Source organism: Ursus americanus, chromosome 15 (assembly GCF_024610735.1).
Source record: "Ursus americanus isolate L20-20 chromosome 15, mUrsAme1.1.p, whole genome shotgun sequence".
Taxonomy (NCBI): domain Eukaryota; kingdom Metazoa; phylum Chordata; class Mammalia; order Carnivora; family Ursidae; genus Ursus; species Ursus americanus.
This window is the reverse complement of record NC_142141.1, coordinates 18,821,623-18,893,711: the sequence shown is the minus strand read 5'-3', so window position 1 is coordinate 18,893,711 and position 72,089 is coordinate 18,821,623. Positions and strand designations below refer to the sequence as shown.

Below are 72,089 nucleotides of genomic sequence, written 5' to 3'. Positions count from 1 at the left end.
CCAGTACACGTAACTTTCAAATGCGGCTTTTGCAGAAAAAGAAAGTCCAAGGTACACCAACCCCCTCTCCCTCCTCCCATACACAAAGAATTTCTTACAAGCTAAAACGTAGCATTTCTAAGCAATGGGACAATGTGGATTGTTCAATTCATGGTGATGGGACAAGTGACCAAACAATGGCGGGGAGGGAGGAGGGGTGGGAGAATACAGGTTTATCATCACTATTTACACCACAATAAATTTCAGTGTATCAAGAGGTAAAAAAATAAAGTAAAATTGTAAAAGTCAAAGAAAATACTGAAATTTTAAAAAATAATATTGGAGTGGAGAAAGCTAAAGCAAGATACATAACCCCAAAACCTCAGAAATGATTCATAACTCTTACTACATTAAAATTTCAAAATCATAAAACAGCAAAAAGATACATGCTAGGAAAATGCAACATGATGCAGCAGGTAAATTCCTCCATCCATAAAAAGTTCTGACAAATCAATATTAAAAACTCTCTCTTACTCCCCCAAAAGTACAATAATGTGGATAGACGCTTGGCAAGAAGAAAAATGCAAATGGCTTTTAACCATGTGTGCAAATGCACATTCAAAATTAAACTTACATCCATTAAATAACGCTTTATCATATTAAATACTAAAATGTTTGAAAGCAGAAGCGTAGGTGAGGCTGTAAGAAATAGCCTTTCCTATGCGATCTGGTAGGAGTGGAAACTGGTACAAACTTTTTGGAGGACGATTTGCCTACGTCCACAACGATTTAAAACACAAATGCCCTTTGACTTAGCAATTACACTTCAAGAAAATTATCCTAATGAATATGTTCTCATATATGTGTAAAAAGGAGTACCTAAGGCTGCAGTACAATTTCTAACAGTAAGAATTTGGAAATGTAAACATTCACTGATGAGAAATGAACGAAATGAAGGACAGCACAATCATATATTGTAATACTATGTCACCATTAAAGAGATTGAAGCCAACTTACTTGGGCTGATAAGGACTTTCAAGATATAATAGTAAGTAATAAAAGCAGGAAAAAGCTACTACAGATATTATATGTACATACCTGCACACATAAGAAAAATGTACTATTAGGACTTACCCTGGAAAATATCTATCATACCCACTGTGGCCAAAGTTCATTGGCTTTATTAGCCCACAGTCATACTGCCAGTGAATACCAAAGCAAGAACTCAAACCCAAATCTGTCAGACTTCAAAGCTCGTGCCATCCATCATGATGCTATATACCATTTGATGATGCTTAGAGGAGGAAAGTAGCAAGAAAACAAATGGCAAGGTATTTCCTACTTTCCATTTCCCAAACAACCAGTATAAAAATACACAGACTCATAATAGAGGAAATAATGGAATTTTACAAAAGAAAGTCATATTCATCTTTAAGTCCTTGAAGGGAAGAGGCTTATATGGTAAAAGAGTATTTAGTTCTGTCTCCCCTTCCCAGGATAATCCGAAAAGACACCAGAATTCAACGACATTATAAGAACTTGCAGGAGTTTTAGGTACAAAACCCATTAGGCTGGAAGTCTTACCTTCTGGCCATCCATGAGACCTGGTGTTTTCTTTACTGACCTCAACTAAATTCCACCCCGTTTAAAAAGTAAATAAATCTCCAGTTTGTTTGACAGCACTGAGTGTCAAATAAACCTACGTATCTACAGCCAAGTATATATAAACATCCTTCCAACATGCTGCTTGCTCATTGGAACGAGTGAAAAGTCCCAGATGAGTTCTGAAATCTGCAGTGCTATCATCTGGCAAAACTTCATTCAAGCCCCTGTGTTAATTTTTTCTTTGCCAAGACCAGTCATAATAGCCATCTAGCCCCCAAGAATTGCCTTTTCTTTGGGAACAAATCCTAATACCCAGGGGTAGGTCAGAGCCCAAAGACTATCTCCATGTCCCGTGGTCCCGTCACCTAGATGAAGCCCAGGGAGCCAGGGAGACCAGAAGTCTCAGCTGGCCAATCAAATTCTCTATCCCAAGTATCTGAAGTTTAGAACCAAGTGACTGGGAGCCTGTTTTATTATTGAGTCAGATAAATGGCAGTGCCCTGGAGAGAAAGTTCTTGATTCCTGTTGCTGAGGTTCCCAGAGCTCCCCTGGCATCTACCTCCTTCAGCCTTCAACCATGTTTCTTCCATTCTTTGAGCCGGGTCAGTGTCCTTTCCTTCAGGCTGCCCAGAGTCAACCTCTGGGAGTTTTTTTGTTTTGCTTTATTATTATTATGTTTAGTTAGCCACTGTATAGGACATTATTAGTTTTTGACGTAGTGTTCAGTGATTCATTAGTTACATATAACACCCACTGCACATCACAACACTTGCCCTCCTTAACACCCAACACCCTGTTACCCCCCACACCCCCTTCCTTCTGAGAGAGCAGAACAATGCTCCTCTAACTGCTGCCCGCCCAACATCAATTTCCCACTTCCTTTGCGGACATGATCCTGACTTCATTGGGCAGAACAGTATATCCTGTTAGATCCTCTATCCTTCATCCTTCCTTGCAGCTCCAGGCAGTCCTGTGACCCAGTGTTTGTCAGTGAAGCAAGTGGAAGTCCCTGGTGGAACTCCTGAGAACCTCCTCAAAAGTGATGGGATGCTGGGGACTTCCATCTTTTGTCCTTTGTGCTCACTCTTTCTTGGCTAGAAAGCAGGTGTGATGCTCAGAGATGGACCCGACATCTTGTAACCCTGAGGGTGGGAGCCACAGACTGAAGATGGCGGGACAGGAATAGAGAAGGAGCCTGTGTTCCTAAAGACATCCTCAAACAGCGGTACCAGCCGCACCTCATGACTTATGTGAGAAAAACAAACCCTCATTCAGTTAAGTAGTTTGGGCAGGTTTCTGAAACAGATAGTCAAATACAATCCCAAGGGACACAACATCTGTCCTTTAGTGAAGTCGTCTCCTGTAGGAGTTCAAGCCAATGCAAGTATTAGGAGGGGAACTACTACTACAAATTGAGGCAGGAAAAACAATAATGACAAATAAGGACAGGTTAGTCCTCTCATGGGTAAAACACATGGTCATGTGACCCACCCTAATAGAAAACCTAAGTTAAATAAGTGATGAATGGAAGTCTGAGCAATTGCTGTGGAAACAGGTGAAAATGAACAGCAGACTGAGAGAAGAGGGAAAGTTTAATAATAGACGTGATAACTCATCTGAGCCTTGAAAAATAGAATCGTGATAGGCAAGGGCTACAGGGGACACAGCAAGAACAAGAGCTCGTAGGTGTGTTTAAAGAATTAAAGAACTCATCCAGTACAATCATCAAAATGCTTACTAACAATGGTGGCTGTCAATTACTGAGTGTTTACCCCACACTAGTTGTTTTATGTCCATTTTCTCACTAAATCCTCACTACAACTGGTTGTTTTATGTCCATTTTCTCACTAAATCCTCACTACAAGCCACAACACATAAGTTATTATTATCCCCATTTTACAGAGGAAGAAATTGAAGCAACAAAAAGTTAAATAATGTCCTCAGGATGACAGAGCTAGTAAGTGTCAGGGAAGAGATGTTGGCCTGAATCAGTCTGGCTCTAGGGCCCAGCCTCGAAAGTCTCTTTACCCAACTGCTAGATAATAATGTTCTTATGAAGGGCATTGAAAAAGCCAAGAGTGTCTACTGGCACATGGAACTGAATGGAATCCAGTAGTTAAGACAACCAAGTTTTTAAGAACACTGTATTGTCAAGATCCTGGACAAAAAGTAACGGACTATTTAAGACTTAAAACCACACTCAGGCCCCCAAACATCACTTGTCAAGAAAGCTGAGCCAGCTCCCTTGTAAGGTATATACCACGTATGTCCACAATACTGCTGGCCAAGGAGAATAAGGAAAACAGATTATCCCAAAAAGCAGAGCCAGAAACCAGGAAAGATAATTTATAATAGAAATACTCCCAGGGAGCAGGACGGAAGCCAATGAAGGAACATCTAGCAATGAGCCAATGTGAAGCCAGGGGGCTTTGGAATTGCTCCAAACCAGTGACTGCTGTGTAACTCCCATTCTTTTCCAGTCTAAATGGGAATAATTATTAAAATTATCCCGATACTGCCTCTTTCATCACTGTGTTGTTGCAGCCTCAGATGAAGAGGAATTTTTTTTAAAGTCAGCAACACAGAATCAAGAAGAATTACGCTCTTCAGTTTCCAGCAATCTAATGGATAGATTCTGAAAGGCCCATCCCCTCAAAACAACGAGATTCTGCATATAGCATACTTTTAATTTCATTGCTGGACTCATGGAGGAAAGACTAATTCACAAAGAGAAGGCAACACACGTGTTCCCCTCCTCAAAAAACTGAGCTGGAATTAGAGCGATGAACAGGAAGCACGTAGGCCAGTACGGTTACACAAAGGGTGAAGTGTTTTGCAGGGTTTCATTTGTAAGACTACACCTTAAGTTAATAGCAATTTGGGGTGGAGTCTAAATCTGACGTTCGTAAGATAAGCTAAGGAGACCGAAATGAACGAAAGTGGTCCCCATACCGGTAGTGCTCCGTGTCCTCGCGTAAGCAAAGCAATTGCAAGTCATCTCTGGATGAAATTATCTTCAAATGAAAATCAGCCTCAGATGCTCTTTTAATCAAAGATTACCAGGCATGCAAGGAAATGAACCACCGTGAGGGAGAGTCAGCAGAAAAAGAACCAACAGATTTAGACTCTTCTTTCCCCAAGGACTTGAGACATTACAATCAGATTGAGAATTTAAAATGCCAGTTTACAAAATAATTTTAAAAATAAGAAATGGAATGAGAAGACTACCAAAAATGAACTGGTTGTTTTCAAAATGAACCAAATAACTCTTAGAAATAAAAATATATATTATAATACATATTATATAATTAGTATATATTACATATTATTATTAGTGGAAATAATATCAAATAGAGAATAAAAATCCTTAATGAGGGGCACCTGGGTGGCACAGTCATTTTAAGCATCTGCCTTCGGCTCAGGGCGTGATCCTGGCATTCTGGGATCGAGCCCCACATCAGGCTCCTCCACTGGGAGCCTGCTTCTCCCTCTCCCACTCCCCCTGCTTGTGTTCCCTCTTTCGCGGCTGTCTCTATCTCTGTCAAATAAATAAATCTTTAAAAAAAAAATCCTTAATGAGAACATTTGTTGGTTGTAAGATAGATCTAGAGAAATTACTCAGAATGCAGCATAGAAAGAAATGAAATCCCCAAAATAGAGGCTCACAGAATTAAATGGAAAAAAATGCAAAAATACTAAAGTATTAGCAAGTTGATGTTATCAACTAATCAACAATGTCTACATGAATGCAAGAGCTAATAGAATACAGAAGGGAAAATATGATCTCAGCATATACAGAAAAAAATTGATACATATCAATGTTCATTTATAAAACCAATCAGCAAAGTAAGAATAGAAATTCCTTCATCTGGTAAAAGACATACATCAAAAACTTCTAACAAATATACTTCATAGTGAAAGGATGGGACACTTGCTTTAAAGTCAAGTGTAAAATTCATCATTGTTTCTATTTTTTTATTAAACTGGAAATTCTAGCTGGGAGAGCAAGACAAAAAAATAAAATCAAAGGTCTACTCTGTCTGTTGAAAGGATCAGGAAGCAAAGACCTCTCACTAGCAACAGGCATGCCTAACAGTCAGACGTTGGTCTCTACTACTGTTCTCCACTGAAAGAAACCCAGGTTTCTAAGAACAGTGACTGATTTCAAGAATCCAAGGTTTAGGCCAGTGTGTGACAAGATGAGCTTGGGATATCCCGGAATATTCCAGAAAGTTAGGAGGCACTCAAAAAGTGATGAAGGGGCACCTGAGCCCACCTGGGTGGCTCAGTCAGTTAAGTGTCTGCCTTCGGCTCAGGTCATGATCGCGGGGTCCTGGGATCCAGCCCCACATCTGTCTGGCTCCCTGCTCAGTGGGGAGTCTGCTTTTCCCCTCTCCCGCTGCCCCTCCCCCCTCCTGCTCATGCTCTCCCAAATAAATAAAATCTTTAAAAAAAAAAAAAAAAGTGATGAGGGCATGTTACAAGGACACAGGAGCCAGCTTTGAACACCAAAATAATTTAGGTAGTAATGAATTATAAACCACGGAGAGAAAATATAAAGATTCATGAGTTCATTCCTATAAAAAGTAGATAGGTAAATAAAGTAGAATTATTACAGTAAAATGCTAAGGGCTGACTGGTGAATATGGAAGGCATGCTTGAGTTAGAAAATTAGCATTTGCAACTATCTTAATGATCAGATCAGGCAAGAAGGATCAATAAATGTTAAATCCATAGGGGATCTCTGATGAGGAACAAAATAGTTACATGGTCTTTATTATTAGTTGTAAGAGAAAACATAACATGGAGAAATTAGACAGCACTTCAATCAGGTGATCAAAATTATCACCAAGGCGGGGCAGAGAAGTATCAGGTGCCACCAGATCTCATACCCTCAGAAAGATGTATCATTTATGCAGTGTTCTGGCCAAGAATGTGTAACCCAAATGCAATCACAGGGAACCATCAGGCAAATCCAAACTGAGAAACATTCTCTTAAAAATGTGAGGGGGGAAGAGGGAGGGCAGCACAGAGAAGACCTTAAGTACAATGTACTATCCTGGATTGGATCTTGAAACAGAAAAAGAAAAAAAAAAAAAAAAAAAACCATCAGTATAAAACTGGTGAATCTGAATAAAGTCTATAGGTAATAGTATCATACCAATGTTAATTTTTCAGTTTTAATAAATGTACCACAGTTATGGGAGACATTAACATTACATCCTTTTGTAAAGGATATATGGGAACTCGCTGTACTATCTTCACAGTTACTCTGTAAATTATTTCAAAACAAAAGCTTTTAAGAAACAACAAAAAAAAGACTTTTTTAAAAAAATGCCTGTTTTTTAAGACAAAAAATAAAATCTGAAACCTTTCCATAGCCTTTAAGATTTTCTTTATTTGAGAGAGAGAGAGAATGAAAGGGAGAAGTAGACTCCCCACTGACCAGAGAGCCCCATGTAGGGCTCCGTCACAGGACCCTGAGATCATGACCTGTGCCAAAGGCAGATGCTTAACCAACTGAGCCACCCAGGCGTCTCTCAGATTTTTTTTTTTTAAAGCTAAGGAAAGAAAACAACTAAATGTAATACTGACTCTATAGCATATCCTATATTGGGAAGATAAAATTGCTATAAAAGATATTGGGTCAACTGGCAAAATTAGGATATGAGTTTTAAAGTATGGTATCAATGTTAAATTCACTGATGTTGATGATTATATTGTGGTCAAGAAAACATATGTATTCTTCAGAAATATCACTGAAATATTGAGGGAGAATGAGGAGAAGCACACAAATGATAAAGCAATCAGGGTAAGATGTTAACAATAGAGGAATTTGGGTAATGAGTATTGAAATGTAATTCTGATACTGTCTACCCAGAATTAACAGTACAGTCCTCCACAAGACTGGCCTCAGTTCAGACACCATCTGTAAGCCATCAGGTCCCAGGACACCTGCACTTCTGCACACCTGCCTATAAATTCAGAAATTCTCACTATCCCTTCAGGTTTGATAATTTACCAAAACAACTCACACAACTCCGGAAAACTCTATACTTAAAATTGCAATTGTATCATAAAGGATACAAATTAGGAGCAGCCCAATGAAGAAATGCACAGGGAGATGTTTGGGAGGGCACCATATGTGAAGTTCCATGTCCTTAGGACATATCACCTTGCCAGTATTGATTTATAAATACAACCAAGGAGGCTCTCCTGAGACAGTTTTTATTGGGGCCTCATTACATAGACATGAATGACCTCAATCTCCAGCCTTCCTCCCATCCCCAGAAGTCAGGCTGATGTTCCCTGACTCAGAATCCCCATCTAATCACATGGTTGGCATTTGCAGCCTGGCCAGCCCCCATCCTGACTCATTATCTTTAAGTTAAACTCAGGAATGGTCCAATGAAGAATGAAGACCCTCTTATGGCTCAGAAAATGACATGAATTTAAAGGTCACTTCCTAGGAACCAGGGACAAAAGTGAAATTTTTTTCTTATCCCAAATTTATTGAGATATAATTGATATAACATTGTGTAAGGTTTTTTTTTTTTTCTAACATAACGTATTATTTGTTTCAGGGGTACAGGTCTGTGATTCACCAGCCTTAAATAATACCCAGCGCTCATTACAACACACGTCCTCCCCAATGTCCATCACTCAGCTGTCCCTTCCCTCCCCTTCGCTCCAGCAACGCTGTTTCCTATGATTAAAAGTTTTAAATGTACAATATGATTTGATGCATTTATATATTGTAAAATGTTCAGCCTAATAAGGTTAACACATTCCTCACCTCATGCTGTTTACCATTTTTTAATTAACTAATTTTATTTAAATTCGATTAGTTAACATATAGTATATCCTTAGTTTCAGAGGTAGAGTTCACTAATTCATCAGTTGCATTTAACACCCAGTGCTCATGACATCACATGCCCTCTGTAACGCCCGTCACCCTATTACCCCATTCCCCCACCATCCCTCCAGCAACCTTGTTTCCTAGAGTTTAGAGTTTCTTATGGTTTGTCTCCCTCTCTGATTTCATCTTATTTTTCCCTCTTTCCCCCTATGATCCTGTTTTGTTTTTTAAATTCCACATATGAGTGAAACTATATAATTGTCTTTCTCTGACTTATTTCCGCTCAGCACAATACCTTCCATTTCCACCCATGTCAATGTAAATGGCAAGATTTCATCCTTTTGGATGGCTGAGTAATATTCCATTATGTATATATACCACATCTCTTTTATCCATTTATCTGTTGATGGACATCTGGGCTCTTTCCATAGTTTGGCTATCGTGGACATTGCTACTATGAACTTTGGGGTGCAGGTGCCCCTTCAGATCACAACATTTGTATCCTTTGGGTAAATCCCTAGTATTGCAATTGCTGGGTCATAGAGTAGTTCTATTTTAACTTTTTGAGGACCCTCCATACTGTTTTCCAGAGTGACTGCACCAGCTTGCAGGAGGCCAATAGTGCAGGAGGCCTCCTCGTTCACATCCTTGCCAACCTCAGTTGCTTCTTATGTTGTTGGTTTTAGTCATTCTGGCAGATGTGAGGTGATAGCTCATTAGAGTTTTGCAGACAGCTCTTTTAGATAACAATTTCGTTCACTTCACTTACATACCCAGAAGTGGGATTTCTGGGTCACATGGTAGTTCTATTTTAATTTTTTGAGGAACCAGTTTACATTCCCACCGACAGTGCAAAGGGTTCCTTTTTCTCCACATCCTCACCAGCATTTATCTCAACTTTTTGTTGATAGTCATTCTAACAGTGTGGAAGGACAGTCTATTATAGTCTTGATTTGCAGTTTCTCGCAAATGATGACTACTGATGTGGAGCAACTTTCCATGTGCTTGGTCATTTGCAGGTTTTCTTTGGAAAAATGTCTATTCAAGTCCTTTGCCCATTTTCAAATTAGATTATTCATTTTTTGCTATTTATATGAATTCCTTATATATTTTGAATATTAACTCTATCAGATATGTGGTTTGCAAATATTTTCTCCCATTTCCTAGGTTGCCTTTTTACTTTGTTCATCCTTCCTTCCTCCCTTCCTTTTGTTTCTTTTGCTATGTAAAAGTTTTTAGGTTGATACAGTCCTACTTGTTCATTTTTGCCTTTGTCAGTTATGCTTTTGGTATCATATCCAAGAAAATGTTGCCAAGATGAGGTCAAGGAGCCTTTCCCTATTTCCTTCCAGGAGTCTTATGGTTTCAGGTCTTTAATCTGTTTGAAGTCTTTAGTCTGTTTTAAGTTAATTTTTGTTAGTGGTGTAACATAGGGGTTCAATTTTATTCTCTTTCGTGTGAATGTCGTTTCCCCAACACTGTTTATTGAAGAGACTATCCTTTCCCCATTGTAAATTCTTGCCTCTTTTGTGGGAAATTAGTTGACTGCATATGTGTGGGTTTCTTTTTGGGCTCTCAATTTTGTCCCATTGGTCTATTTTTATGCCAACACCGTATCATTTGATCACTACAGCGTTGTAGTAAGATTTGAAATCAGGAAGCCCTGGGGCGCCTGGGTGGCACAGCGGTTAAGCGTCTGCCTTCGGCTCAGGGCGTGATCCCGGCCCCACATCAGGCTCCTCCGCTATGAGCCTGCTTCTTCCTCTCCCACTCCCCCTGCTTCTGTTCCCTCTCTCGCTGTCTCTATCTCTGTCGAATAAATAAAATCTTAAAAAAAAAAAAAAACTTTGAAATCAGGAAGCCCGATGCCTCCAGTTTTGTTCTTTCTCATGAGGTTTCTTTATTCTTTCACAAGGCTGCTTTGGCTTTTGGGGGTCTTTGTTGTTTCCTAAGAATTTTAATTTTTTTTTCTAATTCTGTAAAAACGCCACTGTAATTTTGACAGGAACGACATTGACTCTATAGCTCATAGATAGTATGAACATTTTAACAGTATTAACTCTTACGATCCATGAACATGGGGTATCTTTCCATTTAACTGTGTCATCCATTTCTTTCACTGATATCTTAGTCTGTAGACCTTTCACTTCCTTGGTTAAATTTATTTCTAAGTGTTTTATTGTTTTTGATAGTATTGTAAACAGGGTTTAAGTTTTTCAGAGAGTCCATTGTTAGCATATAAAAGTGCACCTGATTTTTTTATTTTGATTTTGTATCCTAGAAATTTACTGAATTCATTTATTAGTTCTAACACGTTTTTGGTGGAGTCTTTAGGATTTTTCTATATATAAGATCATGTCTTCAGCAAACAGAGGTAACGTTGTATCTTCCTTTCTGATTTGGATGCCATTTGAATTTTTTTCTTGCCAACGTGCTCTGGCTAGGACTTCCAGTATCATGTTGAATAGAAGTGGTGAGGGGCATCCTTGCCTTGTTTCTGATCTTAGATGAAAGGCTTTCAAGCTTCCACCATTGAGTATGATCTAGCTATGGATTTTTCGTATGTGGCCTTTATTAGGTTGAGGTATGTTCCTTCTCAACCCAATTTGTTAAGAGTTTTTATCATGAAAGATGTTGAGTTTAGTCAAATGCTTTTTCTTCACCTATTGAGACCATCATAGAATTTTTATCCTTCATTCTATCAATATAGTATATCACATTTATTTGCATGTTGAACCATCCTTGCATCCCAGAGTAAATCCCATTTGATCACCGTGTATAATCCTTTTAATGGGCTGTTGAATTTGGCTTGCTAGTATTTTAAGAATTTTTGTGTCTATATTCATCCGGGATATTGGACTGTATATATTTTTTTTGTAATGCTCTTATTTGGCCTTGGTATCAGGATAATGCTGGCTGGCCTCCTAAAATGAATTTGGGATCTCTCCACTTTTTTGGAAGAGTTTGGGAAGAATTGGTTTAATTGTTTAAACATTTGGTAGAATTCACCCATGAAGCCATGTGGCCCTGGGCTTTTTTTTTTTTTTTTTTTGGAGAGTAGTTTTTAATTTCTCATTCAATCTCACTAGTCTATTGGTCTATTAAGATTTTCTATTTCCTCATGCTTCAGTCTTGGTAGGTTATATGTTTATAGGAATGTATCCTCTATAAGCTGTTTACTCTATATAGTAAAAAGACTGCCTAGTAAGAACTAAAAACATTCACAGGAGAGGTATTATTTATACATGCATTTTTTTAAAAACTTAAGCTATAAAATACCAAAGACCTACATTTATAATATATATTAATATATAACAATATATATTAATGTTACATAAAACATATCTATTAATATATATACACATGCATACATTTATACAAATACTATAAACATGATATATTATAAAGAGATCCGTTCTCTTCCAAATTGTCCAGACAGGACTGTTAATATTCTAGTTGTTAATGTTACTTTTTAAAAAGGTATGTGGGTGTGCATGTATAAATGGACAAGCTGAATCTTAAATTTATGTGAAGGAGCAATGAACCAAATATAACCAAAAAGAGTAAAAGGATTGCCCTACCAGGTATTGGAGTTTACAATTAAGCCATATTAATTAACACAACATATAATTTGGTGCAGGGATATACAGAGCAAATGTCAGTAATCACCGTAACAAATAGATGTTTTGGGCTGCAAATGATGGGAAAACAGTGACTCAAATGGCTTAAGTGACTTAACAGGAAATCCAAAAGCAGAGTTACTTTTAGGGTTGGTTAACTTTGTGGTTTGACAGCATCATCGAAAAACCAGGTTTGCTGTATCTTTCTGCTTGCCATCCTTGGTGTGGTGGCTTTGCCCCTTGGGCTAGTACCCCATATAGCCACAAGATGACTGCCACAGCTCTGGGCATCATGGCAAGAATCAATAATGACAGAAGCAGAAAGGGTAAATATCATCCTATGCTTTTTTTTTTCCCCCTTTCTAAAAATCTCCAGAAAACTTTACCCTCATGTCTTCATGGCCCCTGTTGCATCACTCACTCAATTCCCAAACCAAATACACTCATTCCTAAATCAAATACTGGCAAGGGAATTGAGGTCAGCATGATTGTGTTAGACATGTAATTTTAGGTAGAACAGATGTTGAGATCTCAACTAGCAAGACAATAATGTTCATTTGGGTTGATGAGAAAAATTATTCTTTAAAAAGTTTTCCCCAAAAAACAAAAAAGCTAAATTAATCCACCACTAAATGCAACTCAGATGTCCCACCTAAAAACCATTATATTCCATCCTCTTTTTAGATGCAGACAGTTGAAAAACATTTATTGAGTTTCTACGAAACATCAGACACTGTGCTGAGTACACCATCATATTCAATCCTCACAACCCTTTTTTAATTTCAATAATTCTCATTCTATGAATGATGAAATGAAGCCTGAGGAAGGAAAGACTTGCATGGAGTAACCTGTTGAGTAAGTGGTAGATCTAAAATTATACACTGACCTTTGAAAGAGGGCCCTATTCTTCAACCTGGCCCCTATTCTCTACCCTTATTATACTAGGGAGAAATTATGATTTGAGATATTGACTCATATACCAAGAAGAGTTGTCAAATATCTCCCAAGAGTAAGGTTTTCTTCTCCATGAACTATAAGGGATGATAAATTTCAGAATTTTTAGAACCTACTCTCAACCAACAATGTGTTGGATTCATAGGAAATAATCTGTCAAACCAGCCTGAAAGAATTTAAGAAACACAAAGTCTGTGTAAGGCAAACACTCCTGTGTGTCTCCCTTACTCTCCCACTACCACCCCACTCACAATACTTCTAACAGCAGATGGGTGGGCATTCCACACATCAAGGAGCTCTCTGTGACACCAGCTGGGTGTCCTATAATTCAATTCAATTCTGACACTAACTGGAGTTAACACAGACTCCAAGGTCAAGAGCTCAGTCCTGAGAGAGACCATCTTCCACCTCGGATGCCGATCTCAAGTAAGATGTTCCAGGTTACCCACAACTTTGCTCTGACTTGGCTACAAATCAGAGGTTCCCATGACCACTCCCCCATCTTGGATTCCATTATTTGCCAGAACAGCTCACAGAACTCAGGGAAAACTTACCAACGTTTACTGGTTTATTATATAACAAAGAGTATGGTAACTGTTACAGATGACCAGGGAGATGAACTACCTAGGGCAAGGTCCAGAAGGGACCCAAGCACGGGAGCTTCTGTCCCTGTGGGGTTGGGGGTGTGCTGCCCTCCAGCACATCGATGTGTTTAGCAACCCAGAAGCTCCCTGAACCCAAACTATTGGGATTTTTATTAAGGCTTTCGCATGGAGGCATGATCAATTATCAGCTGCATTTCAAACCCCTCTCTTCTCTCTGAAGAGTGGGGGGTAGGGCTGAAAATTCCAAGCTTCTAAGTATGGTTTGATCTTCCTGGTGACCAGCCCCCATCTGGGAACACAGTCACCTCATTAGAACAAAAGAGTCTGCTACCAACCAGGAAGTTCCAAGAAATTAGGAGCCCTAGGTCAGGAACCTGGGTCAAAGACCAAATATTAGAACAAAACGTGATCCCAGGGCTCTTCTCACTTAGGAAATTACAAGGGTTTTAGCAGGTCTCCATAAGGAACCTGAGTCAAAAACTAAATGTTAATACAAAAGATTCTCCTAGCACCCCCATTTACAGGGATTTGGGGAGCGCTGTGCTAGGAGCTAGAAGCAGAGAGCTCTATGTATGTAGCCGTTATGACGATTATCTCACAGTTCAGCATCCCCGTTGTGCCTATTCATGAAAAATCAACATTCATAAACCTTGGGACACCTTGGCTTCTTGAAAAGGTGCGTGCATTAGAGATGCCAACAATCCAAGGTGACAGGGCATCAGGTGATGAAGGGCAGAGCAGCAGGGGAAAAACTTTAAGGAAAAAAGATCAACCTGGCGGGTCAGGCGGAAACGAAACAGCCCGGTGCTGCAGAGAATCGCCAGGCCAGTGGCGCAAGTGTGATGGATAGGCCCCTCTGAGGCTGCCTGTGATTGAAGCCACATTGTCAAAAACAGACAGCAAACCAGGAGAGAGAAGCAAGAAGTTAGATGGTGCTGTCAATGTGCCAGGGGATATGCGGCCAAGAGTACGGACCTGCATGAAGAGTGTGGAGGAAAAAAAGGGGGTGAGGAGGTGATGAATTTCTTCAAACAGCCTCCAAGGGCACCTGTGAGAAAATCTGGGCCATCTGATGTCCTAACAATGAGGAGATCGCAAAAGGTGCTCTTCTCACCTCCCAGGAGAGGAGGATCTCTGCTGGGACCGGGTCTGCAACCCGGACGGAACCAGCTGAGGGCCCCCACCATCTAGCAAACCCCGGAGACTCCAAGGTGGTGGTGTGGAAGACAAGAGGGTCCCAGAGCGCTCTCTCTAGGACCTGAACAGCAGACAAGGCAGAACGGGGGGGCCAGTCCCCCTTCATCCCCCCAGCAAGGAAGGGATGCATTTGGGGCCATCAGGAAGCCTTGGCTGTTCTAGAGCCACGGCTAGTAACTCCTGAGAACCATGGGGCAGCTGCTTCATTAATTTCATCTTAAATTTTACAGTAGAAGGACAAGCCCGTTCGTCTGCAGCCGACCAAGAAATCCAAAACCCCAGGGGAAAACTAGCAAGTCTAGTGTGCTCACAATGTGCTCTACAAAGTCCTAGGCATTCTGTGGCAACGTCTCAGGGATACAAGTGGTGGGCAGTGGGGACAAACCGCAGGCAGGGCTCCTAGCAGAACAGCGTCCCCTCCATGGGTGGCAAGTTTCAGCTAACATTTATCAAGGATTCACATACACCAGGCACTGTGCTGAGCAGTTCCATCTGCTTAGTGCTCACAGCAGCCCCAGTAGGGGATGCTATTAATATTCCCATTATACAGAAGAGGGAACTGAAGCACAGCGAGGTTAAGTAACTTGCCCAGAGTCACACAGCAGGTGTAATCGGCAGTGGTGGGATTTGAACGGAGCTCATCGCAACTGGAGGTCCTCTGTAAGACTCCCTGTGATGGAAGCGCTTTCTACCCCCCCCCACAGAAGAGCGTGTATTTCACAGGCAGCCACCTTAAGTCGGACAGCCTGAGTTTATCAAAATCTCTGATGGCAGCTCTGAAGAAGGGAGCGTCACAGCTGCTCTGCAGTTTACTCTCCATCTGTTAAAATGAGGAGAATATTAAATATTGACCTCTTGTGGATCAGGCAGGCTTTGTGAGTTTTAAGGATTTAATGTCTGAAAAGTACCTCCCGCAGTAACACCAAGCACCGTGTAGGGACCACCCTCCCCCCCCCCCCCCACCAGCAGACTTTTTCTCTTCTTCACCCCAGAGCTCATGAAGGTGCAGAAGCCGGTCTGAGGGCTCTACCCAGACAGCCACCACGGAGATCAGGGTCAAGAAAAGGAAGAGAGAAACAGAGAGACGGAGAGCTGGGGGTACAGACGATGGAGAGAATTCTGAGTAAACCCGGGAGAAGAACAAACTGTTTTTTACATGAAAGAAGGAAGCAGTTTGTCTTCTGAGGCTCTGTGCTGTCATGAGACCACTGAAAGACGGCCCTGGCATTTCTACCTTGCCTGTAAGAAGACTCCGTTACATTTTATGTGTGATTTCAATCTATTTCCTTAGCTTAGAATTTTGGCAATGAGCTCCGCCCTGACAATAAAATCCAAAACTATCCAAAATGAGGTGACTGTGCCTTGTTACGATCTGGCTTCATACTTTTTGGGGAAGTGGGCAGAAAGTAATAAATTATTATGCGGAGATGGAAGAGACTACACACAGGACCAGGAAACGTACTAAAAAAGATACAGTCCTTGCTCACCCAGGCTTTTCTCAGAAAGAATCCCCACTTCAGGAAATAAAGTCTGAGAAAAAAAATAAGTTGCTTTTTAAAAATTTTGTGTTTAACTTAGAAGTGTTTAAAATTTTTTAAATTAACTTAAAATGTTGATCATACAGAAAGAATCTGTAATAAACACGGAAATATTAGCATCTGGGTGGTAAGCACATGGCTCTTTTTCTATGCATTTGAAATATATCATGCTTTTGAAAATAAACCCAAATTGCTGAGAGAGAAGACCAGCTGGCATGAGAATTAGAAGCTCTGGACAGCCTGGTGTGGGGGATATAAACAGCTCATAATTTGAATCTGAAGTCGAGTGAGATTAAGGTAAGGAACAAAACTCTGACCAGTCTGGAGGCTGCCGATTAAATCATCTAAAGACATTTATAGAGCTCTACTGCATACCTCGGACTTTTCCAGGCCTTGAGGATATCAGGTTGAACGGAACAGATGTGGTGCCTAACTCTGAGCTTCCAGCCTAGTGGAAGACCAGACAAGAAGTAAACGAATGAGTGAATGGTTACGCACTGTGGTAAGTGTTCGGACGGACAAGCGTGTAGGGCTGAGGCAGACAACGATGAGGGGGTTTTGCCCAATTCAGACAAGATGATTACAGATGGCCTCTAGGAGGAAGTCCAATTTAGCGAAGAACCAAAGGAAAAGGCACAAGAGAAGCACAGTCCATAGTGAGGTCCCTGGGTGGGTACGTGCCCTGGAGCACGACTGTGCTGGATAAGTCCAAGGGACAGAAGACCAGCGTGGCTGGCATACATCCTCGAGGAGGGAGAGGAGCAGACCTGTGGTTCAAGAAACAGTCAGGGGCCAGACCAGGCATCACTGTGGACACACGGGAAGGAGCTGGCCTTTTATCCAAAACAAGTATGGCAGCCACTACATACCTTTGTTACAAAGGACTAAGGTGTTCTACGTATACCTTGAAACAGATCACTCTGGCTGCTAATGTGAAGAATTGGCTTGGAGACTGGTAAGAGTGGAAGCAGGGAGGGGAGGGAGATCTGGGATCATCTGATGGCAGCCTGGGAGCCGAATGTGCCGGACTGCACTGCCTTTTTTGTACATAAAGTTTCATTGCAACACTACACGCTCATTTGTTCCTGGATCATCTATGCTGCTCTCATGCTACGACAGCAGAGTTCAGTGGTCGAGACAGAGGCGATATGGCCCACAAACCCCAAAACAGTTACTATCGGCCTTTTACAGGAAAGATGTGCTGTCCCCCGAGTTTGAAGTTTGCATCACTAGCCCCAGCACAACAGGATAGTAGCCCATCAGCTTTTATCCAACAATTAGTGAACATCTCCCGTGTGCTCAGGGGAAAGACAGGACCCTAGAAATATAAATACTGTGCAAGACCAGGTGTCTTCTTTGATAACTGTCCATCCCACCAGATCCATCCCCTCACTCACCCTTACATATCCTACTCTTCCAATGCCTCCACCACTCCCTTCTGTAGCTTCAAGTTTGGTTCAAGTCCTAGACTGTCCATAACGCTTTCCCAGACTCACACCTTACTCTATTTTTGAGTCCCAACCATAATTATCTCCTACGTTATACACTTAGCCCTTGATTATACGGTTTATACTTATGGTTTTGGATGACCGGAACATTTTCCCCATGGTTATGAAAACACGAACTCTCCCCACCTTGTCTCATAACCTCTGAGGTGCCACTCAAGGTTTTAACCCCATGAGACAACCCTAGTTCTGAGATGACAGCAGTTGGTTCAGGGAAAGAACATGACCCTAACAGAACCTTTCCTCCAGGGGCATCTGCAGGAACCAGTGAAAAGGATCATCTCTGGTCTTGGCTGTGATGGTAGTAAAAGCCTGTAAGCCTAGGATCGCCAACACCCCTGCCAAATGGGCACGTTCGGATACACACACCTGACCCGCCTTCAGTAAGGGGAGAGGTAATGGTGAGAGGAGCAAACGGAAGTCCTGATGGTTTTCCCTGAGCCCTGCATGTCACAGCACCTCTCATTCTTACTAAGGACACAAGCCGATAAATCCTGTTTAAGTTGAGCGAGTTTCTGCCATTTACAACAGAAATCCCGGCCATTATAATAGCCTTCATCAACTCTGCCAAAGGAAGGCAGAGTCAGGGCCATTTGGTAGCTCTAAAACTCTGCTCCCGGTGCCAGGGAAACGCAAATTGCTAGCACACTAAATGCTGGCTTGTTGGCAGGCACATAGGCGCCTTATACTTTGATCTTGGCGGTGAAGGCTTCCCCTACAATCGGACGTTGCTAAGAATAAATCTAGGGACGGTCTAGTACCAAGCCAGGATACTGTACCTTTCATTACCTCTGGGGCTACCTTGGCCAGGAACTTGCTTGTGATCTCAGGTAAGTCCTTGATACCCCCAAGTTTCCCCCCCTATAAAATGAAGAAACTGGCCTTTCTGAACCACCATCCCATCTCCATGCTGATTCCTGAGCTGACGTTGGTCCAATTCCTCCCGGAAAAAGTGCATTTTTATCCCATCACTTTGGGACCAAGGTGACTGTTTTCACAGACCATTATTTGATTTTGTTCTAGAAAATGTAATCTCTGAGCCACATGTAGAAGCAGGAGTCTGCTATTTACACTGGACTTCGCGTTCAGCCCGGCTTGGGCGGCCTCCACACACCAGACAGGGACAGGCTAAGGGAAATGGGAATGCTTTGTTTTTGACTGTGGTTACATTATGTGTCTCCTGAAATACATCAAGAGCTTCTTGAGAAACATCAAAAACGTACAAAAAGAAGATTTACAGAAGTCTTAGAGGCCAGCATGACCTATGAGGAATTCTCAAGCTGGCTGACAATGTTGGTTTTCTTGTTTCCTATAAAGGCACCTTATTAAAAAAAAAAAAAAAAAAAAAAAAAAAAGATCAAGATGATCTCTGGCAATGGATTCTTTTTTTTTTTTTTTTAAAGATTTTATTTATTTATTTAACAGAGATAGAGACAGCCAGCGAGAGAGGGAACACAGCAGGGGGAGTGGGAGAGGAAGAAGCAGGCTCATAGTGGAGGAGCCTGATGTGGGGCTCGATCCCATAACGCCAGGATCACGCCCTGAGCCGAAGGCAGACGCTTAACCGCTGTGCCACCCAGGCGCCCCATGGCAATGGATTCTTGTTTCTGTCCCTAGCTGCATTTCTCACAAGCTGCCAGCCCCGGACTAGACTAGCTATAATGCCAGTCAAGATCATCACAGTGGTTCTCAACTAGGACACCATCAACATCTTAAACGAGATTTTTCTTTGTGCTTCAAGGTCCCCTGCATTACAAAACATGTACCTTGCCAGCTAAATGCCAGTAGTACTGTCCCCTATCATTGCGACACACCGTCCAAAAAGACTCCTCATCATTTCCAACAACCCGAGGCAGTCGGATACTTTTACAAGTGAGCGAACTGGGGTCCAAAGATGTGACGTGATTTCCCAAGATCACACCTGTGAGACAGGGCTACCCTCAAATCTGAAGCCACATATTTTGATAGCCAATCCCGATAATCCTTATTCTACCTTAACCCATCTCTGATAGCTGTGGATTTCAGTTCTACAGCTGATATTATAAAACTTACAACCAGTCTATTAATATTAATTCCAATACCAATCATTACCTTCCAATTATACTTTGAGTGCACTGGATACATTCTTACACTGTAGTTCAGCAAGCGTTTTCATATTCACGAGGGTCTTCATTACCATATGTAGCTTATCATACTTGCATTTGTTAGTAGATAAGAAATATCCTATCAGTCCAACAGCAGCCTTCTAATTCTTGCCCATCGCCCTCAAGAAACAGAGAGGAACTGGTGGGCATTCACCCAGAAGGCAGTGATCAAAAGCTATTCAGCAACTGAGGAAGCTACCTTGTCCCTAAAATCCTAGCATTTCTGACATTTGGAGCACTGTTTGGTCAATGTTTCAGTTTTCTTACGAGTTGCTCCTAGTGAGCGATTCCACAAGTGGTCTGGGATACTTGGAGATAGATGGTCTAAGTTTCTGCAGCAATCAGGTGTTCGGGTGAAATGTGCTCCCTTCCTGTCCATTACAGCTCCCCAAATCCCACCCTGGCACTAAGTGCTAGAGGAAATAAACAGATAGGAAAAGAAAGAGGTTGCACTGTTACAGTCACTGGCATTTGCACTGCGCTGTTTTGCTACAATAGAGGCGCTGGCAACAAGGATGGAAAAGCCTGCCTGCATATCATTGGTCTCAGATGCTGCCTCACGCTCTGCACACCAGATCCATCAATATTGTAGGAAGGTGAAAAAGGACAGAGCCTCAGGACTCTATGTTCTCATGGTATTTTCAGAGCAATTCATGAGCCTCTTTTAATGCATTTGCCTCCTCCAAGATGTGCTTCAGACAAGCTCATATGATCAATGATCGAGCGATGCCCGGTCACTTTTTCCGAGTTTGGTAGACCAACAGGTCTGGAGTTGCATTTTAATAACACCCCTCTCTTATAATCCAGTTTTTTGTTTTGTTTTTTTCTGCACAAGAAATTTGAAGACAGAAAATAGATTGACTCAAAAGTTTAACACAAGAACAAAGCTAAGGTCCCAAGTTTACAAGCATTTAAAGCGGTAAATTAATGTCATGGGAATACCAATTTATAGCTAATAACCATCAGGGGAAAATGAAAAATATGTGTGTATGTGTGCAGGCAAACCTCAAAAAAAAAAAAAAAAAAGAAATGTGATAGTGGCAGAGAGTTTTCTTTTCCGTTTTTAGAGGTGTTATTAGAAACTCATTAGGAGTCAATTACCATTTTATTTCTCTGCAATATCCAATTAGGGTTTTGCTGTCCAAATGTTCCTGCATATCACATAGGCCATTTAAAACTAAAATTTTGCCCTTCCCCCCCCCACCACCAAAAGAGGGTCAATTTTGAGATACAAGCTCCAAAAGTCTCTTTTTTATTTTTGACAATTACCTTTCCGGGAACCAGAGAAACTAGCTGAGTCCTATAAAAATGCTGGCAGCTAAGCACAAGGATGCCCTCTTAATCTCCTCTCCCTTTGTAAAGCTGAGAGCTATCCAGAGTGTTTATCCAAATCCATTCTTCAACAAATATTTGTTGCAAACAAGGAAAAAGCATACAGAAATACTGTCACCAAGGGAAAAAAAACCCTGCATTTGTGATAGAGAGGGGGGTAAAAAAAAAAGACCCTAAAAAATGCAATTATTTGGCATGCCTTAAAGCTAGTCATAACTATTTTAAATTACTTTGTATATAAATATCAGTTACCTCAATGGGAAAATATAAAACCCAAAAAGAAATGCCTAGAAATGATGGAGTAATAAATCTGGCATTATAGTTGGTAAAGTTATGCAGCACAGAAATGCCTAATTCCCCTCCCCACACCCCCAACTCACCTTCAATTCTCTCCTATGAGGCATATTTGCAAAGTAAAACTTTCTGATAGTGGGGGGAATAGAACTTGGAAACAAATCAAAATAACGACCTCAGACAGAAACCGCTAAGACTGATCTTCAACTCAATTATTTGCCCTCCGGGGATGAGGAGCTCTCAGTACAAGGTATTTGTAATTATTCTACCGGCATAGATTTGGTTTGCTTAAACACAGCCTTGAGCCTTGCTTCTTGCCACCTTTCATTCTTCTCCCAAGACCTTGGCTTCATCCTCAAGAGGTCCCAATCCAGAAACATTCAGGGAAAAGGTTGTCGTCTTGCTGCAAACTACAGATGGTAAAGAAGCAGTAGACGGTCTATTGAAAATCTTGTCAAAATGTGGACAGCAGTTTTCAAAGCTGAAGTGATTGAATTTTGATCGTTTTGGCTCCAATATTCTTTGGCCAATAAAGTATCTCAAGCCCTCTGACCCTAAATAGTCAAAACCCTTAAGCAATAGAAAATCCTTTTTTGTATTCCCGGGAGACCAATGTTCCTGGTAAAGATGGCCAAGCAAAGCAGGTCTTGTGCCTGAGGACCAAACTACATGCGTGCGTGCACGGCACACACACACACACACACACACACACACACACGCACACACGGATTGTTTAAGGAAATCTCAAGGGCAGAGTAGAAGATGTTTTGGAGGAGCGGTCATCAGAAATGTTACAGATGAAAAAGGCAAGAATCTAACAAAAATTCTCTCCTTAACGGAAAGGTAGCCTTCTTAAAACCCTTTTCCATTAGGCCTCATCCTTAGGCCTTGTTTTCCAGGGCAAGAATCCCCCAGCCTAGAAGGGGAGCTGATCACCTGATCAAATTCCTTATCCCTCCCATCCCCCAGGTGATACCTGATCCCTCTGCCCTGCCTCCAGCAAGACTCCCGCGGTGTTGACTGAAATTTCCCATTAGTTAATTTCCCATCCACTGACCCCCACCCTGCTCCTTGGCTCTAAATCCCCACTGGTTCTTGTGGGAGGTTTTTTGGTTGTTTTCATTTTTGTTTAAGATTTTATTTATTTATTGGAGAGAGAGAGCAGGAGAGAGAGAGAGAGAGAGGAGAGAGAGCAGGAGAGAGAGAGAGCAGGGGGGAGGAGCAGAGGGAGAGGGAGAAGCAAAGACCCTGGGATCATGAGGTGAGCCAAAGGCAGACTCTGGTTCATGTTCTATTTGGAATGGAGCCCAGTTCTGTACTGAGGTCTCTGTTCCCTGTTGCAATAGTTTCTGAGTAAATCTGTGTTTACCACTTTTGCTGTTCAGCTCTGGTTTGCCCTGACAGAAAATCAGGGAAGTGTGACAAACACAAAGTGTCTGTGGGAGGGCACTGCTGGGGTGGATCGCATGCGTGTGAGCACCTCCTGTCTTTTTTGCGGTTTTTTGTTTTTGCAGCAAATGGCCTCTAACGTTCACAACAGGCACAAATGTAGGAGAGGCTTTTCTTTTTGTTTTCAAGTATCAGCTCAAAAATCCTCTAACTCTCACTTCCACAGAAGTGGGTGATGGCTACCTGAATTCAGGGTTTCCTGTGGCTTCCCTGCTCCGTCTTAAAAGTGACTCTTTATTCAGAGAGGGCGCCAAACTCAGCGGGGGTGGGGGGGTGGGGGGGGGGAATTATCCTGAGTAACTGACCCAAAGAGAAACTTTCAAGGTGGTCAGTTCACTTGGAGCCTAATTGCTGCAACTTTTTTTCTCCCTCAACCTACAGTCTTCAATTAGTGAGGTTCAGAATGTTACCCTAATAAACTTTTCTCTTTGTCATCTTAGCAATTACTAAGATTAGAAATAAACATTTGGAAATAGTTTTAACAAAATCCAGGGGAGTTAGCTGTGATTTGAAGATGGGTCGAGGAAAAAAGAACCTTTTAATGATGCAGGAAATGCAGTTCACCCAGAAAATACTAATCCCCATACGTTCTGGTTAAAGATGTGGAGTTTGTTTCTGAAATTGTTTGTCTTACAGACTAAAAAGCAGTGACATCAACTAGAAAGGCTGTGGTGAGGACATGGATTCCAGTCTCTATTCTGACCACTTTGGCAGAACAGAGGGCACTCCTAGGAAATGGTAGGAGCTACACCTGGAAAGGGAGGCGGGGGGCAGGGTAAGCCATCTTCCGGGCAAAGTGAGCCAAAGATTGTGAAGAAAAGGAAAGCCTTGTGATTTAGAAAGCTCCCTTGAAAGAGCTGGTCCTTGATGAACTGACGGGAAAAACCCCACAGAGGAAACCGGAGGCTACAGGGACAGTGCAGACAGCAGAGGGCCAGGGCCTGAAGCAAAGGCAGCAGGCTTAGGAAGCTCTGGAAGGGGAAGCAGGACAAGAGGCTTGGTTTGGAACATGCTGGCTTCCATGAATGGCATTTGGACCAGAACCGTTTGGAACAATGGACTGTGATGGTGGAAACGGGAAACAAGTTATCAGAAATACAGAACCAGAGAACCAGAACCAGCTAAAGTTCATGGAGTTCCTGCCAGGTGCCAGACCCCTTTAACTGTATACGAGGTATCGACACAGTGAATTCGTCTATACAACTAAACATAGGCCGCCTGCTGCAAAAACCAACAAGCACAGAGATCTCAGGAGCAGCCCTGCTCCGTCGGCCAGGCCTGGAAATGGCTTCACACACGCCTCCCTGATTTGGTAAACTCTTGCCCTGTGTGCTTGGGTTCCTTGGCAACGCGGCGGGCCGGTTGCTAGGTTAATCCAATAAGCCTCTTTCCCGGGGGTGGGTATTGTTAGCTCATAAATGCTGCAGCTGGACCAAGGGGCCCGCTCGCCCCGACCGTGAGAGAAGGTTGTATTCAGCCGCTCCCTTTCGGCCCATCTCCGAGAGCCTGACCGCTAGTGTTTCATTCCTCTGCCCTGATAACAGCCTTCTTCTCCCCCATCTTCATGGCCCCCAATCAGGGAAAGGGCCTTCCTCTGCATAAAGATTCCTAAAAGACTCAAGTAGATTCCGACATTCAGGCATGGTTCACTCACTCATCGGGCTTCAGGCAACCATGAGCTTGCTTCCCTTTGTCCCACTCTCTTAGTAAAACCGCAAGTTAAAAAATAATGGAAAACATCCTAAGAGCCCAGCAACATTGCGATCGGTTAATAGATTATGGATCCTCCATGCAGTCGAGCACCGTTCAACACTTAAAAATTCAACGAAGCTCGTCTACTTACCACGGATATGGAACAACCCCCCCCAGTCTCGGGTAAACGAAGAAACACGCTAAGTGTCCTTTACCACCACTTGAGCCAAGAAAGAGGCTCTGGGTGCTTGTAGCAGCGAGCTTTGGTAGAACACGGATTTTGAGTTACAAGCCGTCCATTTCAGAATGTAATGCCCATAGGTTTGTCAGGGGGACGGGGAGTCGGGAGGAAACAAAACTTACAAGGAAATGGATTCTAGTCCCTACTTGACTTCTTCTATCCTCTGGAAATTGGTAAAAACAAGTTTTCTGTTAATGTCTTGTTACCAGGATACCATTTTTCCAATTACTCAGAGAGCAGAGATTATTAACCCTGTGATTTTATTCCGGTGGGACTATTCAAAATCGCACTTCCTGCCGTCCACGGAGGTTAAATAATGAATTACGAATGGCACAGTGGTAATGAAATTCTCAGAATGAACTTGTGTAAGCTCCAAATAGGTTTTCTTGGTAGGGTGGAAGGGGGCAAAGGGAGGAAAGGCAAGTATTAATAGTGTGAAGGTCTGATGTCCTCAATTGGATTTTGTAGAACAGTGAGAAAGCCCCCAGAGCCTCGGAGAATTTACCCTCATCCCATTCAACAAACATGAAGCTACCGCGTCTGGGAGATTTGAGAATGAAATGCAGTAGGAACCAGTTGCAGTGGTGCCCGCTGTTGAGTTACCTTTGGAAGAGCCTCTGCGGTTTCCACCAAAATAGGACGGGCTGCCAAACTCTGACCTCAGCAGCTCTCCCCGCGCAGAAACGCCTGCCCTGCCTCCTTATCCCTTATATTGAGTTCACGGGCGATCTGTGAGGCTGTCAGGTGAGCCCACCACGTGCAGGTCATTGAGAAGCGGAAGGTGGTACAGCCCTTCCTGGGAGTGGCTGAAGGCCGAGCCAGGGCTCTGGGTACTGACTATACCAGTAAAGCCTAGTAAAAGCCATAGCAGCCCCTGAGAGCTTATCAAAAATGTAGAATTCTGGGCCCTATCCCACACCTTCAAAATCTGCATTGTAACAAGATCCTCGGGTTATCATAGGCACATACAATTTGAGCTGGCTAATGTTAAACAGCAGTCATGAGACACTGCGGTGAATACAAAGCAGCAGGGGAAAAATCCCTTCCTTTTCAGCCCAAACTTGCAAAATGTTCAAAATTTATTATTTTGTCAAATTTCGGCGTGGCACAAGCTACTCCTGCAGAGAAGCATGGCGTCCCTAGTTTACCCCTTGCCGAGGGGTGGAAGGAGTAGAAGGCTGCAATGAAGCTTCTATGGCAGGTGTAATTACTAATGCAATTTGGTGTCAGGCACGTTCTCTGCCATTTCTGCGTCTCACTTTCCGCACAAGCGACATGGAGACTTTGGAAAGAGATCGTCTTCTGAGGCCCCTCCTGGCAGTGACCGTGTGCAGTTCTATCCATGACAAGAACAGTGTCTGCTATGAGGTCTTCAGTTTCCCCCCTTCACTGACCCCTGGGTTAGACAAGACCCTCCTACCAGAGCCTGTTGGGTCTTTTAGGCTTTCTTGGTGTGTTTAGCAGCCTCTCACTCTGCCACAAGCACTCGGATAGATTCACCTGGAGCCCAGGCTGGTCTGCATTTCCAAGACTCTGCTTCAGGGGGCTCCTCTTAGTCACTCAAAGACACGGATTGTGGAAGTCTAAGCTTGTCTCAGGACATAAGGCTTCTTCACAGAAGGAGGGATTGCACCAATACACAGAGAGAGAGTTTATGAAGGTGAAGAGTTTCGCTTCTTTGGTATTTGCTAGGTAGTGATGACTGAGATCGATCTACCACAAGCTATGTAAGCACAGCTGATTACCCTTAGCACAGAACCCCAGGGTAAAAAGTCTCCTTACAGATCAAGAACCCCAAATTATATTTAAATATCCCCTTTACAATACAATGGCAAACACATCTTTCAGTCTCTGTTTAAGTATCCTGATTTGGGGGAAAACTAAAGACCTCCAAGGAAGCCTATACCATTCCACCTGCTCTCTAGAAGTTTCCTTCAGCTTATGGGTCATAGGTCTGACTTCAGGTCATGCTGCCTACTGGGACTGTTCTTCCTCATAAAGCCCCTCAGCCCCTCTTCTTCAGGGTAACCTTCCAGCTACCGTTCTCGAATGAAGCATCCCCAGTTCCTCCTAAGACCTTGTTCCAAATCTCTTTAGGAGGTTCATGTGGCTTTTAAAAAGCAGCACCTGGACTTGAAATCTGTATTCTGGACATGGCAGAGGGCAGGACTCATCGTGGCTGTTTTGCTGGCTCTCTGTTTCAGGAAGGAAGTAAAAGGAAGGCATGATGTGGCAGGATGATGTATTGAGATACAGTTTGTGTTTTGTTCTTCCTGTTTGCCTCACCGTGCTACCCAGACCAGGTAGTGGGACCTTCGTGCTCCCATGCCTCTGCGGAGGTTTACGTTGCAAATTAAGAACAGAAGTTGCTCTCAGAACATTCTAGACTTTTGTTTTCCAGGATCTTATAGTCCTTGACAGACTTGGAAGGTGGCAGGAAGAGCAGAGAGAGGGAATGGCCTTTGAAGCAGAATGGGTGAAGCAAAAGAAAAAAAGAAGAGATGCTCCAAGAATGAAAAGGGGGTGGAAGTAATCCAGAAAGTAGTGGAGACCTTTGCCAGCGTGGTGCTTAAGAGATGTGGTACCCCATGCACAGGAACCTATTACATGTTCAATAACCATTGGACATATTGCTTAGGATGTGGTTTAAAACCTTGAGCCCTAGAGCCAGAACATCTGGGTTTACACCCTGGCTCTGTGTGAGTCTGTGTAACTCTGGGCAAGCTTGTTAGCTGCCAACATTTCAATGACTTTATCTATAAAATGGGGATAATAATAGTAGCTGGTTTGTAGGGTTTTGTGAAAATTAAATAATATAATCTCTGTAATGTTCCTAGCAATGTGCTTGGTACATTTCTAAGTGCTAATTAACTATTATACATGGAGGAAGTTGACGGGAAAACATTTGACAAAATTAAACACATCAGAAAAATTTAAGTCATCATTATTAAGTACTTGGTATTTCAGTTGACTTGAAAAGAAATTTCCCCATTTCTTAAAATAAATTAAACATCTGGATCTAAACATATAGAATTATAACAACAAAAGGAGAGAAAACATTTACATCCACAGATGGGGAATATTACTTATTTGGGCCCAAAAATAACCCAACACTGGCATATAACTTGGATCCTGTTCCATAAATAATCATAGGAAGATTAAGTGAGGGAGCATTAAAGTACAGTATTCAAAACTTCTTTTCTGCATATACATCTGAATACGAACATCTTTAAAATTAAAGTTTTCCTTCATCTGCCAGGCAGATGATACAAAGGTCTAATCAATAATTCATCCTGCCAAAGAAACTCATTACTCAGCCAAGGCTATGACGAAAATCCTGTCAGGAAGCCTTGTTTTGGCTACATAAGACAACTTAATTTAGTGCAAAGTGAATAATCCGACTCTAAATCATTCATTCTGGGACTAAACATTATGGATTTCTCCGTTATATATGCATCCCAGGCCTGGACGTGTATTAACTTCTGTATTGCTTGGCCCCAAGGGATGGCCAACCTAGAGTTCTTGGAGCCTCTTTGAAGCTACCAGGTCTGCTGGGCAGAACAAAAGCCAAGTAAAGGAGAGTTTTGGAGAAGCTAAGAATTTAGAGTGGAAAGTCCTCAAAGCCAACCTTCTGCATAATCTGGGTGCCCCCCCCATAACTACTCTGAAGGCTGGTTGTCCCCTTCTATATGAATACTATTGTGAATGGGGAGTTTACTACCCATTTTAGTTAAAACTCTTTACAATGAAAATAGCAGAAAACCCAACTCAAACTACTTGAAGCAAAATGGCAGGAACGGTCTAAAATTATAGTTTTAGTCTTGGCATGATCAGGGCTCAACGAATGTCACAAGGGTTTGTTTTTTATTTCCCTCCTCGAGCTCCACTTCCTCTTGAATAGTCACCCCTTGTGGGGGCACAGTGGCAGTGGCACCCTCCCATTCTCTCCTTCACAGTCAGCAGGAAAAGATCGACATCCTGCATAACTAAAACAAAAGGCTTAGAATTGGGTCTTTGGGCTCTAATTGACCTAACTTGCATCTTGAGTCCATCCTTGACCCACTCATTAGTGTGCAGAGAAGGGTAAAGTGATGCAGTGCTCTGATTCCCCAGGCTTGGTTTATGTTCTGTGGTTGGATAGGGCATAAGTCAGGTGCAAGGGAACCATGAGTAATGAAAAGCCAGAAGGGTAGTATCAAAGAAATCAGTCCAAATGGAAAAGAAGAACAGTTGGATGGTAGGTAATGAAAATCTTACTCACCACAATATTCTAAGTTATTCTGGTAAAGCATTCCTTTGGCTAGATAGAAATTGATTTTTGGAATTTAAAATTCCCAGTCCTAAATTCGCCTTCTGGAATTACATAGAACAAGACTACTTCCTCTTCCCAGTGTCAGTTCTTCAACTGTTTGTAAACAAACATCAGATCTCCCTTGGTCTGTTCTCCTCCAGGTTAAATGTACCAACATACCAGGAAGTAGACTTTTGGGATTGGAAATCAATCAGCTCATACTATTAAGTTGACACTAGAATCTTATTGTGGAACTAAATATGTTTTTGTCCTGTTCAACTTTGTTTCAAAGAGAATGGTTTTATTAATGAATTTGATAATGATTAGCATTGGCAAGGCTATTGGGGAAATAGACATTTTTAAGAACAATGAGTTCTGAGAATGTTCATTAGGTAATTTGGACTAACCATTGAAGACACAGAAACCTGAACAAAATACTCAATGTTCTTTAAAATAATCAAGAGCTAACAAAATAATGAAAAATCAGTAGGCCTAAAACCAAAGAACATGCTAAATCAGAAAGGTAAGTCTAGAACTCAAAGTTCCTTTGTTTTGGAAGTGTTTTCTAATCTGGAAGAGATATCTGCAAAATTGAATTATGGTTTTGGCTGCTTCATGGAGTTAGATTAAAAAATGTCAAGGTGTAGAACCCATCAAATTAGGGACTTTGATAAACCATATTCAGTATTAGCTAGATCAAAAAGGGTTATATCCTCAGGATAAGGGTGAACCAGTAGGAACTCTGGTCTCTCATGAGCTTACAACCTGACTTCAAGTCACCTGAGTAATCCATGGAACTTTAAGCAGTAAACTTGAGTTATGGTGGTCCTAGGTGGATGACACACAGAAGTGCATGGCAGAAGCAAATGCAAGTTCTTTCTGGAGAACATCACATTATGCTGGGACTCAAATTATTCCTACAAATTATTTTCAAATGCAATAACCTTTATACAATCAAGATAGCCAGCCACGCAAGAAATTAATACACCATGAGTAAGAAATGAAGAGACAAAGGAAAACAGAAACAGAGTCCAAAAGACTCCAACGAGTGAAATTTTCAGGCAAGCAAGCTTACTAGTTTCAAAGAAATAAAGTTAAGCTCGAGTTCCAAGTCCATTCAATAGAGAAAAGGAGCATCTCTTCAATAGGTGGTCCTGGCAGAACTGGATGTCCACATTCCAAAAAAAATAAAGCTGGACTTCCTACCTCATACCACGTACAAGTCAAAATGAACTAATGACCTAAGTATAAGACCAAACCAAAACACATTTAGAAGAAAACAGAGGTGTATTTTTGTGACTTTAGGTTTAGAAATAGATTCTTAGATATGGTACCAAGAAAACAACCAACAAAAGAAAAAAATACAAGATGGACTTGATTAAAATTAAAATTGGTGCAGAGGGCATTATCAAGAAATTGAAAGACAACCTATAGAATGGGCAATATTTCCCAATCATATGTCTGACAAGAAATCAATATCCAGAATACATAAAGTACTCCTACAACTCAACAACAAAAAAACAACCCAATTTAAAAATGAGCACAGGGGGATGCCTGGGGACTCAGTCGGTTAAGCATCTGCCTTCAGCTCAGGTCATGATCCCAGGGTCCTGGGATTGAGTCCAACATCAGGGCCTTGCTCAGCAGGGAGTCTGCTTCTCCCTCTGCCTGCTTTGGCTGCCACTCCCCCTGATTGTGCTCTCTCTCTCTCTCTCTGGCAAATAAATGAATAGAATCTTAAAAAAAAAAATTTGAGCACAGGACTTGAATAGACATCTGTCCAAACAAGATATGCAAATGACCAATAAGCATATGAAAAGATGCTCAACACTATTAGTCATTAGTGAAATGTAAATCAAAACCAGGAGATACCACTTCACACCTCGTAGGATGGCAATATATATGCTTGTTTGCTTTTTTCCAAGTAGGTGAATAACAAGTGTTGGTGAGGATATAGAAAATTGGAACCCTCATGCATTGCTAGTGGGAACTTAAAAAGGTACGGTCACCGCGGGTAACAGCAGGGTGGCTCTTCAAAAAACTGAACACACAGAATTACCATACGACCCGGCAATTCTATTCTTAGGCATGTAGCCAACAAAAGTCAAAGCAGGTACTCGAACAAATACTTGTTTGCCAATGTTCACTGCAGCATAATTCACAACAGCTAAAACACAGAAACAACCCAAGTGTCCATCAATAGATGAATGGATAAACAAAATGTGATAGACACATCCAATGGCATGTTATTCATCCATAAAAAGGAATGAGGTTCTGATACATACTACGACACAAACATTGAAAACATTACACCATGCGGAATAAGCCATCCATAAAAGGACAAATATTATACAATTCTTATATGAAGAATCTAGAATAGGCGAATTCATAGAGACAAAAAAGTAGATGGTGGTCACCAGGGGCTGAGGGAAGGGGGAATGGAGAGTAGTTATTGCTTGATAGTTACAGAGTTTCTGTTTGAGGTGATGAAAATTTGGGGACTAGATCATGGTGATGGTTGTACAACATTGAAAATGTAAATAATTTCACTGAGTTGTACACTTAAAATGGTTAAAATGAAAAATTTCACGTATATATATAGATAGATACAGATATATATCTCCACGATTTTAGAAATTATATATCTATCCACATATAAATATAAATTATATATATATATATATATATATATATATATATATATATCCACAATTTAAAAAGAAAAAAAGAATCCAGATAGAACCCAGAGCATTTTTCTTATATTCTTCATTATTTGACAGGGATGGAAAACACCTGCAATGAACCAAGATATATGAGATGGATTTAAAATTGAAAGAAAAAATAACCCAGCATATATCTTAGGGGCAATAAAAATTCAGTGCAGGGTCCACTCTCCACATTTCTGGTGCTTTAAAATTATGATTAAAATTCAAAATGGTGCTCCTGCCATCTTCCTAGATCCTCATCACATTGGAAGTCTAAAGGGGTGGCGGGTACCAAAGGCATGCATGAGAGGCAGGAGAAGGATGGCAAATGACAACCGTAACTGGTGCACAGAAGTTTCAGGAGTGCCAGTGTCACTTCGGAACAGCTTAGCGTGGAGCACAAGATTAAGCCAGAGCCAAACCTCAGGCAGGTAGGGGAAGCTGAGGGTACAAACCAGAGGGTAAGAATGCCCTGGGGCTGACCATGAATCAAGAAAGAACAAAGTCAGAGCAAAACCAGAGCTGAGCACAGGGTCCAAAGACAAAAGACAGTAAAAGCGGGGTCACAATCCAGGAAAGGGTGGCAGGGCAGAGTGGTTAGGAATCAGGCCAGCTACCATGAGCACTGTTTGAGTGTCAGCCTCTGAGCCACACTCTCAGAAGATCCACTGTCCCATGCTTCAGAACTCTACCGAGGTCATTAAAAATTCAGGGTCCAGTTCCAACTCACTGAATCAGCATCTCTGGGGGGTGGACCCAAGTATATGCATTTTAACATGTTCTCAGATGATTCTTAGGCCGTCTAAAGTATGAGAACCCCAGATCAGGAGACATATGTGCAGCTCCCGAGATAGCCAGAAGTCCACAAGTTCAACATTCCAGTTCTGCAAGTGCACTGTGTGTATCCTCAGTGGGGGGCTCCACGGGGCCTGCCAGCCACTTCCAGTTAACTTAGGCTTCTGTCACCTGGTTAGGGCTGCAGAGTGAGCTAACAACAGTGCCTACTAGTCAGAGAGACCTGCCCCGGGGCAAGCACTGTGCCAACTGCTTTCCTGGTATTGCTATATTGAATGCTTACTTCTGAGGGTCCCATGACTAGCCCTATTTACAAACGATCAAGCTGAGACTAAGAGAAGCCAAGCCACTTGTCCTGGGCCACCCCGCGGGGCAAGAGCAGCTTCGGATTCTACGCCACTTTGACTCCAAGACCTGTGTTCTTTCCACACACCAACAGGTTGCAAAATTTTCAACAATAGTTTAAAAGAAAAAAAGGCAGGAAAGCAGGGGGCTGGTGGCATTAATTGATGGTGAGTCTTAGGTTAATTAAAACACTTTTCTCATCACAGCATACCCAGGGCACAGTGGTGAAACAAGACTCTGCTGTTTTTTCTAATCATCTTGATCCCCGAGCCAGAAGGTATTGTCAGGTAATGTAATCTTGTTCCGGCCTTTTCTTCATCTAAGTGAAGAGGGGCTGAGATTAAGTTTGGGAAGAGATTGAAAAGCAAAGCTCAGAGGAACAGATTAAAACTATGCCGAGGCATCCTGAAGCAGGAGAAAAAGATGATAGGACTTTGTCGATGGAGCTGCTGAAGGGAGATAAGATGCATCTCAGAGGGACCAGAGAAGGGAAGGAAAGAAGCCGAGGACAGAACAGAGATAAACAGGGTAGAGAGAAGAGGTAAGAGGCAGCATGAGGGTGAGGCAGGGAAGAGGAAGACAGGACCAGGGGCTCTGCGGGAGAGTAGAACCCAGGCCCTTTGCTTTCTCTTTTCTCGGGTATAGTTTTAAAGGGGGTAAGGGATCGACATTCATAGAATACGTTAAGTGCCAGATCCTGATGATTCAATCTCCGAGCCTGAATCGATGGTCCCATTTGAAGGTAATGCTGAACTTGAGTCTCTTCAAGAATGTGAGACCCTCTGGCTTTGTGCCCTTCACACCCCCCCCACCCATTTCCAGGTTGTTCCAATCAGACAGACTTCGAGAGGGAGGACACCGAACCATGACCCCCCGCGCGATCCTGTCCACCGCACCCAGGAGTAGAGTCATGAAGAGATCACGAAGGCACTTCATACACCCGGAAGGGCCAGAGTGCAGGCTCGAGGACGTGGGCTCTGAAGCGGCTCCAGAGTTTGAATCCCAGCTCAACTGCAGGCCACCGACTTCATGAACCTGAACTTCCATTTCCTCACCTGTCGAGCAGGGATGACATACAGGCCACCCCTCATAGAGAGATTGTTATGATTATATAAAATAATGCATGCAAAGTGAGTAGGGTAATGTCCGACATCCAGAAAGGGCTCCAGTAATATTAGTGATGACTACTAGTGCTGTTATTGGGTTCAAGCACGAAGCTAGGTGCACATAGTAAGCACCCCATAAAAACATGTATCCATCGGATTGAGGCAGAATCAGGACATTCGCTTCTAGCCCTGTCTCACTCACTGTGGTGGGAACACAGGAAGTAACTTTACCTCTCTGTGCTTCCATTTTTCTCCCCTATCAAATGGGGATATGCCCTTGCTCTGACACAGAGTACTGTGGGTTTGGAAACTCTTAGAAAAGTAGGAAACCGCATAGAAATACAGAAGAAGTTACTTCCCTTACTCTACCATTGCGCTTTTCCCCAAGCTGCCCATCTCTGATATACTTACGAAGTTTCACTGTAGCTAAGAATTTTTGCCACAATTTTCTGTCAACTACCAGGGCTGAATATTTCTGCCTCATTCCTCCATTGACTCCTGACACTTGCATGAGAGGTTCGGTCCCCCAGCTTCAAGAAGGTGTGTATGCAGAATTTCTAAATTTTATCCTGTTTAAATCCCTTCATTCTTTTTGCCTCTCAGGTACATTAAAAATGATCCAAATATTTGGAATCACAAAATGCATAATGCAGACGGAAGTGGCTCTGTAGACTGTAAACTGTCAGGGAAGAGGGACTCGGTCTGTTCAGTTCATTTCTACACCCCAGCACCCAACAGTGCCCTTTGGTGCACAGGAGACACCCAAGACACTTCCATTGGATGAGTGAGTGTGTCAGAAATCAAGGTTGTTGACCCAGTGGCCATTTCCAGTTTCTCCCATGCTGACTGACTGTAAGTTTTGGCTAAGTGGCCATGTGTACATCCTGGGGGCTGAGTAATGATTGGTGTAAATTAGTCCCAGATATCTCATTCCCCTTGGCCAAAGGGTGGGCATGTGATCCAGTGAAGTAAATGGCTGATGAAGCATATGGGAGGGTCTTCTGGTAACTTCTATGGCAGATTTCCCTTTTTGATAAAGGATAAGAGTCATATTAGGGGAAAAGTCCCATTCCCTTCCACCTCCTTCCTTCCTGTGTGGGATCCTTTTTGTGAGGGCACATTAGAGCTGTGACAGCCATCTTGCAACCATGGGGGACGAGCCAAAAGAAGTCACAAAGACTCTAATATCTCATTTTAGTGAAGTTGCTGAACCAACCTTCAAACAGCCTAAATCCAGATATCTAGTTACGTGAGATAATTAAGTCTTTAATTAAGTCGCTACTTTTTGTATTCTCTTCCTTGCAGCTGAATACAATCTTTCGAAGACAATAACTGTGCCCTGAGAAGGGTCTCCCATTAAGTGGTTTCCACTTAACCAATCTTCCATGTTTCTCTCATAATCTTAGCATCATCTCAATATCCCTCTGATGTCTCTGAAAGATTAATAGCACCACCTTGACCCCCAGACATTCTTTCTCCGTTTATCTTTTCTGTTTTCTCATTATCACTTTCCACAGACCAAATATTATATTTTGGTTTTTAATTACTTTAATGGGCCTCATCCATAGTAATTGGGACATTTAGGTCATTATCATGTCTCCTCAGATCTTCTTAAACAATTTTATTGATCATCTCTTTGAGCAAAATCATGTGGGGGTACTAGACCCACATAAACTTGTAACTTAGGCCAAAACTTGTCCTGATTAATTAGCAACCTTTCCTTCTGGCGCAAAGCTGCTCTCCCTTTAGAATTGTGGCTTACAGTCATTGCCGCACATTAGCGCTCTCCAAGGCGGTCTAAAAACTCCCTGATCGCCAGGTCTGCCCCATGCCCATTAAAACTAGGATCTCAGAGGGGAGTCAAACATTAGTTATTTTTTATTACTGAAATCCCCACTTGATTTCCATGTGCAGCTGACTTTGAAAACCAATGCTTTAGGCCAATCCTTCTCAATCATTCATGTTCATACAAATAACATGGAAACCTCGTTAAAATGCAGATTCCGATTCTGGGCTCTAGGGTGGGGACCGATATTCTGCATCGCTACCAAGCTCCCAGGTGTGGACTAGGGCTCGGTCCAAGCCCTGTGTTTGGATTAACAAGGGTCTAGCATCTATATTTTAGTATCTATTTTAAGACTGGATATAAACAAATTAAATCCCACTTGGTACCATTACAGCAAAAAACAATGATCGCTGCCCTTGAGTCAAGAACTCAGAGGGGGTTGTTTCCATCTCGGTTGAGTTATGGACTTCAGTGGATCGATCATCCCAGTTTGCCTGGATTTGTAAACGTGTTATAATCATTAGGGGTTCCTGAAGGGGTTCCCAGCATGCAGGACTTTGAGTTTTAAAACGAGACAAGTTGGTCACCCTCGTTATGGCGGTGTTCTTCAAAAAGCAACAGAACAGCCAAGCTTTGCGCTTCCACATTCTCATTCCTCTGTCTGGGAATGGCAGTCTACCACAGGGTCAAGGGTGTGCTGGGAAAGATGGTTCAAGGGAAAGGAACACTGAGTTGCACACACAAGGAACTTAATGTGACTTCAGAAGGGTAAATAATCAGGCAGATTCAGGTGGACCTAGAAAATCCGAGAACAGGTTTATGACATGGCCACAGAGAGAAGTCCAGGGGACATGGTTTAGGTCTGTGCTCTGGCATTGGTTTCCTGTGTAGCCTGGGGTATCTCAGTCCCCTTGTCTGGGCTTCAGTTTCATCAGATAAAACATGAGAGTCAAATTGCTGGATGTGCCAAGGTCTTTCCTGCACACACACACCCCAACCCCCACTCCATAGACAACACGCATAAAGCCTACAACCGCAGAACAGCACCTTTCCAGCTCAGACGGAAAGTAAACGCATCTTCTGTTTCGTGAGCAGCTATCTCGAGCACGGCCCAAGACCCTCGTAACAATGTTAGCATTCATCTTACTCCAGCATCCTTCTCTTCGCTGTCCTTTGATGTTCAGGGAGCTGAGAACTCACAATGCCTTTTTTTTTTCTTTTAATGACTATAACATGTTTACAAATCCAAATGAAATTCTATTTTGAGACCCAGCCTTTTGGTTACAAGTGGCTTCCTTCTTCTGCTCTTGCCTTCACCCAGGGAGCTCACTTCTCAACTTTCTGTTTCCTTTAGAGAGACAAAGAGTCTCCCCAGCCACCCATTGCTGAATTCCTGTTAACCTTTCATTAAGCCTGCTGACAGCTGGCCCAGCGCTTCGTGAGTTAGTTCAACACATTCCCATTTAAATGTGTCCCACCTGGCTTCATTAAGGTTCCTGCCAGGTTCTCCACTTGCGGCTTCCTCTGCAAATGCAAATAAGATTCTGAGTAAATAATATGGGGACAAGGGAAGATTGAGCTATAAAGGGGTTGGAATTGGAGAACCATCAAAACACTCAGGTCGCCATGGATTTAAGCAAACTAAAATCCACTTGGGACCAACACAGGCCAATACTGCAGCTCTCTGTGCATGAAATGCTAAATGAAGGCCCTTGCTGTGAAGTACAGGGTAGTGGTTAAGAGCATGAGTCCTTCCAGTCTGGTTCAAGGCCCTGCTCTGTCATAGCGGGTTGGTCCATGTGACCTTGGGCAAGTTCCTTCGCTTCTCTCTGCTTCTGTTTTCTCAACTCCAAAAGCAGGAGTACTATAGCTGTTTTACTGAGCTGCTGTGAGGATTCAGTGGGAAATTGCCTTGAAACACTCATCCTGGACCAGAGCAGATGCTGTTTAAAGATCAGACGTTATCTCTGAACTAGCCTAGAAAGGCCAAGGTCAAGGTTGCAGAATTGGGTTGTTCTAAATCCTCAAGGTTGGATCGTGGACCCACCATGTAAAAATCAGCTGTAAGAACCACGTCTCCATCAAAGTCCTTCCTTGTGCAAATGGAAAATCAACGCTGGTTCCATCCTGTTGCATTTCCCATGTGTGTTTCATCTCATTTAGATCGTTAAGCTAAGGGAAACAATCCTCTCTTCTGGGTCCTAGATAATAGGAAGTTATTTGTAGGTGACTACAAATTCATCCTGGTTGCATGGAGAGGGAAAGAAAGGAATAACCAGACCAATAATCTCCTCTGACCAGGAAGGCTCAGCAGAAGAACTTTATATTTATTCCTTACTCGGTAAAACCCACAGTCTACCTCCTGCACTCTGGTGTCTCAGACTGGTTGCCTTGTTCCAGCCCATGGCCACGTGTTGCTTGCCCAGGACGTTATTCTAACTAAGTTGGAGTGTTAAGGCCTTCAAGTGGACACAGACACGTCACACTTAGAACAGCCTCAGCATTTCCCTTGCCTCACTCATCTGGGGCAGCTGCCCGGCCTCAGGCAGAGCCTAAGTGCTTCTTCCACAGCATGGGTAGAAGTTGGGAGACAGGACTCTCTGATCTGCATTTAGAAAAGGAGATCTCTGCCACAGCATGGAGAACAAATCGGAGATGGGAAGGACTGAAGACGGGGAGTCCAGGTAAATGCCCGCTTAAAGGAAAGGTCTCTGACACCCACCTCCACCTGGACCTTTGCCTCCTGCTGCAGGAAACTCCTGACTCTCGGCCACCATGCTCGCCCCCACAGAGCCCTGGTTAAGGGAGAATCTTTTCTCAAAAAAGAAAACGTGAGCCAAAATTATGGTGCTGTTTTCCATCGCTTCTGGCATTATTGATGAGACCCAGACCCAGGGTTGCTCCTACCATCCCTGGAGGGGGAGCAGCGCACTCTGAAAGTTGGGCATAAAGAGAGAGATACAAATGCATAGGAGGCAAAGGCAACTAGGGTTGAGAAGGGACCAGAAACGGTGTCCCAGAAGCAAGGCAATTTGGAGAGACATGAGGCCTTCCTTCCAGTATCTGGAGCGCTGCCAGAGAGAAGAGAGATTACACACGTTCTGTGTAAACACAATGAGTTCAGCTACAACCCACAGGCAGATGCTATCTGGATACAGACTTTGTTTTAAATATTTCTAAGTCTCAGAACCGCCCTGAGATGGAATGATCTCCTTTAGATGTGGCAGTGAGCTCACCATCACTGAAATTATTCAAGCGCAGTCTGGAAGGTCACTTAGAGTGATGCTACCCGGGAGATGAAAGCACCTGGCAGAGAAGGTGCTAAAGTCTCTAAAGTACTTTCACTTGTGAAATTAAAGCAAGATGGGATTGTGACACCAATGGAATAGATGGGGGGCTTTAAAAACAAAACAAGACAAAACAACACAACACATTCTAAGACTTATTTTGAGAATTCCCGCATCATGCCCCTGTCCTCAATCCTGGGAGAAAGTGGCACACTAGAGCGTGAAAAGACCGTCTTCGTCTTCTCTTCCACGCTGCATATCATCAAAGTTGTTTTTACTTTCTCCAACATTGTCTAGCCTGTAAGGAGAAAAGAGAGGCTGAGAATGGAAACCGCCAGGACCAGAAAGAACCGGATGTTGCTAACTCACAGCACAACTAACCACGGCTGTTAGAGTGAAAAGGGCTCACACCCCATCCTGCCTAAGCCTCTCCATTCACAGATGGGAAAACGGACTCTGTAGGAGATAAAGGGCTTTTGCCAGTCTAGTCCAATAAGGGAATTAAATGTTTCTATATTAGCAAAATATAAACTCAAGACCGAAATGTGTGTATGACCTTGGAAAGCTGTCTTGCTGAGTCTCAGTTCCCCTACTTGTTAATATTTATTTGCTAATAGATATTTTGGTATTGATGCAATTAAGTGAAGGCACGGTCTTCATCACAGTTTACACCCAATCTTTTCATTTCTTTCCCAAAAAGCTATAGAACAGGACGGATATCCAAAACCTCTTTCCAAAGACTCTTCAAACTATTTAAAACAAAACAAAACAAAAAACTGCTCTGATGGTCTAATATTGGACGGAGGAACCAAATCCCAGGAATGATATTCTACATGTTTCTCATTTTTCATTCTGCCAACTCTCCTCTCCATAAACTCCTGTTTAACAATGTCCTTTTAAAATGAATTGCCCAGGGACACCTGGGTGGCTCAGTCAGTTGAGTGTCTGTCTGCCTTTGGCTCAGGTCATGATCCTAGAGTCCTGGGATCAAGTCCCACATCAGGCTTCTTGCTCAGCAGGGAGCCTGCTTTTCCCTCTGCCTGATGCTTCCCCTGCTTGTTCTGCGCTTGCTCTCTCTTTCTCTCTCTCTCACACACAAATAAAATCTTAATAAATAAATAAAATTAAAAAAAAATAAAATGAATTGCCCAGAGTTGAACAAAGAATTCTGAGCACAGAGGACAGAGACATATCACCTTCTTTCTTTTGCATGCCATGCTTCTATTAATGCAACCTGCCTTTGTATTTGTATTTCAGACAAACATAACACAGTGTTAACCAAGACAGAGGTTAATGTGAGTTAAATCCCACATCTTTTTCACCTCTAATGCCACAATTCTCCAACCCTGTATTTAATCAGTACACGAGCACAAGTCATTAAACCACTGAGTAGTATCTAATCATTTGTAACAGCTTGTACAATCTTTACAACAATCAGTCATGCAAGATGAATTACCTTGTGTGTTTCAGGAACCAACCGGTTTTCATGACTTTCCCTGAAAAGACAAGGCCATGGAATAAGCAGAGCAGCTGTGCTAGAACAGGTGAAATGTGGTGAAAGCCCAAAGCTACCTTACCAAGAGCACAGTTGGACCAAAGGTAAGACTTTAGGGACTGGTTTTGGCAGAGAAAGCCATTCTTTTTCCCATGTCAAGTGGGAAAATTGGGCCTCAAGGCAGTGCCCATCAATTACACACCTGTTCCCATGTTGTGGGCAATAGCGTTAAACTGCTTCATTCTTCAGTCATTTGCCCACCCAGAATTCAAGCACTCACTTGAGTTTTAAAATACTTCCTTATGAGACATACTCAGAAATTCCAAAACTGTATGAGGACCAGTGACCTCTGCTTTTAAGAGGGTTTTGTAGGAAGGCTAATGGCAGACTTCCCACTTAGTTCCAATTTTCCTTTGTCAGTGTTCATTAGGGACAGGTATTGAAATATGCAAGTTTCACTACTGTCGCTCAAATGGGCCAAGAGGGTTAGCAGTCTTAGCTCCTCATTTACCACCTCAAAACAGTTTCTGTTAATGACTACAGAACAATTCCCCCCCATTTTAAACAGGACCAGATGTCACATGCCTCTACTTTGCATGACAACTATAGACCCTGTTCCATGACTCCTTTCTGCAGTGTGTTAAAACTATTTTTTGGAGATGAGGAGTGGTGGTGGGGAGGTGTAAGGTCACAGATCAGCTGGGGAATCTGGTAACAACTATGGACCCCACCCCCTGAGAAGTGCAGATAAGAACATTCAAGTACATTTGCAAAGGATTTCGAGGGATTCGCTTTCCCCTGAGGTCTATCTGCGGAGCCCAGGTAAACAAAGCTTGCTTTAAGGGAAGAAGAAGCCTGAGATCTTTCTTCCTGGGGCAGTCCTAGCCAGAGGAGGAGGCTGGGCCAGGGTTTCCCTCTCCCCAAGACAATGATAATAATGGCACTTTGCACTTAAGGCAGTCGTGAGAATGAAAGGAGTTAGACACATCAGGAGTATAACAACAGCACTGACAGAGATTGAGTTTCCAGTAAATAAAGGTGTTCTTGTTTTTCTTTTCCAAAATATAAACTCCTCATCCAGAAGATGATACGTGAAGGCTTTAGCATCCGAGGGCGAATGAGTTTCCCTGTTACCTCCTTGACCAGAATGGAGTCGGGATGGAAGTGGGACTCTGGGTGAAGGAGACAGGGGCAGGAAGTGGAATCAGTCCACTCCCAGATCCTCCTGGAGTCTCCACAGCTCTGAAGGGAACCATCCCACCCGGGCCTGCCCTCCTTACCTCGAAGGAAAAACGCCACAAGCAATGCCAACAGCACGAATCCCAGAGAGGGAGCGACGATCATTAGCAGGTCGGAGTTGATGGCCATTTTCACCTGGTGAGACACAGGGAAGGTGATCGGGCCAGTCCTTTCTGGACATCACCCCCGCACGAGTCTCCTGTCCCAATCACACCTTCCACTCGCCAAGCAGCTTCACTGCTTCTCCCCCCACTTTGCCTGACAGGGCTCAAGGTCAAGACAAAGCAGCCTTACAAATCAGAATTTTTAAAAAAATATCTCTGAAAACCTAGAACATTTACGCAGACCACACAATTTTCCTGTCTTCGACATCAGGCATATGGGCTGCGGGGTTTAGGGGCCTGAAGATAGATCTTCTGCCCAGCCCCGGGCAGCTCTCCTTACAGCTGATTTAGACCTCCGGAGGCAATAAGAGTCAAGAGAAAATGGAACTCAATTTCAAATTTTCTATAGCACCGGTTCTCAAAGTGTAGCCAGGGGACCCATGAGATCAAAGTGATTTTCACGAGACACTATTTGCCATTTTCCCGGTCATTCTCATGAGATGGACAGTGGGGTTTTCCCCGAGGTGACATGGCAAGTGGCAGGCTGATGTCATCCTTCCGATGCTAGAATACGTAAGCAGAGAAGAGCATCTCTCTGCTTCCCCATCAGCCAGACATTCACGAGATTTGCAGAAATGTAACACAATGCCACTAATACCATTTTTCTAGTATTTTTTCATTTGGGAAAATATAGTTATTTTTCATAAAATGTTATTTATGTCAACAGGTCATGGGTTTGTTTTGTTATTCTTGCTTTTAAATGAATTAATAAACATCATTTTTAATTTCTGTTCTAATGTTTATGAATATAAAGGGGTCCTGACACCAAATCGTTTGAGGAACGCTTCTCTCCAGCCAGCTCTGAGTTCTGGGGGGGGGGGCTATGCCACCGCCGCTGCCCGGGCCATGTCCCTGTCCTCACCTTCCTGGCCCTTTCTCCGACACAGCAGCAAGGAGGGGCGACAATCCCCCCGCCCCCCCCCCCCCGAGGAAGGAGAAGGGAAGGAAGAGAGAAGAAATGGGGGTTGTTCACGTTTCCCTGACAGGTGTCGATACTGCCTGCAGTTTTTATTTAAAGCAGCTCGAATCACTTTTGTGATAATAAAAATTAATGAAGGGTACACTCAGCAAATAAGAAGGATGCTGATGGCAAGTGTCGATCCCGCAGGATGTCACTGATCCTGGGCCATACAGAGGGCACACATAATGATTTTTCCATGTTTTCATACTTTTTATTTCTTTTTGTTTTTCAAAGCGTCTGCACAGAGAGAGGTAACGATAGGAACGTTATTTCTGCCACAGGCACAAGGCACCAGTCCACAAACTGCTTAGCTATTTCCCCCGGTTTCTGCTCAGATATATCTTCCTCCCCAGCTCATTTCTGCAAACCTCTATTGTGGATTTTAAAATCGAAGTCATACACTTCAAATACTTCACAAAAATTTTACCTGTTCTGATTCAACTCCATTTTGCACAGGCATTTGTGTCTCCGTTGCTGGGAAGGAAAAAAGGGGGAAAAATGTGTATATTTCCTGTGAGGGAATAAAATACCACACCCTGCAATAGACATTTCAAAGCTCATCTGGAATTTTAGTTGATGTGTTTAATCTTTCAATGCCATCTTTCCTTTTTTGTATAATTTATTTACCACACATTTGTCTTGAGGTGGTTTTATCTGAAGCTCATCTGCTATCCAACACTATCCCACAAGAACAGCTCCATTTTATAGGTGGGTAGAACGGGGCACTAGGCCAACAGGCGATTGGGTGTAAATTTTCAGCAGATGCCAGCAATGTGTCCAGGATTTTTATCCAGCAAGAAAACGTCTCTATCAGTTAACAAATATTTCTTAAGCACTTATCATAGGCCATGTACTCAGCTAGCTGTACCACCAACCTTGTCGACAAAATTACAACTTAGTATGGAAAACCAAATTTAAGCAAATAAGGTGAAGAGTTGAAAGAAATCATGTTACAATTGTGCAACATTCTAGGAATAAAGAGTGCAATTGTGCAATGTACTGGGAATACATAGGACAATAATAGTACAATAACTAGATATGTACAGGGACATATCACGAGGATGGTTGACCTGTTCTGGAGGATCAAGGGTAAGTGTCCTTGAGAATGTAAAATTTAAGCTGAGACACAGACTCATTTATTTATAACTGATAGTTGAGTTCAACAGAGAGACATACCATGCTAAGCACTGTTCCAGGCACTAAGAATACTAAGATGAAGACAGCAGGCCCCCCATCCCCACCACAAAATTCACAGTACGTTAGAGAAGGAAGACCAGAGGTCATTTCGGCCTCACAGGCCACGGTAACGATGGGATGTGAGACGGTGTGGGGGAGGGCAGGCAGAGGGAGAGGCAGGGAGCCCAACATTGTAGCTGAGTGAGAGCTGCTAGAATTAAACTCCATGAGGACAGTGTCCCTCTCTGCTTGTTCAAGAGGGGGACCCTAACACTGCCTGGCACACACTTGGTGCTCAATAAGTGTTTGTTGAATGAATAACATCTGAGCTGAGTTCAGGTTGTGTAAGAATTAGCAAAAAAAGACACTAGAGGTGTTTTAGGTAAAGCAGCATCAGCAAAGCCACGGAAGCATGAAACAGTGTGGTTCTGTGTGGAATGGCAGGCTGCCATGAAAGCAGAAAATGGGGGTGGGGGGATGGCAGGGAATGACCACAGAGATGGGCAGGAACCAGTCAGGGAAGGCCTTTGTTTCATGCTGGTAAGTATCTGTTTAATGCTGTGAGCAGTAGGAAACCCCAGAAACATTTTAAGCATGCTATGGTCCAGGTAAGAGGATAGGAAATAGCCAAGATGAGATGATCAATTATCATCTGGTCCCAGGTGTGAAATTCAGAGTTCATGGAAATGAAGGGAGAGAGGCAGATTCTAGAAATGCTTAGCTGGGAGATCAAGAGGATGTGGACACTGAACGTGGGGGTAAGAAAGAAACAAGTCTTAGATAACTCGCAGAGTCCTTCCTGAGACTCTGGGCCATTGCCCCACTGTCCACCAAGATGGGGCACAGCAGAAGAAGGGTCAGTCCGGGGGAGAAAGATGCCGAGCTCAACTCCATTGCCATCGAGTAAGGCGCCCGAGAGACACACACAAACACCACTCGCCTCACACGCAGTTGATGGATTCGCATCTGAACCAAACTCAGGGGAAGGTTGGAGTTGCAGATGCTGGTTCGGGAGTCATCAGTCTCCAGGGAGTAGTTAAAACCCTCCGAGTGTATTAGAAATCCAAGGGTCACATGTCCAGAGAGAGTAGAGCAGGAATTCTAAGAAACCCCAGCACTTGAAAGGTGGACAGAGAAGGCGAGGGAGAAGGCAGCAGAAGAAACAAACAGCAGAGAGCAAAAAGTGAGACCAGTGTCACAGAAGCCAGGGCAGGAGAAAATGCCCAGAAAGGACACGAAATCGTATGTGCAATAAAACCTGCTGGTAGACACAGAACATAAAGCCGCACATAGACGAGGCCTGAGTGTAATAAAAATCGAGGTGAATAATTACTGAAATTGATCACTGTTTCTCCCAAGCTTCCTTGCACTCGAGGCGTAAGAAAAAATGTGATAGGTTTTCTAAGGCTCATAATTTGGTACAAGAGAGCTTATTTGTTCGACAGGGAAACTGACTTGTTGAATGCCTATGAGCATAAAACTCTGAGGGGAAAATTCAGCATGTTTTCATATCCTACAACTCAGTTATGGTTGTTTTTCTCTCCGCTATTATTCCCTAGAGCTGGAAATTGCAGGTAAGAATTCAAAACTCCTACCCCTGTTCTGTCAAAATCCTCTAGTATTACAATCATTTGTGACGGATAAGACCGAAAGTGAAACCATCAAAGAGAAAAGCCAGCCTAGGTCACTTTGGTCAGAGCTAATCTGTATTTTAAATTGGAATTGTCTAATGGGAGAGACATTTTGCAAACACAAATACTGCCCGGTGATACCGAACACTACTTCCTCCTCCTCCTCCTCTTCCTCCACTTCCTGGCTCCTCCCTTTCCCCCTCTTCTTCTTCTTTCTCCTCTTCCTCCTCCTCCTCCTCTTCCTCTTCCTCCTCCCCTCCTCCTCCTCCTCCTCTTCTTCTTCTTCTTTCTTCTTCTCCTTCTCCTTCTCCTCCTCCTCCCCCTCCCCCTCCCCCCCTTCTTCTTCTTCTTCTTCTTCTTCTTCTTCTTCGTCTTCGTCTTCTTCTTCTTCTTCCTTCTCTTCCTCTTCTTCTTCTTCCTCTTCTTCTTCCTCCTCCTCCTCTTCCTCTTCTGAAAACGTCAAAAGCCCCGATGGGAAGCACTCCAAAGCCACAGTATTAGACAGTGCTAGACACTGAATAGCAACAAGAAACACAAGTGGATGGTGATTTTGGTTCTTGTGAGACAGTGATGCTAACAGCTAGGGGATGGGGTAGGCAAGTGAAGACTACTCATTTCTGGGTCTTCTGTGCTATCTTGGCCCTTACATACTTAAGACCCTGAACTCTTAAACAAGCACATTCAGGCAAAGGCAAGGAGTGCCCCCCACCCCAAACTTGCAAGAAAAGCAATTCTGTGAGAGGGGAACTGTGGTAGGTTGAATAGGGTCCTCCTTGAATGTTCGTTGCCTCAGAACCTCCAACTGTGAACCTTTAGAAATAGGGCATCTTTGCAGATGTCATTAGTTTAGGGATATTGAGATGAAACCATCCTAGATTTAGGATAGGCCCTAAATCCAATGCCAGGTGTCCTTATAAGGAGAGAAGACACAGAGAGACACACACAAAGAGGGCCATGTAAAGACAGGCAGAGACTGAAGGGACGTGGCCTCAAGCCAGGGAATCCTGGAGGCACCAGAAGCTGGAAGAGGCAGGGAAGTACCTTCCTTTGGGGCCTTTAGAGAGAGCATGGCCCCGCTGACACCTCAGTTTTAGGACTCCTGACCTCCAGAACCATAAGATAATAAATTTGTGTTGTTTCACATCACTGCATTTCTGGTAAATATTTACAGCATCCCTGGGAACTTAATACAGAGACACAGTCTCTGCATGGGCTCACGGTCATTAAGATCTATGGGAACCACAGTCCTGGGGATGGGCACAAGGGATGAAAGGAAGACTGATCTTTTATTTAAATTTTTTTGTGCACTTTGTACCTTCACCATATATATGTTATCTATCTAGAAGAAATTAATTAACATGTAATAACAATAAAAGAATCTTCAACTTAAGTATGCTTTTCTCAGGTCTATGGACTCACCAGTACTTCTGATTAATATTAGATTTGCCTACAGGGTAAGAATGTATTTACATTTTAAAAATACCCAAATATGGACCCTCTTGGCAGAGTTCTTATTGTAAATTAGTAAATTGGCTTGCTGGTTTAATTTTAGGTTCTTGAGTTCTTGGTAGGCATGCATACTCTGGCACATGGAATTCCTGCAAAACTTAACCCCAGACCTTGGAGTGCTACGAGGCTGCGCCTGGGCCGCCCCCACCCTTCACTTCACTGAGTATCTATGTATCCCACATTTCCTGGCTGCGTGACCTTGGGCACGACATTTCCTCTATCTGAGCCACAGTTTATTCAACTGAAAATGCTGGTATTACACAACTGATCTCCTATGTCCTTTCTATCCTTTGTATTTCTGAATGCCTTTTTACAAAGAATTTGAATGACCCAAGAAAATGATCATTTCACAGTAATTTTTTTTAAAGGATGCAAAGCTATACTTAGTATAGGAAATGAGTGTATAAAAACTTAAGAACATACAAACACATGCATACCTCTTGCTGCACAAAGAAAATTAAAAAATACTGAAAGACTAAATACATCTTACTTTGAGTGGAAATATTATAGGCAGTTACAATTTTTTATCAGTATTTTGTATACTTTCTAAATTTTCTCAAATGAGAAAATTTGAACTGTAAAATATATACCATGTGTTAATCACTGGAACCTTTGCAAGATGCCTGAGTCAAGAGCAAACTCTCGGGGTGTGTATCATTTCTCTGAAGCAATACCACAGTGACCTTCTAAGCGAAACTTCAAAGATTGCTGTTAGAAACCCATTAACCTATAGCCAAAGAAGAGCTGGGTGTTGCTATTAGTAAAAGACACACCCTAGATATAAGAGTACTGGCGTACAAAGATATTGAGAAGATATAGATTTTGGAAATCCAAGTAGAGTTTGTATACTTGTTAATTGTATGATGCCAATGTCAATTTCCTGCTTTGACCACACACGATAGTTATGTAAGGTGTTTGGTGGAAGCCGGAGGAATATATAGATTTCTCTGTGCTACTTTTGCAAGTTTGTGTTGAGGCTAAAATTGACTCAAAACAAAAAGCTTTTAAAAAGTGGTTTAAATATCAGTATTTCATATGGGTTCAATCTAATATATGCATGGTATATAGTGACTTTGCAACAAAGATTTATTGGACAAAAATTGTTGAATAAATATTAAAGCAAGTTTTAAAATGATTTTGTAAAAAGTTTTAAAATTTTTGTAAAAAATAATGACAAACGTTACTATGTCATTAGAAAAAAATGATCTGGAGTGCCTGGGTGACTCAGTTGGTTAAAGCGTCGGGCTCTTGATTTTGGCTCAGGTCATGATCTCAGGGTCTTGGGATCCAGCCCCACGTTGGGCTCTAAGCTGTGCATGGAACCTGCTTGGCATTCTCTCTCTCTCTCTCCCTCTGCCCCTCTCTCACTCTCGCTTTCTCTAAAAATAAGTATTTTTTAAAAAGAAGAAGAAAAAGAAAATGATCTGAAAGGATATAGCCCATACTGTGAGAGTAATTATTTCTTCTTCTCGGTCATTTTGGTTGAGGGGTTGAAGAGAATGTTTGGAATGCAAGGAAATTTCACTTTACACTGTTTTATATACTTACTTTAGAACATAAAAAAATAAAGTGTAAATGTGAAAGCAGTAACATAAAAACACTCCCTTTACCTTTAAAGGACTTACAGTCCAGTAGGGTAGGAAGCAATATTCCGTGCCTGTGCTGGAAGAGACCTGTTGAAACAGACTCACATGGGCACTTTCTAAAGAACGCGTCCTGTATCTGGGGGGTGTAGATCAAGGGTTGGCAAACTACAGCCTGAACGTCAGATCCACTCTGCTGCCTATTTTTGTTCAGCCTGAGAGCTAAGAATCATTTTTATATTTTTTAATGGTTGAGAAAAAAAAACAAAAAAAAGAATAACTCCTAACACATGTAAACTACAGGCAATTCATATTCCATGTCCATCCATAACGTTTTATTGGAGCACGGTGGTACCCATTTGTTCGTGTTACCTCCAGCTGCTTTCGCACAAAAGGGCCAAGCTGAGTCGTTGAGAACAACACCATGGCTTGTAAGGCCTTAAATAGGTAACATTTGGCCCTTTACAGGAAAAGTTTGCTGACTTCTGGCGTAGTTATCGGAGCATAATTTTAATCTTAAAACCTTCCCGCCTTCGGACCCTGAGACTTCCCCTTCAAGGTGGTTATGAAAAGGTAGTAGACCCAAACCCACCAACTGAAATAAAACTGCGTGCTCTGTGCAGATCTGGAAGGGCACTGAATTTTTAGATAAGGAAATCCTTTAAGATCCATTTTGAATATCACCCCTGTTCCCATCCCATCGGGCAGAAACTGCCTTTGGAATTACTTGGTACTCCCTGTCAAAATCCATTTATTGAGCCCTACAGCGTGCCTGGCACAGTGACAAGCACTTCATGTAAAGGATCTCATTTAATGCTTATACAATCCATTCTACAGATGTTTAAACTGAGGCTGAAAGAGTTTCAATCGCTCACCCAAGGTAACACACATAACAAGAGGAAATTTGAACCCGACTCTGAATGACTCAAAAAATCATGATTATGAACACTCTGAGCGAAAAGAAAAAGAGCATATTAAAATCCTATTTGAAAATATAAACTCTAGCCAGTGGGCTTCACGCCAGAAATCAACAGGAAATAAAAGCACTCTATCTTCTCAGTGGGTACATTTTAAAACTGATATTACATATTTTGACTCATCATTAAATTCATAGACACAAGGAATCATCTGTCTCTACTTTTAAAACAAATTTAGTTCTGAAATAAGTCAACTCAATGATACAACCTTAACGCAATCCTAGAATTTTGGAAAGTGACAACAGCAAGCCTTCCACGGGTCTCTCGCGGCAGCATCTGGCTTATGCTGCCCCCTTCTGGACCACTGGTGGTATGGTCTTAAAAAGTCCAAAGGAAAGAAAAAACATCCCCAAATCCATCGGAGTATTTTAGATTTGAAAAGAATTAGAAACTATCTCCTCGGATACCCCCTTTTTCCCCCATCATCAAGAGAAAAATTAAAATCTAGAGACAGTTTCACTTACTCAAGATTTCACAGCAATGAGTAACGAAGGAAATGACTAGAACCCATACTTTCTAAACTTGCCTGACAGACGCAGATCTGGAATTTCAAAAAGGCTTCTGAAAATAGAAACGCACATTTATTGAGTTCACAGACTTCCTTTAAATTGTGGAGACCACTGAATGTTTGTAATATGTGCAATTATCGAAAAGAACACTATATACGTCAATCAATCAATCATTACATACATGAGTCAGACGTTCCCTAGCACCTGGGGCAAAATTGGGTGAGGACCTTTTTTTTTTTTTTTTTTTTTTTTTTTTTAATTTTGAAAGGGAACAGAGAGAGAAGTGTTTTAGCACCCAATGTGCTTTCTAAAGCAGAAGGAAGGGTAAGATGATTTCACATTTCAGGCCGGTGAGATAACAGAAGGAAACCAGGGGCTGCAGAACCCCATTATCTAAGACTCACTGAGTTCCAAACTTGGCCTCAAGCTTCCACTGCCTCCAAGGATTCCCCACCCACAAAATGTCATCATGTGAGAGTCCAGAGTTGTCACTGCAGGCTTCTGCTCTCAAGTGCCAATATCTGAGGGTCTCAGTGAGGCATAGGTAAGACCCCATCCCTAATCCTTCCCCCGTGACTCCTCTCTGAAGGGCAATGTCTGGCACGGCTCTTCCTACACCCAGCTGATCAATAAATCTTGATTAAGGAAAGTGGCAAAGTCCTCATTTCACCAAGAAACCTCAGAAGTATTAACAAGAATGATAATAATAAACGGACACCAAATACCAAGCACTTAGCTATATACTACATGCCAGACGCAGTGCGAAGGACTTCCACGTTCGATCTCAAAAATACTCTGCAGTAAATTCCATCGTTGTCCTCACGGCACAGTGAGAATCCTGCGGCCTAGAGAGGTCAGGTGACTTTCTCAAGTCACTAGCTAGGCGAGGAGAAAGCAAATCTCAGAGCCAGGGTGACCTACCGCAGAGCCCAAGCTCTTATCCTCTGAGCTCTACAGCCTTTGGAAAACGTGGCAAGTGCTCGCACACACTTGCTACAGAAAGATCAGTGCTGGAGAGTGAATGATCTGCTACTTCACGCCACGATGGAAAGAGATCCATCTGGAATGGAACCCTAACCGTTGGCTGCTTTGGTGCGTGCAGTTTCTGGAAAGGAGATTCTACCTATTACTGTCGATGAGGATGATTATGAGCACGATGTAAGCAGCTGAGAGTGCACCAAACACTCACATTTATTATCACTTTTGAACTTCAAAAAAAATCTACTGATGGGGCGCCTGGGTGGCTCCGCTGGTTAAGCGTCTGCCTTCCGCTCAGGTCATGATCCCAGTGTCCTGGGATCAAGCCCCGTGTCAGGCTCCCTGCTCAGCTAGGAGTCTGCTCCTCCCTCTCCCTCTGCCCTTCTGCCCTGCTCATGCTTTCTCTCCCCCCCCCCCTCTCAAAAAAATACACAAAACCTTTTTTAAAAGTATCTTAAAAAACCTAAATCTACTGAGGTACGTAAACTTGGGCAAAATTACTGAAACAGGAGGAACCTGAAACTCAGAGAGTTCCCGTATCTTGCCCAAGCCTGCGTAGCTAGTAACAACTGCCAGCTACGGAAAAGCGCTGCCCGGTGCAGGATCACGGCCGGCGAGGTTTGTCTGAGGCATGATTATTGTTGATTGAAAACTTTTCCCAGTGCTATCTGGTTGCACATTCCACATCTGCCCCCCCCCCCCCCCCCCCCGCCGCTGTGCTGCTGAGCATTCCAGGGTTCAACAGGCTGCACGTGCCCGGAGGCTCTTGCCAAAGGGTATTGGTACCTTTCGTCAATGACCTGATTGTAGTAGGAGAAGAGATGCCTCACCCCGTCACAGGGCGTGCTGAGGGGCGCCATTTATCCTACCCGCCGTGAGACCGAGAGCTCTCCGCTGCCTGGCTCCGTGTCAGAGGAACACTGTGGTCTGCAGCGTGGTCACCCAGCTCCCTTGGTTATCCGGTCACAAGGACCCATCGTAGGACTGGCTCCATGTTCTATTTCAGGGGCTGGCACCTTACTTCTTTTTCCCTCTGTTTGCTTTACCATGGTTGTAGCTCTCTTAAAGCTTGGCGACCCTCTTTGTTCTTCTTTGGTTGACCTTTCTGAAGGGGAGCGGTTAGATGTTAGAATGACACAGATCCAATTCCAACTTTATTAATGAAAAAATATCATTCGTACGGTTGGTGGAATAGAAATGCTATTGTGAGGGGAATCATGAGAATCCAGTCTTTGTCCTTCACCTTTATCCCCAGACTGTCGGCCTGCCTACTGATTCGAACCTGTGAAGAGCGTGACCATGAGAGAGAAAACAAATCGGCTAATGCCTCGCGAAGATGTTGACCTTGAAATCAACTGCATCCAATTTCTTTCCTCCTAACAACGGCATTTGTGAGTGAAAATGAGCTTTGCTTCATCCCCCTGCCTTCCTCTGTTCCTTCTGCTGAACTTGTACTGAAAATGGTAATTCCCCCTACAACTTCTTTATGTCCTTGATCAACTGAGGACCCAGCAAACTGTCGAGTTCTGACTTGGCTCGATTTGGTCTTTAATAAAATAGCACAGCGTAGGGGAAAGAGCTCTGCTTTGAGAGCCAGAAGAAAGTCCAACCCGGGGTCTCGTTTGCACTTCTCTTTGAACTTTTTTTTTTTTTTTTTAAGATTTTATTTATTTATTTGACAGAGATAGAGACAGCCAGCGAGAGAGAGAACACAAGCAGGGGGAGTGGGAGAGGAAGAAGCAAGCTCATAGCAGAGGAGCCTGATGTGGGGCTCGATCCCAGAATGCCGGGATCACACCCTGAGCCGAAGGCACACGCTTAACCACTGTGCCACCCAGGCGCCCCTGGACGTTTTTATGCCTCTGTGCCTCAGTTTCCTTCTATGTGGAACAAGGAGTGTGCACTACACCACAAGTCCTAAATGCCTTCTTGGGGCCAGGGATAGGCTGGCTTCAAAGGAATCTCCTGAAGAGGTCTGTCAAGCATACAATGTCTTGGACCCACTCCCAGAGGTTCTAATTCTGCAAGTCTTGGGTAGACTGGAGCAATCTATGTTTTTACTAAGCACACTGTGTTTCCAGGCCATAGCCAGGGCTGGTACACATGGACTGGATGACCTCGAAGTTCATGGTCTTGGTTCCTCAGTGTTCTGCTGTCCCCCCGGGAGGTCAACATGAGATCAGATTGCTCCGCATCTTCATTTATTCAAGGCTCCCCCCTTTTCTCTTACCTCCATTTCTAGACCAAACCATACCTCCCTCATTTTTGACTGATCCCCTTCTCCCACGCCAGGACCAACCTTGCTCCATTCACTATTCCCTTCTCTAAATTATTCATCCTCAAACTTCCTGAAAACACACCTAACATTCGTTCCTTAGCAATTTGGACTTATTCTGTAACATCTTGGATTTCAGGGCCTCCACCCCAGAGCTAACCCTGTTCACCTAATGGTCCCCCTGTCACAGTTCACAGCCACCTAAGTGCTCATTCTACTTGACTGGCATTCTGAATTTCCTAATATTTGACTACACCCCCCGTAACCTTTGTCAGCCCAGCCCTCTCTGCACGCCTGCTCTCCTGGATCCCTTCCTACGTCTGTTGTCTCACTCTCTGCCTCCTCTCCCAATCTAGTTGCTCCTTTATGGGCTCGCACCTCTTCATGTCCCTCTTCGTCTCACACAATCTCTTTAGGTGATTCCACAGGAGCCTCCACTACCCCTGTGCTAATGAGACAATATAATAAAGTGCCGAAGAGCTCAGATTCAAGAGCCAAGAGACCCAGGGTTCAAACTCTGGAAAATTTCTCTCTCTCTCTTTTTTTTTAAGATTTATTGATTGATTTGGGGGGTTATAAGAGGGGCAGAGGGAGAGGGAGAGATGCGGACTCCCCACTGAGTGTGGAGTCTGACCAGGGCTCGATCCCAGGACCCTGAGATCAGACCCTAAGCCGAAATCAAGAGTTGGACGCTTAACTGACGAGCCACCCAGGTGTCCCTTTGGCAAATTTCTTAATGTCTCCAAACTTCAGTTACTTTCCTTCATAATGGACGTAATAATAGAATCTTTCTCACAGATCCAGACAATGCCTCACAATGAGACAATGTACCCAGGTCTGCTACATAATGAGCACTCGATAAGTGTCGTTTATTATCAATGATTCCCCAAATTGTATCTATAGCCCTGAACTGTCCCTTATGAGAAAATATATAGTAAAGTATTGGCTAAGTAGCAAGTCCCTGTTCAGAAATTATGTGAATCACAGGAATTATTATTTGATCAGAGGTAGGTGCCAATCATCAAAGACCCCCATCCCCACCCCATCCATAAGTCAACCCAGCCCCACATTTCCAACTGCTCATTAGACATTCCTCAGGTGCCCTCTGAACTCCAGCTCTCCCAAACAGATTTCACTCTTCCTCCTGGGGTTCTTTACTAGTTAACCTGTCACATCGATCTAATCTCCCAAGTACAGAGACTCCGTCATTCTTCATTCTTACTCCCGTTACCAAGTCCTCTCTATCTTAACTCCGAAGTGTCTCTGACTTTGTCCCCTCTCTGTAGTTACGGAGGGGACAGGCCATCATTCTACTCCAGACACTCATCCCCAGCCTGAATTATTGCGGGAGCCTCCTGGGTAGCCCTTCTGCCCCCAGGCTTGCTCTCTCTCATACATCTTTCACACTCTTACCAGAGCAATGTCCCCTAAAGCAGAATTGGAAATGTCATTCCCTACCCAGAACACATGAATCGCTCCTTATGACCCTGGAATAAAATCTAAATTCTTCAGCCCATCAATCAAGTCCTTTAAGAACATTCCCTGCTTCCTATCTCCATTAGAGTAAACTAGACTGTGAGGCAATCTTCAAAGATTTCATGCTCTTATCAAGTCCCCGTCTCTTTGTTCATGCCGTTCTACAGGACTGTTCCCCCTTCCCTGCACAATGAATGTTCTCACCAAGGAGGAAAGCTTTCCATGCTTCTATCCCCAAACAAAACCCACTGCATGATTGTTTGCAGTGCACAGCCTGTGCATCCCACTAGTGCGAGCCCTGTGGAGGAGATGTCACAACTTACTCATTCCTGTGCCACGAATGGAGAGGCCTCCCAATCAGCCTTACTTAATGAATGACGGATTTGAAAGGCTTTGACCAAAAATCATGTTACCTATTTCCACGTATCCAAAACAAATGCCAAGATAAAAACAGAAAATCCCATCTCCAACCACTTCGTCCTCTGAGAATCCTTTGACTCCATGGAAAAGTCAGCTTGCTCTGGACCATGAAGCTTGGGATGACTTTGTAAAACAGAAAGATAGAATAATAGAACAGATCTTTCTACAAGTGTTTCCTCCGCATTCTCTCACCATCCTACCCCGGGACCAAGAAAAAGTTACTGCAGGACTCTTAAGAAAGGGAAAATGGTATTATTATCAAAGCATGTTCATTTTTTTTCCTAATTTTCCTGGGTTGACAGCCAAGTCCTCATGCATATATGGGTGCCTTAAATGTGAAATTGTTCTGCGGCTTTGACTTCATGCTGGTGATCGGTATAATGATCCATCTGGGGAAAAGTGAATCCTAATACTTTAGGAGCAAATATCAAGTCTCCCCTTGGGGAAGCTCCATTGCGAGACAGTGGCTGCTCGTCCTAGAACAACGGCCAACTACACATGGGATCAGGAGAACTGGCCTCTGGTCTCAGCTCTCTTCCCAAGTCACTGCAAGGCCTCTCAACTCACAAGCCTTTCCTGGGCCTCAGTTTCCCATCTTCTCAGTTTCCTGGTTTTCCACAGACAACACCCCTCCAGGAGTTCACGAACAGGAGTTCACGAGCACAAGTTTAAACCTCCTGAAACCTGGGTGTGAGTCTCAGCTCTCCCCCTGTCTAGCTGTGTGATCTTGGGCAAGTCACTCCCCACGTGGGAGCTCCATTTCTAGGCAGCCTTAGCGTGGACGTGAGGATTCCCCGGCCTGGGCGGGGCCGCTTCAGAGCCTGCGTCTGCCGCAGATCCCTTAGAAGTGGAGCGGGCACCGACGCTGGAAATGTGTGCTTGGGGTTTTCGTATAGAAGGAATAACACGCATCTGGAAGCTCTCCCATGACACACTCAGCTACAGCTCTTTCTCCGGCATGACTCGGTTTCCAAGCCTACATTAGAGAGTGGAGCCTCCCTAGACTGAGCACCGTGGGGACAAAACAGTCGAGAGGCGGAAGACGAAAGGGGCCCAGAAGCAGGAATGAGACCAATAATTGGGAAATCCGTAGAGTCATGTGAAAGGGACTCAACGAAGAGCTTTCAGAATCTCCGATTTCCTCCAATCGCGAGTAGAGAATTACGACCGTTAGCTTTTCTAACTTCCCCAAGTTTGTAATTTTGCCACTCATAGGCTGTTTCCCTGGTATGGTTAGCAGTTTAAAAAAAATCCTAAAACCAAAAAGTGTCTGTGGACTTACAAGGAGCAGCAAGCTGGCTGGGAGCCGGTGGCAGCGGCCTCTTGTCTTCCTGCCGGAGTGGCCTACAGACGAAGGTGTGTGAGTAGGAAAAGCAGCAGAGGTGGAAAGAAGAGAGGAAATAGGGATCCAGCATGATGACTACCATTAACTAGCCGCTAGTTAGGTCCTAGGTGTCCGTCTCATGCATTTCCTCACCGAACAGTCCTATGAACTAAGTACTCCTATTATCTTCACTGTACATTTTGAGAAAACTGATATTTAGAAAAGCATAAAACAAGTAACTCACCAGAGGTTCTGGAAAACAAACAAACAAACAAAAACCCCTCACACAAAATGGCAGAGCTGGGATATAAGCCCGAGCCTTCGGACCTCATGGTGAGCTCTCAACCCCCACTCAATGCTACCCAGGAGACTGTGAGGAGAAAAGACTAGGAAGAAAGGATCAGAGATGTTACTGAGGCAGTAGAAGGACCAGAGGCATGATCAATGGAAGACTGAATCCCAGGCCATGTGATGACAGCTTCAGGGTCCCTTCCCAGGTAGAGACTAAGTTCTAAGGGAACAATCTGGGACCATGTCACACATTCCTGCCTCCAAGCAAGAAACGAAATGAGCCCTCAGGGTGGACAGAATGATTTGAGTTCCTAAGCACCTGGCGGGGTCAGAGTTTGGATTCCTCAAACGATTCTCTTCAGCTGCGGGGAGACACCTATGAGAGTTTTTATTGTTGTTGTTTGTTTGTGCTTGAATTATGGTTCCGAACCATTTGGAGCTTTGCAGCATTCCTGGAGAATCTCAAGAAAAATGTACGTGCGCATAGACACACAGACTTACGTACGTAATTTCAGGGGGCTCGTACCACCCTCCAGCCCATCCACAGACAATCCACCCAGTAACACATGGACACAGTTTAAAATCTCTGAGGTCTAGGCGTGAGTCCCACCTCTCCCTCTGCCCAGCTGTGCGATCATGGGCAAGTCACTCCACATCTCTGAACTCCATTCTGGGGAGCCATGGAGTGAGGGTGAAGAATTGCCACTCTGAGTAATGCTAATTTTAGGGAATAATAATTTTGACCAGATCCTCTTGAAGGATTTAAACCAGCCCTCATCTATGGATGGCTTCCCATCCAAAATTACATGAAGAAATGAGGAGGAAATCGGGGATATTTAGCCAAGGAAAAAAAGCCACAGAAGCATGTGGGCTCCGAAATGGGTTGAAGCCATTTTCATGGGAATGAAGAAGGAGGATTCGTTCTGAATTATCCTGTAAGTGGCTCCAGAGGGGGGACTGGCTGGGGCGTGGCAGGGAGGGAAGCAGCCCAGCATGGTGTCAGAGTGACATACAGTTGAACAGACACGGGTTAAACCCAGGCCACCATTTACCAGGTAAGTTAGATAACCGTCACAGACCACAAATTGGACGTGACAATGGTATGTATCTCCTAGGATCTTGTGAAAAGTCACGTGAATGCACTAAACATGCACAGTGTTAAAACAAAGAGAGATCTCAGTAGGTGTCAGCTTCGCTAATAAACTCTCTGACCCTCCATTTCTTTGTCTGTAAAATGGGGATAATATCTGTACCTGATCGGAAGGTCACCGTGAGATTTAAGTCAGAAAATGCACATTAAACACCCTTAAAACAGCACCTGACACATAATTAATTCCTCAGCAGGTGGGAAGTGCAATTATGATAACAAAGTTTTCATGACAAAAACCAATGGGAAGAGAGGACAGTAAAAGAAATGAATGTAACCTTTTCTTTCAGAATGGAAGGCAAGGCAAAAAAGAAAAAAAAAAATCCTAAGAGCACAACCGGACTCAGAGCTAGACTTCCTGCGTCCGGCACCTGAGAGCAGTGTGGCCTTGGGAAATTTGCACAAAATAGGGATATGAGCATCTGCTAAAGAGGAATTGAATGAAGTGACCCATGAGAATAGCTTGCCTCTGCACCAGCACATAATACGCGTTCAAGAAATCCTGGTGTCTTCCAGAATAAGTAGAGGAGGACAGAGATAGACCTTCTCATAACAAGATCCTCTTCCGCAGTGCAGCCTTTAGTGGCTGCGAGGATTCTCTCTCCTCTGGGATTTATCAAGGACGAGAGAAATGAAATTACCAGGGATATTACAGACGAGAGTAAAACATCAAGACGACCTCTTGTTCCTTGCAATTCAATGTAAGAACGTCCAAGATTTAAATGGAATGAACGATAACATTTTGAAGACTCCTTGCCCACCCTCCATCATTTTTCTAGTTGCTACCTTCTTTTCCGCCAGAAAATAGCGCCCACCCTGACCTCATGCCACAGAGAAAGAAGGTTTAAATCTTGGGCATCTAGCTGCCCTTCAGTTCACAGCAACGAGTCCAGATTTTCTGTCTCCCGGCTGGATGAGGGGTGCCTGCCAAAGCTTTTCAACATGAGCTCACCCTTGCATTTCATCTTCATTTATAGTCTTCCTTCAAGACGTATCCCCCTTCCACTCACTCTTGTCTCTCCCCTCCAATTGGGTCTTCTGAGCCTTTGTGAGTGATGTCCCTTTGCCTCCTTCATAGAGTTAAAGAATGCCCATTTTCTGGCCAATAAACATATAGAAAGACACTCAAATTCTTTGTTAATCAGAACAACAAAAGCATAAGATTAAACAAATGGTCATATCGAGTGGAAGGAGGATGTAGGAAAGCAGGCACTCTGTGGATGGGAAAATAACTTGGCAAACCCTTTCTGGAAGACAATTTTGTGATGGCTATTAAATTTAAAAGTGCACATTTCTTTCAGCCTAGCATTTCTCCTTCTTGGTCACCCCCTAGTGAGAAAAACACCGGCATAGACACTTAACGAGACACTCACATACAAAGATGTCCTCTGCAAACTACTTATGGTAATGAGATATTAGAACAACCTCAGTGGCCCCTAGTGGGCAATGGACTCTATAAGTATCCATAGTATAAAATACTACACAACAATTTCACATAATGATGCAGACCGACACGGACTAGAGAAGAAAGTGGTCCAATAGATAACGGTAGGCGAATAAAACAAAATGCAGAAGGCTGCATACACTGTGACAGAATTTTTTTAAAAATCCACACACAAAACTGTGTTTTTCTATATCTATACACACACATAAGCAAATAGAAAAAGATCTGAAGAATACTCATCTTCAACTAATAGCAGTGATTATCTCGGAGGAAGGGCTGGGATTCAAGACAGGGAGTCAAAGAGAACTTTCTTCTACTCTTTTTATGCGTCCCTAACAAAAATACATTAGTGCGGTATTTGTGCAATCTACCATAAATTACTAATATTTTTGAAAACGAGTGAATGATTTTCTGGCATTTCTAACTTCAAGACAGAAGCAGCTAAAGAAAAAGGGGAATCCCAACAGAGGGGTTTCCAAAATGAGACAGAGGAGGGAAGAAGCCAGCTCAGATGCCGTTAGCAGATTTCACTTTCATCCTAGCTTGTGGGAAGACGGAGGATGTGACCACAGTGGAACCAAAATAGCTGAATCCCAAGACAAGCAGGCAGATGACTGATCGTTCTCACAGCCAAAGACAAAACCGCCCTCAGGAGCACAGCCCCTCACCTCTTGTCTGAGGAAAAGTCATTGAATCACTCATTTCCCATGTTAATGTTGATGCCTGGGATGTTGACTGGAGAACCCAACCTTCGGACTCTGGGAGGAAAAAAAAAAAAAAAAAGGAAAAGTGAAAACAAACTTAGGTAAACACCTGTCTTTTTTTAATTTTTGGTGTCTCACTGTCCCCTAAACTACCTCTGCCCTAAAAAAAAAAAAAAAAAAAGAGCTAATGTTTACTGAACATTTATTTTTTTTAAAGATTTTATTTATTTATTTGACAGAGATAGAGACAGCCAGCGAGAGAGGGAACACAAGCAGGGGGAGTGGGAGAGGAAGAAGCAGGCTCACAGCAGAGGAGCCTGATGTGGGGCTCGATCCCATAACGCCGGGATCACGCCCTGAGCCAAAGGCAGACGCTCAACCGCTGTGCCACCCAGGCGCCCCTGAACATTTAGTACATGCCAGACCCTGTTCTAAGGGATCTACACGCGTCCTCTCATTTAATCCTCAGAAAGAGACACAGGGTAGGTGGTATTATCAGTCCCTTTTTATCACTGAGGAAGCCAAGGCCCAGAGAGAGAAAATAACTTTCCCAGAGTCACACAACAGATGAGAAGCAGGACTTACACCCAGGCAGTGAGACGCCAGAGCACACACATGACCCCCCCCCCACTACCTCTCTGTATTGTACTAACACAATAATTGATTGATTGATTTACTCTATAGGTGTCTGCTTTCTTCTACTTGATTATAAGCCCCATTAAGTAATATCTACCACTTGAGGATTTACTAACGTGCCAGGCACTCACCTGTGGCCATTATATGCATGAGGTTATACAGCTCTCCAACTCACCTGGCAATAAGCCAAGGCCAGAGACCCCCGGCATAAAGGAGTAGAACAGGGAGCCAAGGACGGGCAGTTCTCTTTAGCACCCCGATGGATGTGAATCTCGGTGCTTATTTTTAGGGTAGTCTCTGCCCTTGGGCCCTAGTAAATACGTAAAGAAGGCTCGATGGATGGATGAAAGGTCACATGAATGAAAGAATTCTCCCTCTACTACAGAAAGCCAGTGAGCCAAGCGAGGACATCCATCCCTCAAGGGGATCTCCAAAGATCATTGTGCTTAGAATTAGGATGCGACAGCTGAGCGCTACCTGGCCTGCAATGGAAAGGCGAACACTCCAGACGTGTGCTACCACGAAGAACTGCTCAAACAAACCAAGGTCAGTCCCAATCTCTCTTGCAGTCTCTCTCTCCCTCCCTCTCTCCCTTTCTCTCTCAAAGCCACAGAATGAATGAGCCACAAATGCTGTCCAATTTGTCCTAGGTGGGGTTCATGGCACACAGGACCCAAAAGTCACCTCTAGTCATCTGATTCCACAACACTTTACTCTCTTCAATGAAAGAAATGAGGAAAAGAAAAAGAAACCAAGTGTCCTCATACCTGTGGATGTAAGTAAGGCAATGTTTCCAGAAGTCACCTCAGTGCTTCTCTCAGGGTCTCTGGAGAGAAAGAAAGTTTCTGACTCTGGAAGAGAAAAAAAAAGCTCAATAAAAGGGAGCAAAAAAAAATAAGTGTTTGTGCTGAGTGGTGGGATTCAGGGCTATTTTTATAGTTGTCTTTGTGTTTTTTTAAATATATTTCAGGTTTTCTTCAAGGATTACAAGTAATTTTTAGGATCAAGGGGAGAAAATTACAAATGTCATATTTTAAGATGATTATTTTAAAGGCTAAAAGAATAAATAATACATACAAAATTTGCCTGGTTTATGATTCATGGACTTTAGGTGACTACTCAGAATATAGCAGAATTAGCCAATTCAATATTGTCAAGCTATTTAAACTACTGAGGCCTTACTGAGGGAGCTGAGACACCTAAGAAAGCCTTCACGTTATCTCTTAATGGTTTTCCAATATTCTTACATCAGAATCAGAGGTTGAAACATGGTGGGAGCTTCGATAAGCCCCATAAGTAATGGAGCTAGTAACTCAGCGAGGGTCCAAGATGCTGGATCAAAAGGGATTGGGGGCGAGAGAGGGGGGGAAAAGGAACAGAATGGAAGGGAGGGAGGGAAGAAAAAAGGAAGGAAGAAATAAGGGTAGAACTAGTTCATCATCAAGGGATATTTTAAGACATCTGGAGGCCTTTCCTCAATCTCTAATGCCCAGGCATAGACTTAACCCTTGGCAGACTGAAACTGGATTCTGACCCCAGTTGACATTTCCTGGTTCTTCAATAAATATCTCTAAAATTCCTGGAAGGTCAACTGGAGAACAAAACAGAACAAAAAACAAAACTGACTTTCAAAAAAAAAGGAAAAAATGGGGGTGGGGGGGGAAGAAACCATAAAACAAAGAAAAGGAACAGATTAGTGAAACCACATCCTCACTGACACCCACACACAGAAACATGTGCACACACACACAGTTATAAGATGAATTGTATTCCCCAAAGTTCCTTTGTTGAAATTCTGAACCCCAGTACCTGAGAATGTGGCCGTATTTGGAGAAAGAGGTAATTAGGTAAAATGAGGTTCTATGGATGGGTCCTAATTCAATGAGTGGTGTTCTTATAAGAAGATAAGTTTAGGCCACACACATTCACAGAGGGAAGACCATGTGAAAACACAGGGAGAAGGCGACCATCTTAAGCCAAGGAAAGAGGCCCCAGAAGAAATCAACCCTACTGACACCCTTATCTCAGACTTCTAGTGTCCAGAACTGTGAGAAAATAAATTTCTATTGTTTAAATCCCCTAGTCTGTGGCATTTGTTATGACAGTCTTAGCAAACCAGAACACACACACACACACACACACACACTGAGACCCAAGAGCAAGTCTCTGGACTGCCCCATTCAGTAAAAAGAACCCTGTTTCAGGGACCCAAGATACATCCGGCTGACAGAAGGGAAAGAACGGCCAAATGTACCATGTACCTGCAGTGAGGGTGGGCCCTTCCGTGGAAAGCTCAGGGGTTGGAAGAACTGTGGTGGCTTCAGAAAGAAAGGTTGATATTGTTGGAGGGCACGTAGTTGCCACTGTCATGAGGGCAGTGGTGGTTCTTGTCTGAAGTGGCGTTCTGGCCGTGAGCTCAGGTATAGTCATGGCTGTTGTTGGAAGCACAGCTGTTGTTGGAAGCACAGCTGTGGTTGTTGTTGGAAGCACAGTTGTGGTTGTTGTCAGAGCGGTGGTGGTGGTTGGGAGACGTGTTCTTGAGCGCCTGGTTGCTGGGGCTGTAACCAATAGAAGATATGTCTGGTACCAAGTAGAGACAGAGGAAAAGGGAAACCATACAAATATATGTGGGATCTGCCATTTCTCTCCATTTCTGCTGCCCTCACCTGGTCCCCTGACCTGGACCACTGTAATGCCGTTGAAAGTTGGGTTTCTTACCTCTGCTCTTGGCCTTTCCAATCTGTTCTTCACACATTGGTTAAAATAATCTTTTAAATGACAAATAATTATGTCAGTCCCCTGCTTAAAATTTTCTACTGGGTCCTCCGTGACCTTGAAATAAAGGACCCAATCCCCCACCTTGGCCCACAAAACTCCATCTGGCTCTTGCTTTACAATCTCACGTCTCCACTCGACTCTTCTTGCTTTTTCCCAGCTCACTGACCTTTCTTAATTTTTCTGAACGCTGACCTCACACTGGAGGAACTCTGTACCTGTTGCTTCCTAACCTCTCCCTTCATGAGGCCGACTCCTACTGAACCCTCTTGTTGCAGCTATAAGGCCACGGCTGCAAGGAAGGTCACCCATATTCTGCGATCTCAATTAGGTTTCTTGGTTCTGAACTCTCAAACTTTACCTTCACAGCATTTCTTGCATTTCATGACTGCACATTTTATCTGATGATGGTTTTAACGTCTGTTTCTCCCACAAGACTGTAAGCTCCATGAGGGGAAATCTGCTATTTCCATTGTTCTCTGCTACAAATCTAGTATCTACCCCAGTGTTGGGCACATGAGAGATGTTCCAAAAACATCGCACCAATGAACAAATGAACAATTGCATCAAAAGTGAGCCCAAACATAAAATTCCAGATAAGCAAGATGAAGCAGCTCTAGAGTCCTGCTGTACAACGTCGTACCTGTAGTTAACGATACTGTATTATACACTTGAAAATTTGCTGAGTGGAACTCATCTTAGGCATTCTTTCCACAATAAAATAAGATTAAAATCTAAAAAAAGTGAGCCCAAAGTATGCAACATGGGTGAGAATATAGTCTCTTTCAGATATTAAAGATAAGTTTATGCCAACACCACTCATCCCTAACATTTGAATTTGGGTTCATCAGCCACAGTTCTTCTATATATGCTACCCTCTCTTAAATACGCCAAATTCCAATGAACTCTAACAGATTCCAGTGAGCTTAGAAATGACCCATAGATATTGAGTTCAACAAGTATTTTATAAAATAATAGCTGGTTATACCAGGCTTGAAAAGAGAAGGCTTGGATTAGCATCATTTAACTTCACTAAAACTTCAATAAATCAGAAAAATACCTCCTCTATCACAATGTCACTTTTAGAGAAAAATATACTAATGTGTATGAAAGTTCTTTAATGATGGGCCACCTGGGTGGCTCAGTTGGTTAAGCGTCTGCCTTCGGCTCAGGTCATGATCCCAGGGTCCTGGGATCGAGCCCCACATCGGGCTCCCCGCTCAGCAGGGAGCCTGCTTCTCCCTCTTCCTCTGCCCCTCCCCTTGCTTGTGCTCTCCCACTCTCTCTCTCAAATAAATAAATAAATAAATTTTTTAAAGATTTTATTTATTTATTTGACAGAGATAGAGACAGCCAGTGAGAGAGGGAACACAAGCAGGGGGAGTGGGAGAGGAAGAAGCAGGCTCCCAGTGGAGGAGCCTGACGTGGGGCTCAATCCCAGAACCCCAGGACCACGCCCTGAGCTGAAGGCAGACACTTAACCGCTGTGCCACGCAGGCGCCCCAATAAAATTTTTTTTAAAAAAAGAAAAAGAAATTCTCTAATGGGAAGATTCCGCATAAGTTGTTCTCAAATTTTAGAGTGCACTGGAGTCACCTGAGAATCTTGTTAAGTATGTGGCTATAAGCACAGGACCCTGCCTCCCAAGATGCCGACCCAGTGAGGAACAGAGGACAAGAATCTTCCATCTTTGATGCAGGCTGAACACAGAGCTCATTCTGAGAGGCTTCATTCCAAACAAGCAGGAAAGCTGATTACTGTGAGCATAATTTAACCGTAGGAATTCAGCCATAATTCAACCATAGGAAGGCTGCATGCCTCCCATGCAGCTCAAATCTTTGAGTTCCACCAGAGTTCAATTTCATCAAAAGCAACTAATAGTAACAGAGGGAAAGGCCACCTGAAAACTGCTATGGCTATCTCCAAATCTCACGTCCTTTCCCCTCTGCTGGAAGTCGCAAACTATTGGCTGACAGATTGAAGCTGATCCATGGACACATTTTATTTAGTTTACATGGTAGTTCTTTTTTTAATCTTTGCCAACATGCAAAAATCAATGTCATGCACATAAAAATTGGGAGATCTGAAAACACTGCACACAAATTTCTGCAAAGTGACAATCTCCTGGGTAAGAAGCAGAGGCCCCCTGCGCATCGACCCTGCAATTCACAGGTTGTCTTCCCCATGTGCCCTACACTCACTCATTTCTACGATCTTCTTGGCCCCCATGGGTATTTGCTCCATACTGTGGCTCCTCTAGCCGTCGCGACACATCTTAGATCGAATCTGCCCACTCGTGCTTCAGCACCTGCAGCCTCCCGAACACCACCCACTGAATCCATTCCCCGTGAACTGCTGGATCTCTCCTTCCACAGACACAAGCCCCTTCGCGCACGCACCTCTCCTCAGCTGCAGGCGAATGTGCTTCTTCACATCGTTGAACCAGCCAGGGACCTCTATGCGGCAACAGTACACACTGCTGTCATCTTCGTTGGTGTTGGAGATGGTCAAGGAGACATCGCCTCTCCAGATACCGCCCTGAAGTTCGTATTTTGGTGACTTCCTGGACAGCACCCTTACCCCATCGGTCTGGAGAAGCTGCTCGTTGCATTTGGATTTGGGACACTCACCCTTGCCCCAGCACATGCTGTTTCTGCTCGTAGACCAGGATGGGTACATACAGGGCAGCGTCACCGTCTGACCCAAATATGCTCTCACAGTCTCTGGTGCAGCTGAAGCTGTGAGGAAAGATGAGAAAAATAGGCTGTGCGGTTCTAGAATCTCTCAAATATGCTACACGGTGTTTGTGTAGATAGACGCTTCCAGGAAGGTGAAAAGAGTCATAGCGCATATCTTTTTAGCCTAAATTCTGATGTGCCCTTAGCTGCTGCCCTAATTCCACACCCTTTCGTCCCCTAACTGGAGACAGTTGACCCACATGAGTGTCTGAACTCAGCTCCACAAGAAGACATTTTGGCTGATTTTAAAACTCTGCTTTGGGGGCACCTGGGTGGCTCAGTCAATTAAACATCTGCCTTCGGTCAGGTCACGATCAATTGATCCCCCTGCTCAGCGGGGAGCCTGCTTCTCTCTCTCCCTCTGCCCCTCCCCCTGGCTCATGCGCTTTCTCTCTCTGTCAAATAAATAAATGTTTTTTTTAAATTAAAAATAAAATAAATAAAAACAAAAACTCTGATCTTGAGTACCATTCAATAAACAAAAAAATGCTCCAGTGGAAAGACCAACCCTTTAATCCAATTCCACTAAGTCATATGAGCAGATCCAAAACCAGCACTTCACCCGCCGGGTCTCAATAAGCAGCGAACATGCACGACAGACCCAAATGCCTCGAACAGGCCTCCCTCTGCCCTCCAGCCCGGAGAATGCCATGGCGGTAACTTAGGCTTTTGAACTACATTCCATTTTCCTTCTCTTCTTCCAGTACTGGATACAGAAATTAATTGCTCTGGACCATTTATTTGTTGTTAGAGGATATGAAGTCAGGTGGAGTATGAAAACGTTTTTAATGTTAGAACTGGAAGGGACCACAGGAATTAGATAGAATGGGAGCCGGGACATACAGAAATGCTGGAAGGTTAGTTTTACCAAATTAGTTGTGTGAGATGGAAGGTATCACTATTTCTAAAGTGAAGTAATCGTCTTTCCCAGCTTTGGCTGCTCATCAGCATGACCTGGGGAGCTTGTTAAAAATACAAATTTTATTGTCCAACCCTGAATCAGAATCTCTGAGGCCAAGACCCATTGAAATATACATGACCAAATTCTCCAGGTCATTCTGATGTTGCTTGCTACTCACCCAGTGTGTGAGGACCACTAGACAAGCTCTTCTAAGATTGCATCCATCTCCGAGAATCTGTGAAACATTTTCACTGCTGCAAATATTAAGCCCACTGGTTTAACAGAGCATCAGCAATTGTTCTAAGCACCCCCCACGTCCCCCCCAAAATGCTATTGAAGCTAGGCTGAAGCTCCAGATCATTGGGACTCTATCCCGCTCCCGCCGGGCTGCATAGATCCTGCTTCTTGTTTTCTCCAACGTAACTTCCTATGAGACTCTCCATTCACTAACTTTGTGGACCCATTTGGCTTAAGTTGTATAAGACAGGGCCAGCAGTCCCAGGTTCCTCTCTGACTCAAGTGTCAGGAATGTCCACATAACCCTCTCTAGAAGAAGGTGAACACAAACCCTAAAGAGTCACCAAATTCAGGCCAGCCTGGAGCCTTCCCTGAAATCACAGTTTCTTCACTTCATTGTAGTAGAAATGTTTCAATGATCACAAATGCTTTAGAAGTCCCTTTTGCCCACCAGGAAACAAGGAAAAATAAACAAGAAATTCATTTGCACCACCTTCACCTATATTAGCGACACAGAACATATGCTCCTAAAATTAACAACTTCTACAATACGAGCTTGTTCCTATATTTGGGAAATTAATAACAAATACATGCAGGAATTATTTCTGCTGGAAATGGGCAGTTTATTTTTCCAGTATCATAGTATTTATAGAAGGAGGCATCCTACTACTCAGTATGAAAGGACCAGACAGAAAAATTGACAGCAGACAGAGCATGCATAGATGAGGAAAGGTGAGCAGCTGGTAAATTTCACCTGTAAGACGGGCAAAAATTTAGAATGCCAACGATTGTGAGGAGCACTGGGTGTTATACGCAACTAATGAATCATTGAACACTACATCAAAAACTAGTGATGTACTCTACAGTGTCTAACTCAACATAATAAAAAAATGTTTTTACAGAACAACAACAACAAAAATAGAATGTCAATGGTATCAAGTTTGGCCAGACAGGCAGCTAGGAAATGACATAGACTACTGGAGTATACTGGAATAAAATGGGAGGTTAATTGGTAGAGCCAAACTGTAGGGTAATCTGGCAGTTTCCATTAATACCGAACATGCGTGTATCCTAGCTAAGCCTTAGCAATTTCATGTTTTGTTATGCACCCTAGAAAAATACACGCGCTCAAGGAAACCTATTAGCGAATGTTCGCTGCAGCTTTCGTGTGTATGTGAATGAAATGAACAATGCGTGCGTGGGGAATGGCAAAACTGTGGCATGTGCATTCCAAGAAATCATGAATGAATCATTCTTTCCCTATAGTCATTCCAAGGTTAGTAAAAGTAGAGAGAGCTCTATCAGTGGACATGAAAACTTCAAGCCTTATTAATGTATGAAAAGGGCAAATTCAAAACAACACATGAAATATAAAAGCATCTGCTAACATAAATAAAACAGTTTGCATTTTTTTGTGAGGGCAGAGACGAATGAAGGTAAATGCAGAGAAAAGTGTCTGGTGGGACATACACCTAACTTATTGTACCAGTCACCGCTGTGATCAGAGGAACGCAGCTGGGGCTGGAAGTAGTAGTCAAAGGGGTTTTAGCTTTATAACGGCTATTATTTTACTCACCAAGGGTGTTTCTGTATCGCTGATCTGATTAAAAATTAATATTAAAAAAAGGAAGCGTGCAATTTGGTGTGGCAGAACAACAATCATTAGGCTTACATTGTAAACCTCATTCTGCCAGTTACTGCTTTTGTGCTGTTGGAGGAAAGCCACAATAATCCTGACCTCATTATCATCAGAAGACAAAGGGGATATATAATACTTGCTTCAGAAATAGTTCTGAGGTTCACATGCAATGAAGTATCAAATGCCACATGAAATTATTAAAGTATTGGTACAAGTAACCAAGCATTTCAGAATTTAGAAATAAGATGAAAAGCTGATCCTTGCTGTTACAAAAGTATCTTGGAGTAGAGGAATCATTGGCATCAAATCAATTTCCCTCTTCGGAAATTACCCAGGATGGTAGGTGCAACGAAGTTTCTGGTGCCAGCTGGTTTCCTTCTCCAGCTGGTGACCTCAAGAAAGGTCCTTTACCAACCTGGGTTTAAGTTTCACCATTTACAGAATAAAGGGTTTCATTCCACGTCTTTTTTTCCAAGATTTTATTTATTATTTATTTGAAAGAAAAAGCACACAAGCACAGGGAGGAGGGGCAGAGGGAGAGGGACAAGCAGGCTTCCCCTGACACGGGGCTAGATCCCATGACCCTGGGTCGCGACCTGAGCCGAAGGCAGGCGCTTAACTGACTGAGCCACCCAGGTACGCCTCATTTCACATCTTTTAAGAGCATATCCAGCCCTGATTGATCCTTGGTGACTCTGAGCAGTTGCTCTCTTCTAAATTGGTCATTTTAGAAAAGGCACAAATGAAAAACAAGAAACAGACCATTCTCCAGGTGCTGGTTCTTTCAAGTGGGATTGGAGAAGTCCAGACAATCAGTGTCCGGCCAGTGGCAGGAAATGTGGACATAGACTCCAGCAACCTTCAGCTAATAAAACCTCCACACAGTAACTTACTCAGGACAAGATAAAGACCAGTGAAGACACCGATAAAGAAAGTGACAGGGCCTGCCTTCATTCTGTTAACTCCTACAGAGTATCTGGCGAGAGAGGCAATTAAATGATCAGTTACTAAAGGGCGATAAGTTCTCTGATGAATGACTCCACGGGAGATAGGAACTCAGAGCAGAAATACCCAAACCCGCCCATCTGGGGGCTCTGAGGGCTCAGGAAAAGCCTTACTTGGGTGGGGTCCTGAGAATGCGGGTAGTTCCAGGGGAAAGAAAGGCAGAAAAAATCAGCATGACAAAGATTTGAAGGGTAGAGAGAACACATTTGTTTTCCTTGGAATGTGGGTGTTTTCTCATGGAGCATATTTGAAAGGTCATGTGCAAATAACTACGAACTTTATAAAAGCTCCAGGGACTTTAGCTACTGTCTAGTCCTGGAATCATGGATTGTTCAAACTGGTCTTACCAAAGTCCCTCATTTCATACACAGAGGAGCCAGAGCAATTTCGACAGGTTGCTAATGTTTGTGGTTAGTGACAAGACACAATTGCAACTCAGTGCCGAGCAGTTTGCCCTGTGCTGCGAGGATGCAGAAGTCTAAGCTGGGCCAACCGGAGTGTGTCCATCTGCATCGTCTAAAACCTGGAAACAATGTGCCGAAATGAAACCTCACTTTGAAGCCTCCTCCCCAGCAGAATAAAACAAAAAGCAAACTAAAACTCCTGAAAATCAAGAGGAAAAATCAGAATTATAATAAGAGTTCTTGCACAACAAATTCCCCAGGCTCCAACGGTGCTAATAACACCTATGGAGGAAATTCCTTTTCCCCATCTCATCTGACCCCTTATTTTGTGTTTCTTCTTAAATGGTCATTTCTGATATGAACACAAATTATCCCACCCTAAAACTCCAAAACCAGTCTCAGGATAAAATCCCATGTAACAAGGAAGGAGAGAGGCACTCCAAAGAAGGAAGCCTGGAGGAAAGGAGGAATGAAGCAGGCTTCCGCTCTACCAAGGCTGGATCAGCCATGGGAATCTATCACAGGAGGCCAAGCTCTCCAGGGACTCCTGCATGGAAGGATTCAGAACACTTACTCAGAGAAAGCCGCCCAAGTTCAATCAGCAGCCAGAGAATAAGAGGCCCTTTGGACATTTTGATGGTTGGCAGGCCCCAGGAGTCAGTCTGTCTGTCCAAAGCCCATTTCTTATACTCCAGTGAATGCTGACAGGGCAGGACCTTTGAGTTTCATTTCTCTTTCTGCCTCATAATCTTCCCTTTCCCCCCTCCTGAATGGTGTCCCTCAATCTGGGAGGTCCAATAAAATGTGCTGGGCACTTCTGTCCCAGCCACTAGTGTGTGTGCAAACGTGTGCACGGATAGTGAGGTGGCACCTGTATTCCTTTGTCCATGTGTATTGAGGGGTTTCCTACCTGTGTGCTAGCATCCATGCATGCGCTTGTGTGTATGTGCATGTGTGAGCTGTGCACGAGCCACAGTCCGCGTGGCTACTGTGCAGCTCAGAATAAAATGCAGTGAACTCTCCTCACTGGCAGCTGTTTACACATGGACTCCTCATAGGGGCCAAAGGAAAGTTATTCTAGAATTTGGCTCTGCTTCCTTAACCTGATTCACCTAGTTTTCC

The 72,089-nt window shown here is 43.3% G+C and overlaps 1 protein-coding gene across 2 annotated transcripts; it reads right to left on the bottom strand.

The window, feature by feature from the left end:
* Positions 1 to 38,349: 38,349 nt before the first annotated feature.
* On the bottom strand, positions 38,350 to 71,677 carry TIMD4 (T cell immunoglobulin and mucin domain containing 4). Of its 2 annotated transcripts, XM_045791982.2 has the most exons (9): positions 71,542 to 71,677; positions 66,443 to 66,781; positions 63,530 to 63,826; positions 62,036 to 62,119; positions 60,597 to 60,686; positions 43,616 to 43,662; positions 42,105 to 42,198; positions 40,786 to 40,825; positions 38,350 to 39,627 (listed from the first exon to the last, which is right to left on the bottom strand). In XM_045791982.2, exons 1-9 carry the CDS (start codon positions 71,597 to 71,599, stop codon positions 39,543 to 39,545), a joined length of 1,134 nt encoding a protein of 377 aa, XP_045647938.2. In that variant the 5' UTR covers positions 71,600 to 71,677; the 3' UTR covers positions 38,350 to 39,542. The 2 variants fall into 2 exon arrangements, with proteins under 2 accessions (XP_045647938.2, XP_045647940.1); XM_045791984.2 differs by lacking the exon at positions 60,597 to 60,686 and having other exon boundaries at positions 71,542 to 71,672.
* Positions 71,678 to 72,089: the final 412 nt, after the last annotated feature.

What these genes read in the sequence shown, in the direction of transcription:
- TIMD4 (XM_045791982.2), bottom strand. Translation starts at nt 71,599, where the DNA reads ATGTCCAAAGGGCCTCTTATTCTCTGGCTGCTGATTGAACTTGGGCGG. An exon ending in TGTGGCGTTTTTCCTTCGAG is followed by an intron (nt 40,826 to 42,104) that starts GTAAGGAGGGCA and finishes TTGTCTTTTCAG; the next exon opens with GGAAAGTCATGAAAACCGGT. An exon ending in TGGTTCCTGAAACACACAAG is followed by an intron (nt 39,628 to 40,785) that starts GTAATTCATCTT and finishes TTCTCCTTACAG; the next exon opens with GCTAGACAATGTTGGAGAAA.